Source organism: Chiloscyllium punctatum, chromosome 30 (assembly GCF_047496795.1).
Source record: "Chiloscyllium punctatum isolate Juve2018m chromosome 30, sChiPun1.3, whole genome shotgun sequence".
Lineage (NCBI taxonomy): Eukaryota > Metazoa > Chordata > Chondrichthyes > Orectolobiformes > Hemiscylliidae > Chiloscyllium > Chiloscyllium punctatum.
In genome coordinates, this window is record NC_092768.1 from 25,966,700 (window position 1) to 26,038,788 (window position 72,089).

Below are 72,089 nucleotides of genomic sequence, written 5' to 3' on the forward strand. Positions count from 1 at the left end.
AAGGAATGCAAACTGGAAAGGTTAGTGTGGCAACAAGTTAGTCAACTACCATCGTGTCTATTTGGTGCATTTATGGTACCATGAGGACCTGGGATTGCCTGCGAAACTAACTTACCATTCAAGAGTCATGCCATTTCATATTTCCACTTTTTCAAGTTTGCTGGACTTGTTCAGACCTCATAGCTTTTGTTTCTCCAACCGTTATGTATATCTTTGCCAAGTTTGTCCCACAGTTAGACTGGTCGAGCTATTACAATGCAGCTGAACTTTGGAATATATCCAGAAAAATGACAAAGGAACAGTTATTATATTCCACAAAGCAGGGAACCTAAACATCCCTTAACATACGATTATATTTTCATTGCTTAATTCCCCACTACCAAAAAGCTTGTGGTGACTATTGATAAAAAAAACTACACTGACTTGCAATATACATAATGTGACTACAACTGCATGTCAGAGGGTAGGATCTGCAGTCAGTCCATCATCTGTAAGACACAATTTAGGAATGTGATGTAACGTTCCATCCACGCCAGGATAAATATAAATCAAAACTACATTCAAGAAATTTCACACCCACAAGGCCAAAGCAGCTTTGTTGGTTGGCACCACATCTACAAATATTCACCCCCTGTTCTACTGGTGTACAATAGCAGTAGTGTGTTCTAACTTGGTGATGCACTGCAGAAATTCAGCAAAACTGCTTTTACAGCATCGTCCAAACCCGCAACCACTGCCTTTCAGAAGGACAAGAGCAACAGATAAGCCCTCCTCAAATCACTCACTCGGATGAATTTTGCTGTTTATTCAGCATTGCTGGATCAAAGTCTAGGAATGCAGTCCATAACAGTATTGTGATTATACTGACATGAAAGGACTGCCTGGGACAAGAACGCAACTTAACACGAGCTGAAGGGAAATTACGGATCAACAATAATTTGGTGACCCAGTGAGTGAAATTGACATTCCTTAAATGAATGTAAAACAAAATATTCCAAAAGAATCCTTTACCTTCAAAAAACTTCACAACATGGTAAAATATGTTGCCTGGTCATACATCTAGTCAAGTACCCTTCCCCAATCAAGTATCCTTTCATCGATCTAGATTTGCTTCTGAATCTCGTAAAGTTTCTTATTCTTATTTTCAAAAATGGATTGCCCTGCTTCATCAAAAGTCTGCAATCTCTTCTAGCTATATGGATATCTTTATTCTTTGCTATCTACTGGCTTCTAACCCTTGTCTAGACTTGATGATAATCGGTGCTTCTTTGGTGGTACAATTGGCTAAATAATCACTAAGCTCCATCCGTGTAACTGCTCAATTCTTCATCTCACTTTCTTCCTTTCAGACACTTCTAAAAGCCAAATCTTTGGACATCTGGCCTCATATTTTTGATAATGCAGCTGAAGAATTTAGATGAACCTTACCATGCAAAAATCACTCAGTGACTATATGTGTTTGTATAAATTAAATTTGAAAATATGGTGAAACTCATACTATCAATTGCTATCTTGGTGAGAAAATGGAAAGAAAATTGATTTGATTGTTTATTTCTGTAAAAGTCTTTTTAAAAAATCAACGAATTGTTATGTAGTTAAGAAAATATCATTTCCAATAAATCATGTGACTTCATCAAACAAATCTGGATGATGTTGGTAATTATGTTTAAATTACAAATCTCTTTGCTGGTTTCATTCTTGCATTCATTCTCCCACAAAGATGAGCTATTTTCAATTCAACATTCCTTAGGCACCTCCCCATCCTGTTGAAAGATGATGGCCAGTACCTCCCCAGGAAAGTTTAATTGGAGGTTTCCCGGAAAACATTAAAACCGTGAAGGTCCTGAAGGAGAAAATAAGTAGAAGCTGCTTTCAGTGATAATTGGGATGTGAGGTTCACCAAACAAAGGATACTTGGAAATAGTTATAAACAGAAACAGAGTAAGGGGAAGCTTTTTTCCACACAACCAGTTACGACTTGGAGTGGACACAGAGAACAAAATAACTGGTGAACTTGGAAATCGGAATCGCTGGAAGAAACTCAGCAGGTCTGGCAACATCTGTGGAGAGAAAACAGGTTGAATGTTTTTAGTCCTGTGACCCTTCCCCAGACTCGCCCGAGTATTCGCTGGACTCAGAATCTTAATTATGATTTCTATGGTCCCTTTTTTTTGAGATTAGATTACTTCCAGTGTGGAAACAGGCCCTTTGGCCCAACAAGTCCACACCAACTCGCCAAAGCGCAACCACCCACACCCCTACGTTTACCCCTTAACTAACACCACGGGTAATTTAGCATGGCCAATTCACCTGACCCGCACATCTTTGGACTGTGGGAGGAAACCCAAGCAGAGAACATGCAAACTCCACAGAGTCAGTCGCCTGAGGCAGGAATTGAACCCAGGTCTCTGGCGCTGTGAGGTAACAGTGCGAACCACTGTGCCACCGTGCCACTCACCGTGCAGCACTGAAAAGATTCGTTGATTTGATTATGTCATGAGTTGCTTCCCTCCATCTTTCCCCTGCCCCCGATTGTTTGTATGGATGATTTTTGCTGGTTTTTGAAGGCTTTTGGATTTGTACTGATCTTCAGCACTTTGTTTGCTTTTTATTTTGCTCTCATGCTTCCCTTGTCAGCCAATGTTGTCTCATCCCCCCCATTAGTACATTTTTTCTGCTTTGGGATGAATTTCTACTGTGTCTCTGAATTATGCCCAGAAACACATGTCATTGCTGCTCTACCGTCTTCATTGCTTTGGCCAACTCCTCCGTCATATTTTTGTAGTTACCCTTGTTTGATTGTAATACCATTACATCTGATTGAAGTTTCTCCCTCAAGAACTGCAGGATGAATTCTCTCATGTTGTGGTCATTGCGCTCAATGAGTTCCTTTATCCCAGCTCCCTAATCAAGGCTGCCTCATTATACATCACAAAACCGAGAATTGCCTGTTCCCTGTTGGACTTTACCACAAGCTGCCCCCAAAAAACATCTCCTTGACATTTCATTAATTCCTTTTCTTGGGATGACTATCAGCATGATTTTTCCAGTCCAACTGCACATCGAAGTCCCTTATGATTATTGTAATATGCCTTTCTCACGTTGTTTTTGTCACAAAAATAGTCCTTTTTTTCCTAAAAGCTGTCCCTTGGCTCAAAGATACTCCGTCCTTGATTTTTTTCAGAGGTGTAGTAAACCAGGCCAGGCTCTGATCAGACTGGTTTGGTACAGAGATGAAAAGGATTTTGAGAGGCCTTTTGTTTATATGTAAACAGACGAGACTTCAGGCCAAAGTGGTCATGTTTTAGAAGTGATATATAGAATGAAAGGGAACTGGTAAATTCTCTAGCCGAGCTGAACAGTTCAGCGCTGAACTGGTTGGGAGTTCAACAGTGAGCTGTGAGGAAACAAATTCTCTCTCTGTCTTCTAACTTCAACCTGTAAGCATCTATTCCATTTATCCTGGTTTTGAAGAGAGTTTACTTATTGGGACTCTTGTGTATATTCAGAACAGCATACTTAAGTCTAGTCTGGGTAGACTGAGTTCTGTAGGGGTTCTTTATTCTGTTCTTTGTGATTCATTGTGTAATGTTGTGAATAAATTTTTATCTGTTTTAAAATCTAGTAGTCAACCTCACTAACTTACTTCGGGTAATTTTCACTGTACACTTACCAAAGCATGTAGCAAAGTTATGGCCTGGTCTGCCAGCTTAAGAATATTTTGAGTTGCCTGGCCTGGTCCATAATACTTTGCTGTCTCTTAATTTATTTTCTGCCCCCATCCTGAGTGTAACTAGGAGGCCTACACATAACTTCTATCAGGAATATTTTACCTTTGTGGTTAATCAACTTTGCACATACAGATTCGCTGCCTATTAACTCTCTATCACTTCTTGCTATTGATGTAATGTCATTCTTATGAGCAAGGCAATGCTACTCCCCACCCATCTGCAAGTCCTTTTGATGGGATATGTACCCTTAGATATTTAGTTCCCATCCTTTAAACACTTGCAGCCATTTCTTTGTGATACACACAACATCATTTCTGTCAATTTCAATCTCAGCTCTACAAGCTCATTACATTTTTCGTATTTTGTGTGCATTTAAGTAAAACACTTCAATCCTCCATTGACTGCTCCTCTTCTCATTGTTGACTCCTAACCTGCTGTGCCTGAAGTCAGATTCCTGAGTCAAGCAATATTATTTGCTCTGAAAACTTTAAGATCAGCTGAGTTCTCTCTCACTTGAACATTTTCCATAATTTTCCATGCAACTGGACCCACCGCTCCACACCATTTAGTTGAAAATCCACAGTTCTTAGACTCTGGTCACTGCATGTTTCAGGTGGAGCGTATGCCATCAAAACAATTCTCTCTTTCCCACTATTAGTGCTAATGTTGCATGAATTCAAGCTAGTTTATTCCATTTCAATCATTGAGCCAAACATTAGTTCTTTAATATTGTTGACCCGATGCCAATTATCTCGTGGCTCAGGTAATAAACTGAAGATCCCTACCTTTTCGCTTCTGCCTTTTAATTTAGCCCCGACTGCTCCGATTGCCTGACGTCAGAGTCAGATAGTCAAAGAGATTTAACTCTTTCCTCTTTCTACCTATATTGTTGGTTCCCCATTTGGAGCATGAAAATTCACTTCCCACGTACCCCAAGTTCCTCTGCAACCGAGATAAGATATCATGAACCCAGGCATCAGACAGGCAGCACAACCTGCCAGACTCTCAATACTGGACACAAAGAACAGTGTCAATTCCATCACCTATATTACCCTGTTTACCACTGAACTTTCTGTTTTCACTACCTTCTTGAACGGCTTCCTGTACCACAGTGCTGTGGTATGTTTCCTTCAGCCTCATTTACATAGGGAGCAAAGAAAATGTATGCAACATGCCTCAGGGATTACTGCTCAATGGCTCTGACCTACATACTTATGAAGTGCTTTCAGAGGATATTCGTGACTTATATCAACTCTAATGCCTGAGCCTACCTGAATCCCTTGCAATTTGACAACTGGTGCAACAGGCAGACAACTGGACCTACCCTCATCCCTGGAACATCTAGAAAGTAAATACACTGACTTTAAGCTTTTATTTATTGACTGCAGGTCCCGCTTTGATGCTTTAATCCCAACCCAATTAATCACTACACTCGGAGACCTAGGTCTGTACTCCGCCCTCTGCAATTGGATCTTCGACTTCCTAACACAGAGACCGCAGTCAATGAAGATAGGCAACAACACCTACTCCTCTACAATTCTCAACACTGGTGCCCTGCAAGAATAATTACTCAGCGCCTTATGCTGGTTGTCAAATTGCAAGGGATTCAGGCAGGCTCAAATGTTAGAGTTGATAAAAGCCATGACTATCCTCTTGAAGCACTTCATAATTATGGAGGTGAGAGCCACTGGGCAGTAGTCACTGAGGCATGTTCCATGTGTTTTTTTTGTCTCTATCTGACTAAGGCTTAAAGGAGGAGGACAACACTCATGACCATGTGGCCAAATTCTATCCAAACTACATCTACTGGTGCACTGAGGACACCATCATTGTATGCAAGATGTTAAACAATGATGACACAGAATACAGGAAAGTGATAGAGTACTTGGCGCTATGGCACAAATATAACAATCTCTCACTCAACATTAGCAAAACTGAAGAGTTGGGAAGCAAGAAGGATGGAACGCCCTTCTCTACATCAGTGGAGCTGAGATAGAGATAGTTGAGAACTAGGAGTTCCTCGACAGTTCCTAAGGGTGACAGTAACCAACAATCTGTCCTGGACCATCCATGTTGATGTAACAGTCAAGAGGGCACGACAATGCCTCTTCTTCCTCGCGATGCTAAGCAAATTCGACATGTCCATGAAGAATCTCACCAACATTTAAAGATGCACCACAGAAAGCATTCTATCTAGTTGTGTTATGGTTTGCTTTGGCAACTGCTCTGTGCAGGATTGTAAAAAAAAACATAGAGAGTGGTGAACAGAGCCCAGTCCATCACACAACTTTGCTTTGAATCCACTAACTTTGTCTACGCCTCTCACTGCTTCAGAAAAGCAGCCAAAACCATCAAAGGTCACTCCCTTCTCAGGCAGTTCCTTGCCACCCTCTGGGTGCAAATGATTAATCTTTAAATGCCCTCTAAACCTTCTGCCTACCAAGGGAAACTTAGTTCACTTGTTATTTACTCTTCAACTAAGGGAACAGCTGGTTTCTAGTCACCCTTGTCCATAGGCCTCATGATCTTAAAGCCCGCTTGTTCCGCAGTGGTCGTATCCCAACTCTTAACTGAGTGACATGAATTCAAGACACACGTGTTTCAGAGGTTTATAATAAATATCTGATCATGTTCATTCAGGAAAATAGGTTAAATTACAAAATAGGATAGAAAAATTCTCTTCATGAACTTATATACTTTAATTAGGTCTTCCTCAACTTTCACTGCTTCAAAGAAAAATACCTGACCTTGTCCAGCCTCCTTTTGTAAGTGAAATGTTCCATTCCCTGCAATGTCCTCATAAAATAAGAATAGAAATGCTGGAGAAACTTGGCCGGTTTGGCAGTATGTGTGGATAGAAAACACAGTTAAAGTTTCAAGTCCAGTGACCCTTCACAATGATGGTACCTCCTAAAAGGTAGTATATATGTAGAAGACAGAGTGCGGAGGAGGTAAATGTGTAAGTAATAAATGGAGATGGAGTCTGGAAGGATAGAAAAACAGTTGGAGAATGGATAATTGTAAAAGGGAGAGAAGGCAGTGTTGCTAATTACGTCCATCAGTAGGTGAAAATAAGTTGGCTGTTATGAAAGGAGCCCTTGTATTGTCAGAGCCAGAGGGATAGGGTTGGAAGGGAATTAAAATGGATGGAGGAAGGTCATAGAATTATTGGAATTAGTAATGAGTCTTGAAGGCTATAAGATCCTCAAGTAAAAACATGAATCTGGAAGTGATGTGGCAGTGAGTCAAACATGAAAAAGAAAAAAAAACACATGGATGCTGGAAAGCTGAAACTAAGTCAGAAATACCTGGAGAAAATCAACAAATCAGGCAGCATCTGTGAAGAGAAAGCAAAGTTAAAATTGAGGTGCCATGACTCTTCTTCAAGCATGCACAGTTTAAAGGAATTCTGTTCTTCCCTTCAACATGACTTCAACTCTAATCTTTCTTCTTCACCATATTACTTTTCTTCTATTGTTGACAAGATATTTGCTCAAATACACTTTTACAGACATGTCTGGCTCACTCTTATGACACATGGATTCCAATTGAAGTTTTATCTTCATGTTTCATATCCACCCAGGATGTATAGCTGTTCTTGCTGAATCCTGAGATCCACACACAATGCTATACAGCACCTTATGTACACTCTCTGACTTCCATCTGTCAGCACCAGCTCGTGCTGTCTCGAGCCCCCCTTTCCCTGAGTTCTAAATCATTCTTTGGCTCATTCGATGTTGCAGCAATATACTTTTCTCTTCTTTCACGGATTAAACTGCATTTCTATTAAGCTATGTGAACTCAAGTATACCACCCCTCTCTTTTATTTCCTCCCTCTCCTTTCATCTGTCTCCTTCCCTTCTCATAAGCCCACCTCTTGGAGTCGAATTTATTGCCACTCTGGCCTTCCATGCTATATTGCTGAATATTCTATACTCAGCAAAGGTCATAGTTTTATCCATCTGCACCCCAACTCAATGAATTTCAGAAACGACATGATATTGAACTCTTCTTCCATTACCTTGGTTTCTGTGACAATTTCTTTGGGCCAGAGTACTTTTCTCATTCTACAGATGCCTTCACCTACGTCCAACACAGTCCCTCCTCCTGGACACTTTGCTCTAGACTCTTACCTGCACTCAATTTGATCATTGAGACCTGTTGATGTAACATCAGTCACTCTTCTCCCTTTCACCCATTTCAATATATTTCCCTCTGAATTGACGGCACTCCATGTGGTCAGATCCAATTATGTCTTTGTAATTAAGACTCCCAACATTGGTGGTGCAGTTGTTACCTGGCGTGCTAACCTTTACATTGCAGAGTGTATGCACCACTCTTGGTCATCTTCTCCTATCTCCCCCTGAACCATATCATCACCAATAAATATTAGGCTAGTGTGTCCACGGCAGTCTCACATTCGCTGGGGTCTAACTCCTCAAAGCCTTCAAGCTTATAGCTCATTGTGAAGCCCATTTCCATAAATAGGACTACTCCAGCAGACATATTAGTTTCAACTGTTCGTGCTCCATGGAACTTATCTCTTCAGATCGTGACTTGAATATTTTTTTCTTGTTTAGTCCCTTCCCATTACATCCATGATTCATCTGATGGTTTACAGTAGTCTTAAATTTCCAATTTAATGGCACCAGTTCACCCCTTATCGCCAAGGGTGTGCAATCCAAATACATGTCCATTTCCCATTAGGATACTCTCAAGGTCCTCCAATTCTCTCTGAAAGAAAGGCTATAACCTAGATGGAACTGAATTTGATCTGTGGTAAAAACAAGGACTGCAGATGCTGGAAACCAGAGTCTAGATTAGAGTGGTGCTGGAAACGCACAGCAGGTTAGGCAACATCCAGACATTTGCCCACTCACTCAACGTATTTATGTTCCACTGCAACGTTTTACAGTTCTCTACACACTTTGCTCTGCCAATCACCTTAGTATCATCTGCAAATTTTGACTCGCGTAGTCCCGAATTCCAAATCATCTATATAACTTGTAAGTAATTGCTATCCCAACTCAGATCCCTGAGGTACACCACTAGTCAATGATTGCCAGCCAGAATGGCACCTAATTATCCCCATACTTTGCTTCCTGTTAGTCAACCAATCCTCTATCCATACTAATATTCTGTCCATAACGCATGCATCTTTATCTTATGCAGCACCCTCATGTGCAGCACCTTGTCAAAGGCCTTTTGGAAATCTAGGTACACCACATCCACTGGGTCCACTTTGTTCGAAATGTTTTCATAGAATTCCAAGACTTGTGAAGCATGACCGGCCCTTCCATGAACCGTGCTGCGTCTGTCCAATGGGACAATTGTTTTCCAGATGCCCTGCTACTTCAGCTTTGATAATAGACTCAAGCATCTTCTCCACGACAGAGATTAAGATAGCTGATCTATCATTCCCCATCCTCTGTCTGCCTCCCGACATGGGTTTGAACGAGGGCAGCTCGTGAAATGTGAACTAGAATCTGGAATCAATGAGGCCTAATGTTGATGTAGGTCAGTGAGTAATGGAGGGATAGGGGCTCAGTGGGAGTTCGGATGTGGGTGACACTAGTTTTGGATGAGGTGAAGCTGACGCAGAGTGGAGGGTGACATGTGCCTCTCTAGTCAGAGGCACAGACAGACTGACAGTGAGAATGGTGTGTTGCCGCCCTGGAGCCAGGATCAAGGATATCTCGGAGAGGGTGCAGAATATTCTCATTGAAGAGTGGGATCTTCAGGAAGTCATTGTACACATTGGAACTAACAACATAGGAAGGGAAAACGAAGGCTACCTTCTTGAAATGTTTTGAGGGTCTGGCCTGGTCCATAACAATATATACCAGAAAGCCATTGTAACTGACCTAAAGGAAAAGTCGCTGTAAAACTCATCCCAATTGAAAAAATACTCATTCACTGTCACCCAAATGAATTCACCTTCAAAACAAAAACAGCACAAGCAACTGTGGGAGTTGGAAATCAGAAAGAAAACCAGGAATTGCTGGAAAAGGCTCAGCAGGTCTAAGGTTGAGGATGGATTAGAGTGGTGCTCGAAAAGCACAGCAGGTCAGGCAGCATCCAAGGAGTAGGAGAATCAACATTTCAGGCAAAAGCCCTCATCAGGAATAGAGGCAGGGAGCCTGCAGAGTGGAGAGGTAACTGAGAAATACTGGGGGTGGGGAGAAAGTAGTATAAAGTATAATAGGTGAATGGGGGTGGGGATGGAGATGATAGGTCAGAGAGGAGGTTGGGGGAAGGTAGCAAAGAGTACAATGGGTGAATGGGGGTGGAGATGAAGGTGATAGGTCAAAGAGGAGGGTGGAGTGGAAAGGTGGAAAGGAAGATAGACAGGTAGGACAGGTCATGAGGGCGGTGCTGAGCTGGAAGGTTGGAGCTCGAGTGAGGTGGGGCAAGGGGAAATGAGGAAACTAGTGAAATCCACATTGATGCCATGGAGTTGAAGTGTTCCGAGACGGAAGATGAGGTATTCTTCCTCCAGGCATCGGGTGGTGAGGGAACGGCAGCGGAGGAGGCCCAGGACCCGCATGTCCTCGGCCGATTGGGAGGGGGAGTTGGGAATTTGTTCTGTGGTCGGCAAGCAGAGACGCCCAAGTGCTATAAGTGAGGGAGTCCATGGTTTTCACAAAGGAGTCTGAATAAACTGCAATATTATTTCAAGTCAGCGTGGCAAAGTTTAAATGGCAACTTACAGATGTTGATAATTGTATGCACCATGCTCACTCACAGGGACCGGGGTTCACTTCCCAGTATGAGTGACTGTGTGGAGTTTGCATATTTACCCTGTGTTTATGTGGGCTTCTTCCGAGAGCTCCTGTTTCCTCCACAGTCCAAAGGTGTGACAGTTAAGTGGATTGGCCATGCTAAATTGCCTACAGTGGCCAGGGATGTGTAGGTTATGTGGATTAGCGTTACAGGGATAGAGGAGGAGTGTGATTATGGATGGCTCTCCAGAGAATTGGTATGGAATTCTTGGGCTGAATAGTCTGCTTCTACACTGGAGAGATTCTATGATCTCTTGCCAATTAATTTGTTGATATTTTCATAATGGTACTGAATATTTAAATGGTCAGTAGTCATATTCTCATTAGTTCAAAATTCTCATTTAACCAAGTCTGAATGTTATCTGAATATTGTTAGGTTTTGACTTGGACTGCTCCAGTGTCCACGAATTTGAAAATGCTGTGAAACACACAATTTCCAAGGGTCTTTATAACAAGAGTATTTTCGAAATACATCGACTGCTGTGCTATGAGGAATGCAGGTTCTTTGAACACAGCAGTTAAACCAGTGAACAGATAAACTGTTATGAATTTGTTTCAGGAAGCGATGCAAGTTCCAACATTGGGAACATATTCCTATTTTCATGTTATAATATTAGTATACCATCATTTACGCCGTGTTTGCAAAATCAAGCATCAACACAAAGTAAAATAATAACCTGCAGTATTTTTTTGTCTATGTGTATATGACAATGCAAGGAAACGAAATCTAGACAACCAACAATATCAGGGGTCACATTTAATGATCATGTGAAGGAATTCAATGATACATGGAGAATTGTCAGTTTAGAAGGAAAAACGAGAGCCAGGGAGAAGAAGAAATGGGGAGATGCAGATGATGCAGACTGATGAAATATGGTGTCATATCCCCATCCAGAATTGTATTGTGTTCATATTGCAGTTACTCAATGTCAACTACACAGTAGCTATAAAGAAGAAAGCAACAGTTTGGACGACAGTGCCAAAAATAAAAGAAACGTCCTGACTGGGTTTGAACTTATGAAGTTTGATTCTATTTATAAGTCTGAATGAATTGCATTTATATAGCTCCTTTCGCATCTCAAGCTCTATCTTAAGTGGAAGTTATCAATGATGGCTGCGCACTGTTATATCCAAGGAATGCAAGGCATTTCTGGAGTGATCTTGAATACACCAATGAAATCAGTGATCTGAAGAATTGGTTTAGAAATGTTGGGTAAGTGAGAAGTGTTACTTCATGTTATTGCTTAAGTTCAACTGAGAATGCAGTCGACAGTTCAGCTAAGTCTCATTTAAAACAAACTTCATCACACATTCAGTCACTCCCTCACTCCAGCTGGAAAGTATCTGTCTAGACTACATCAATTGGATGCCTTTTTCTTATGTATCAAATTATAGGCATGAACATGACCTCTAAGCTACATCTGCTCTTATGCGAGAGATAGTATTCATCATCAAAAGGTTCCTTCTGTGCCGATCCGATCTCTAATGATTCTCCAAATATTTTTCTGATGGTGCATTGTTTCTTCTATGAACCTCAGAATAGAGATCTAGACTATTCTAAGGACACTAGCACGGGAAACAAAAAAAAAATGACCCTCAGAAGCTTGAGATTGGTTTCTTTCTAACAGGGGAATTTCTTCTCTCAGATAATGGTTAGAACATAGAATTTGCTTCCATGTGGACAGATTATAAAATCAGCGATTGGGAAATTGATATGGACAGTTAATAATACAAAATGCATTTGGTTGTTCATTTGAAGACAGAATACAACTGGAAAAGTGTGAAGTTGCACACTTTGGCAAGAAGAATAGAAGCATGGATGATTTTCTAAATGGGGAGAACTACGAAGTATTTATAAACAGGAAAGAGGCAGTTTGGACAACAACACCAAAAATAAAAGAAAACTCCTGACAGGGTTTAGCCTTATGAAGTTCAATGTTATCTGTAAGGCAGAATGAATTGCATTTATATTGCTCCTTTCCAATCTCAAGCTCTATCTAAAGGTTTTTGTTAGAAGTCTGAAGTACAAAGAGACTTGAGAGTTCTAATACTGGATTAACTCAAGGTAAACTTGCAGGTTGGATCAGTAGTTAGGAAGGCAAATGCAATGTTGGCATTTATTTTGAGACGAGTTGAATATAAATTCAGGGGTCTACTTTTGAGGCTCTGGAGTATTGTGCACAGTTTTGGGTCCCATATCTCAGGAAGGATGTACTGTCCCTGCACCGTGTCCAGAGAAGGTTCACAAGAATGGTCCCAGGAATGAAAAGCTTAACATATTAGGAATGTTTGAAGACTCCGGGTCTATTCTTGGTGGAGTTTGGAAGGATGAGGGGGAATCTAATTGAAACTTACAGAATACTGAATGGTCTGGACAGAGTGGATGTTGGGAGATGTTTCCATTTGTAGGAGAGACTAAGACCCGAGGGCACAGCCTTAGAGTAAAGGGAAGACCTTTTAAAATGGAGATAAGGAGAAACTCCTTCATCCAGCGAGGGATGAATCTATGGAATTCACTGTCAAAATAGGCTGTGGAGGCCAGGTCATTGAATACATTTAAGATGGATATAGATAGGTTCCTGACTGTAAAGGGGTTCAAGGGTTATGGGGAGAAAGCGAGAGAATGGGATTGAGAAACTATTCAGCCATGATTCAATGGTGGAGCAGGCTCGATGGGCTGAATGCCCTTATTTCTTTTCCTATGTTTTGTGATCTTATGGTCTTATAGAAGATGCTTGAGGTAGTGAAGTTTATTGTCAGAAATATAATACATCTCTAAATCTCCCTGCATCAGGGATCTCAAGTCCATTGATTCACACCTCAAGATGCATCGCCCATCAATTCAGGATGAGTAAGTATTCAACAAAATGTGTGGGAGACAACCGTGGACAACATGAGACAGTAAAGTATCATCTAAAATAACCTACATCAAACGTTACTTGGCCCTGGTGAATACCAAACTGAGGGTCAGTGAGCATGTGCTACTTCCTCGCACTGTAGGCGGCATCTTCCATCAGTTTACTGGCAATCAAGAGTAGCCTGATAAGGCAGTAACTGACCTGATAGAAGTTTATAAAATCAGAAGGCACGTGTGTGGTGTAAATAGACAAGGTCTTTTCCCTGGGGTGAGGGAACTAACTGGGTGACTTTGTGAACAGCTTGACAAGAGCACGGTAATTCCTGCAGCATTGTTTCTGGCATGATATCAGGTCCGATGGCCTTTGCAGCATACTGTGCCTCCAACTATTTCTTGATCTCATTTTTCTCTCCAAAAATGTTTCTAGGCCTGCTGAATATCTCCAGAACTTTCTGCTTTTTGTTATTGATAGGTTCCTTGTTCCCAGCTTGCAACGCTTAGTGTCATAGAGATGTACAACATGAAAACATAACCTTTGGCCCAACTCGTCCATGCTGATCACATATACTAACCTAATCCAGTCACATTTTCCAACACTTAGCCCATATCCCTCTAAACCCTTCGTATTCATATAACTATCCGGGTGCCTTTTAAATGTTGTAATTGTACCAGCCTCTATCACTTCCTCTGGCATCTCATTCATGCAATCACCACCCTCTGCGTGGAAACGTTGTCCCATAGATACCTTTTAAATCTTTCCCCTCTCACATTAAACTAATGACCTCTAGGTTTGGGCTCCCCCACCCCAGGGAAAAGACTTTGTCTATTTACCCTATGCACGTGCCTCCTGATTTTATAATCTTTAATCAGGTCACTCCTCAGCCTCCAATGCTCCAGGGATAATAGTCTATTTATTCACTCCCTATAGCTTAAACACTTGACCCACCGCAGCTCTACGTTTTTAATAAGCTGTACTCGATTAGTGTTGGTGTCGTGAGATCTATGCTGGAAACTGCTTGATGAGTTGTAGCAAACCATTGCTCCAAGTCTGATGCAATCTTTTCGGGCCTGATGCAACTTGTTGCATGCTGTTAGAGTCTGATCTACTCAGCGGACATCTTTCCTGTCCTTCCTGATTTGTAGAAAATTGTTACTTCATTGACTAATGGTCACAATTGTGCCACAATACTAATCACAGCATTATGATATGTACTCTAAACGATGCATGATAGCATTTCTTAACATCTAAACAAACTACCTGCAACCATTTGATGTATCGATAGAAAGGGTTAACATTGATAATGATAGGTATGTAAGTTAGCTCGCTGAGCTGAAAAGTTTGCTTTCAGACATTTCAACACCATACTAGGTAACGTCATTGTGAGAATCTCCGATGAAGTGCTGGTGGTATGTCCCACATCTCTATTTATAGAGAAATAATAAATGTTTCTCGTGCATGTCTTTGTTCTGCCTGCCCTGTTATGCTTTTTCAGCACCACACTCTCAAGTTGGTAACTTACGCACGAGAATTCTTAGAGGCATGGCATTCTAACCAGAACTCCATCAATAAGCACATAGATGTATATCCTATCAAACCTTCCTTGAAAAACAGAACCAGAAATGACATTACCCACCTGAAGAAACCAAGACCTATAAATAGAGAGGCGGGACATACCACCAGCACTTCAAAGGAGACTCTCACTGATGATGTTACCTATTATCGTGACAAAATGTCTGAAAACAAATCTTCCAGCTCGGTGAGCTAATTTACATACTTGTCTTCAACCTGAGCTAAAATTCTTCTCAAAAATTCCTAATTGATGATGATATTCAATAGCTCCCTGGCCTGGAATAAGTCCTGTGATAGGTGACGCACATTTCTGTCTTTGCTGACAATGGCACAATCAACTTGCTTTTCTATACTTGCAGTTCAAACCTATATAAGAGAGAGAGTATCATTCCAAATCATTGGACCTCTCCTCTGACCGTGAACACAAATGGTGCCAGAAACAAACCTAAGCCTCCAGACCAGGCATCAATCAAAGGGTCCCTGACTGGTGAAGGGCATCGGGACTTTTGCTATTTTCTCCTTTCTTTCTCACTTTTTAGTTACTATAATAAATGTTTAAGTAAATTTACGTTATTGAGCCTTCTCTTCACGACATTTAGTCAAATCCAAAGAACGTTTTTCATACATTTTGTGACCCAAGGTAATGTTCGATCAGGTTCTTTTCTTTATGAAACCAGATCCAGTTCTCAATCACTGAACACTAATTAGTCTTATGATCAGTTTTAATCCTGATCAATTAGGAGTAAAATGTACTTACTCAATCCTCCATCATTGATAGATGACCATCATCAGCCTGCTCACACCACCAATTCGTTAGGAATGAATGACTTAAGACAAATTACTCAATACCCAGGTCCGTTCCAATCAACAAATGATTTATTTTACATCAGTGTAAGTAAATCACTGCGTTAACCATGCACTTCTCCGCTGATCAAAAGAAATCATACATTATTTACACCTTTATACCAGATCATCCTCGTTGATTATAGACCAAACACAATGTCAATTGTTACAAATATATCCAATTATGTTAATAATTAGGCATCGAGTGGTTATACAATTAGCTTGTGAACAGTAGCACAGCATGTCAATGTTCATCAGCAACCTTATTAATCATCCTTCGACCTTCATAGTGATTCTCAGTACTCAGGATTTCCTTGTATCTACCAAATCCTGGTTTGCATGTTTCAGCACACACAGCTCAACTGCCTGCATGGTGATAACAGTTGCCCAGTTGAGTAAACGTAAGCCTGTGGCAACAGTAACTACAGGAAAGTGATCAATTTAGTCAGACCTCTGGATTTCCATCACAATAAATCAATAGCATAGTCATAACCATTTTATAGCATACACCACAAATATGTGGATACAGGCAGATGCCAGGTGATAGATAGATGATGGATCCCAAAATAGCCATTCTCAAAATGTCTGCCTTTCTAAATGTGGTTAATCTTTACTGATTCTTATTGAATGTTACCAGAAATATCGGTGATTATTTTGTTACAATCTGATCTTGTAGATTCATTTTTAAGTTCAGTTCACTGACTGTGCCTCTATACTGGTGATTTGCTGATCGAAGTTAGAGTTATAGAGCCATAGAGTCCTACAACAGCACGAAGATAGGCCCTTTGTCCAAACTGTTCCATGCCGACCAAAACGACCAACCATGCTATAGTGATTTCCTTGCACTTGGCCCATACCCTTCTAATCCTTTCCTACCCCTGTATTTGTGGTATTGTCTTTTAAATGTTGTTCATGCACCCACCGCAACAACTTCTGCTGTCGGCAGATTTCATATGTGTACCATCCCCCATGTAAAAATGTTGCCCCTCTGGTTCCCTTTTATTCTTTCCCCTCTTAGCTTAAACTGATGCCCTCTACTCTTCGATTCACAAACCCTGGGAAAATGACTGGATGCATTCACCCTATCCATGTCTCTCATGATTTTATATATTTCTTTCAGATCCCCTCAGTCTCCTATGCTCTAAAAAAGAAGTCATAGCTTGTCCAACCTCTCCCTATAACTCAGGCCGTAGAATCCAGACAACATCCTTGTATGTATCTTCTGCACCCTTTCCAGCTTAACACCAACCTTCCGATAACAAGGTGAGCAAAACTGAACATAATACTCCAAGTGCGACTTCACCAATGTTCTGTATTGTTGCAACATAACTTCCCAACTTCTATACTCAATGGCCTGACTGATAAAGTCAAGGGTGTCAAAAGCCTTCTTCATTGCCCTGTCTATCTGTAACTCCATTTCCAGAGAACCATGACCTGAACTCCAAGGTCGCTTTGTTCCACTACACTCCTGAAGGCCCTACTATTCACCATGAAACTTCTTGCTTGATTTGACTTTCCAAAATGCAAGATCTCACACTTACCTAATTTAAGTTTCATTTGCCATTTCTCTGCCCAATTCCAAGTTGATGCAAATTCTGAGAAACTTACTCACTGTCCGTGGTACCGTGTAATTTAGTGTCATCTGCAAACTTACTAATCATGCCTTGGACATTCTCATCCAAATCATTGATCTAGGTAACAAACAGCAACGGCCCAGCAGCGGCCCATGAGGCACTCTACTAGTCACAGGCCTCCAATCCAACAAGTATCCTTCTACTATTACCTTCTGCTTCCTACCAACAAGCCAATTTTGCATCCAATTTGCCAGCTCCCCCTGGGTTCCATGTGATTTAACCTTCCAGAGCAGCCTACCATGTGGAACCTTGTCAAAGGCCTTACTGAAATCCATATAGAGGATGTCTATTGCTCTGCCCTCGTCAACCCTCCTGGTCACTTCATCAAGTTGACTGGACAAGTGTGCCTATGATGAAAAGTGAAGAAAATATTCCAGATATATTTCCTTTACCGACTATGCTCACCATTACGGCCTCGCCTTCTAAAGCTTGCCACTCGCATTGGACATGGCGACTTTCAGTTCATTTGCTTGCATATGTTTTAGTGTTATAGAATAGCACAGCAGAATATTTTAATATACCCTCCTTCCAATGTGTCAAAATGTATCTAACTATGAGGTGACTGACAGTCTTAAGTTTGTAATCAATATTATTCTCAGCACACCCTGGGTTTATTTACAAATGTGTTCAAACATGGAATCATGTGCAATGTTGGACACTTGATCTGAATTTTGAAAGCAAAATGTGTTCCAATGGCAATATCCAATTTCCACTTCATTTCTTCACCTTACCCCCAACCACCCTCCCAACCTCCCACTCCCCCCTCCCCCCAATCACTTGGTCTGAAAGAACTCCTTGCTGAGCTTACAATACCCAGTTCTGATATAGATCTTATTTTCTTCTTTCTTCTCTCCACCTTTGAAAGAGTCCCACTGTATTAGTCTGAAACTGGTAGGGAGACATTATGGGTGGATCTTTTAGCACTTTTTAATGCCACAGATTACCAGCGGTGCAGAATTTTCTCCATTGGTATTCATTCCCGGACAAAAGTATGGAAATATCTTCTCAGTGAAAGTGTGGGTGAAAGTGTGGATATGGGACATGTTGTCTGCATTGTAAAATGACACCTGTCCACCCTCATAATCCAGAAAGATACCTATCTTTTGGGGATTCAGAGATAGGCCATTCAGGGCGTTAGAGCGGGTAGAGGTCGCAAAATATATTTTCCCTGCTCTCAGCCACACTGTCCAGTAACCATTCACAGGGCAGGAATCTATTTTCCCCTTTCTACCAGCTGACTCTCGAACCACTCCAATTTCCCACTCAGTCTTGTTTTTAACCTTCACTTCCCAGTAACGTCTCCCTGATATGAATCCTTCTGATCCCAGGGCAGAGTACCAGTAGTCAAATCTCTCATTGGTGTACGGAATCTCCTGTTCATTGTCTCCAAGTCGCACCATGGTCTGGTCCTCAGACAGGATTAGCCGGGGATTCGCAGTGTTTGGATCCAGAGTGAGAGAGGCTGGAGCTGGAAAAAAATGTGAAAATAACACTATCAGTGACAGTGGGCAATTTAGGGTTGGAGGTAGGATAAAGCTGGAAAAGGGGTAAGAAAGAGAATAAAGAAAGTGATACATGGTACTAGGAGAAAGTGACCATAGGAAGGAATTGGTCACTGAGGAGTTGAGATTAATTCAGTAAGGGGATCACCTGTTGTCAGTCTGTTGGGAGTGAGTTGAGGTGGAATTGTGTTGGTTCTTGAGGCACAGTGAGAGCGTCCCTACCTCTGAAATAGCAGGCCTGGGTTCAAGCCTCACCTCTTCCAAATTTGTGTAATAGCATGCCTGAACAGGTTGATTAAAATTATCTGGAGGCAGAACTAGCGAGGAGGGCAAGAAGTGTGCGAAATGTGAACCTTTGTGATCGGGTATTGAAAGTGAAAAGAGGTGAGACAATAAGCAGGATGGCAGAAGGAGAAAAGAAAAGTAGGAGTAAAGGAGAGACAAAGCATGAAAGTAGAAAGAGAGATAGCATGAAGTTTGAAGAAAACTAAGGAAGTAGGCTGGAGGGTCAGTGCATGGCAGTAGGGAAAGAATTAGAGTGCACAATGCAGAATGCTTGAAAGTGTGCCAGATTGGAGGAAGCGCAGGATGAAGGGTGTTGTTGGGAAAACATTTGGCTCAGAAGTGAAAACTACTGAACAGAAGGACAAAGAGCATGATGGAACATTGATGAAAGAAATAATAGAGGTGACAAGGAGAGTGACAGCATTTGAGGAAGAGGTAAAAGGAAGAACATAACATCAGAAAAGACTCAGAGGGAAGTGAAGAGGATCTGCAGAATGAAAAGAAGGTTCAAAAGAAAGGAAGAGAGAGAGAGAGCAGAGGACGGTGAGGGGAAGGAAGGGAATAAAGGAAAATTGGGCGAGAGCAACAGTAAGTAGGAAAAAAGAGAGCTAATGTGATTTTGAGACAGAGGTAGAACACTGTTTGGAAGACAGAAGTAGAACTGAAAATGAAGAAAGTATACAGGGCACTAAGGTAAGGTGTGAGTTGGATGATGAAGGGAACAGATAGTATAAAGAATCAGGGGATATCCAAAGCAGAAATAGGCAAGAATATTCAGTATGTGAAAAGTAAGAGGAATGGAAGAGATGTGCAGGGAGAAAATCAGTCAGGGGTGAAGATTGATGCAGAGTTAATGGGCGACAGAAGTGGTACAACTTAACAGAAAAGACAAGTGTGTTTGTGTGTGTGTGAAGAGGCGAGTGGATGAATATGGATTGCAAGGAAGGAGAAAATGAGAGTAGAGTCATTGAGTTATACGACATGGAAACATACCCTTCGGTCTACTTTGTCCACATCGACCAGATTTCCTAAATTAATATAGTCCCATTTACCAACATTTGGCCGATATCCCTCTAAACCATTCCTATTCATGTACCCTTGATGCCCCAGGCTCCACTATTGTCTCTAGCAGCTCATTCTTTCAATCCACCATCCTCTGCATGAAAACGTTGCTCTTTACATCACTTTTAAATCTTACCCCTCTCAGCTTAATCCTATGGTCTCTAGTTTGGATTTCCTTGTTCGGGGAGGGGGAGGGGGGTGTGGAAAGACCATGGCTATTCATCCTATTCATGTCCCTTATGATTTTATACACCACCAGAAGGTCACTCTCCTCCCCTCCCCCGACTCCAGAAAAATATATCCCCAGCATCTCCTTATAGCTCCATCCCTCCAAAACAGCATCCTTGTAAATCTTTACTGACCTTATAATCCTGGTGTCTGATACCTGTTATGTATAAAGTGTTATTAGGCACAGTTGGGCAATTTTAGGGTTATTAAATATTTTAATTTTACTGTGTTGCGATTTCAAATGCTCATGAGTTAAATTTGGTTTGGCTTGGTTTCCCTGTCTTGTAACACACTGAAAGAAGATGGAGTGGATGGGGAGAGCAACAGAAAAGACAGAAGACGTTGGAGTCAAGGCAAAGGAGTTTAGGGAAAAACGGCAAATGGATGATAAGAGTTGGTATCAGAGGCCAGAAGTGGGGAAGGAGGGAGCATAATTATTGGAACAGGGATGCTGTATGTTTCAAAGTGCAAGTAACCTGACAGTTGTAGCAAGGATCCTTTAACAGGTGTTGGAAAATGCAGCAATTGAAGTTTATGTTGCAGAAGAATCGGAGACTTGGGTTTCTGTACTCACATGGAGTTCTGGTTGCAGAATGGTTTGATTGTTCTATGGTCTTTTGCTTGAGGACAACCATGTAATTGTTTCTTAGGTAACTGAACAAATAATGGCTCAAAACACGATAGAGAGAAGTGATCATATTTCCACCAAATCATGAGCACTCTCCATTCTCTGCAGTCAAAACCCAATTCAGACCAGAAGAAATCAAATTGTCTTTCTGATGGCTGTTACTCTAAGTGTTGGATCTTACTTGATTCTTCAGTCACCTCTTATACATGAACCACATCCCCTCTGAATCTTGCAAACCAATGGAAGCATTCAAGGACATTCAAAAAGAAAACTACTGATCAGAAAGAACCAACAAAACAGTCGTGAGCAAAGATTTACTAACTTCTTTCGCAGTTCTGTGTGCGTGTGCGTGAGGCTCATTTCATAAGATGTGAGTTTCTGTTTGTACTGTTGCATGGTTTTTAAGAAGGCATACTGTGTGTTAGCTTTTATTAATCGAGGGACTGAGCATCAGAGCCGCCAAGTCATGCTGCAGTTGTACAAAACTCTGGTCCAGCGGCACTTGGAATATTGCATACAGTTCTGGTCACCTTGTTATACCTTGTTATAGAAAGGATGTGAAAGCTTTCAGAGGAGATTTGCTAGGATATTGCCTGGTATGGAGGGAAGGTCTACTAGGAAAGGCCTCATGAGGAAAGGCTGAGGAACTTGAGGCTGTTTTCATTAGAAAGAAGAAGGTTGACAGGTGACCTTATTGAGCCATGTAAAATAATCAGAGGATTAGATAAGGCGGACGGTGAAAGCTTTTTCCTCAGATGATGATGGCTAGCACGAGGGGACATAGCTTTAAATTAAGGGGTGATAGATATAGGACAGATGACAAAGGTAGTTTTTTTACTCCAAGCATAGGAAGGACGTGCAATTCACTGCTTGCAGCAGTAGTAGACTCACTAAATTTAAGGGCATTTAAATGGTCATTGGCTAAACATATGGGTGAAAATGGAACAGATTATGATAGATGGGCTTCAGATTGGTTCACCAGGGCAGCACAACATTGAGGACCGAAGGGCCTGTACTGCCCTATAATGTTCTATGTTCGACATTCTATGACAGTTTATAACTTCCTCCATGTAGCCAGAATCCAATTACTTTTAATCAGTAATAACTTGTCAAGTACAACAACCTCGTCCAAGCTTTTATCAAGCTTAGACTGATAATTTTGTAATTTTTTTTCTACTTGCTATAAAATCCTTAAGTTTTTGATATCTCTGGGAAAGGTGTGACTTGATTTCAAATGTGCTATCTCAGTGAGTCATAGCAGTTAGATTTGAGAAATTAAAATCTACTATCATCTGGCTTCTGGATAATAAAAACAAAAGTAGGTGGGCCTGACAGCAGTGAGGAAGTCAAAAACTGTCTACAGACGGGAATGGGCATTTGACATGACTGGCTAATATTTTCGCTGATTGAATATAATGTGAGAAACTATGAGTTTATGCACTTTGGCAGGATGAATAGATGAATATCATTTAACTGGAGAAAGTCTGAAAATTGCAACTGTACAACTGGATTTGGATGATCATGTGCATGAATTGCAAATGGCATACAAGGTTCAGTAGGTCACAGGGAAGGAAATATGGGATGTTGGATGTTATCTCAAAGTTAAAGTTTATTTTATTGTTATTCATTTGTGGGATGTGAGCATCTATTGTCCATTCCAAGTTGCCTGGAAGGAGTTAGGAGTTAGGAGTTAGGAGTCAGGAGTCAGGATTCAGGAGTCACATTGCTGTGGAACTAGAGTCACATGTCGGCCAGCGCATGTAAGGATGGCAGATTCCTGTGCCTGAAGGACATTAGTGAAATGGAAGGGTTTTAAGGTTAGGGTCCACATGTTTCTTAATTCTCATTATGTGGGAGCCCAACACACTGGTGCAAAGGACAAGGCTGAAACAATTGCAACTATCTATAGTGTCACTGAGGCAAAACCATGGGATGCTCTCCCTAATGCCATCATGTTTCTACTTAAATTAAATGGCTTACAATGTTTCAAGGAGGCAGTTGACCACCACATTCTCAAGGGCAGGTTGAAATAGGCAATAGGTGTTGGACCAGCTAGCAATGCTTGCAATCTGTGAATGATTAAAATAAGCCTGATGTACTAACTACACATTCTGTATTGGCATAATCCTGAATTCCATAGTATCAGGGTTTTGAGCCTTCAGGTAATTCAATTCATTACACGTAGTGTCGGAACATACTGGGTACTGAAACACTTGAATGTTGCTAGTAAACTTACCTGCGATTTCTTAAAAAGAATCTACTTAACTCTATCTTAAAAATATTCAGGGACACAGCTTAATTCTGCTCTGCACAATTTCACCTTTGAAACAAGAGGGTTCCAAACATTCACAAATATCTAAGAGAAGAAATATGTTGTGAAGTATCAGTTTTCAGTGAATGATGATTATTAAAGTAATAGCCTCTCATTCTAGTTGCACCCATTAGAGGAAACATCCTCTCAAAACCTACCCTATCTGGAGTCTTCATGATTTATACGTTTCAATCAAATTGTCTCTTACTCCAAAATCCAATCAATAAAATGATAGTCTGTATTGTTATGTTTACATTTCCTGCTAACATCCTTAATTTCACACTTTCCTGTATTATTTCGGTTTATCATTTGTTTGCAGCGGCTAATATAACCAATTAATATATGTTTCTACCTCCCTCTGTTTTCTTTAGAGTGTACAATTCCATCTATCTTTGTGTCAACTACCAACTTGACATCATGCCATCTAAACCTAAATGCAAGTAATATATATCGAATGTAAACATTTGTTGTCATTGGACTGATTTCTGAAACTAACGAAGCACATCTTATATCTTGGCAACCTCAAAAACACCCACTGACTCAATGCAGTTACCTAATCTAGCTCCTTTACATGTTGCTGATGAGCTTTGAGCTTTTTTTCGACAATGACCTGCAAAGTGGCATGTTCTGAAAAACATTCTGGAAAACTAATTACGTATTTGTGATGCCTAAGAACACGTAGAATCTGCCTGAATGGGAAGTGAAGGCTTAGTGGCAAAATAGTCAGACTGTTAATCCACAGACAAGGATGAAATTGCAATACATCTGGATAGCAGTAACAGAATAGGTCAGAGTCAGCATGGATTTATGAAGGGAAAATCATGCTTGACTAATCTTCTGGAATTTTTTGACGAAGTAACTCTGAAGATGGACAAGGGAGATCCAGAGGATGTAGTGCACCTGGACTTTCAGAAAGCCTTTGATAAAGTCCCACATAAGAGGTTAGTGAGCAAAATTAGGGCGCGTGGTATTGGGGGCAAAATACTGACTTCGACTGAAAACCGGTTAGCTTACAGGAAACAAAGAGTAGGATAAACGGCTCCCTTTTGGAATGGCAGGTGGTGACCAGTGGGGTACCGCAGGGATCAGTGCCGGGACGACAGCTTTTTACAATATATATTAATGATATAGAAGATGCTATAAATAGTAACATTAGCAAATTTGCTGATGATACAAAGTTGGGTGGCAGGGTGAAATGTGAGGAGGATGGTAGGAGATTACAGGGTTAGGCGAGTGGACAAATACATGGCAGATGCAGTTTAATGTGGATAAATGTATGGTTATCCACTTTGGTGGCAAGAACAGGAAGGCAGATTACTACCTAAATGGAGTCAAGTTAGGTAAAGGGGCAGTACAAAGAGATCTGGGTGTTCTTGTACACCAGTCAATGAAGGCAAGCATGCAGGTACAGCAGGTAGTGAGAAGGCTAATAGCATGCTGGCCTTCATAACAAGAGGAATTGAGTACAGAAGCAAAGACGTTCTTCTGTAGCTGTACAGAGTCCTGGTGAGACCACACCTGGAATATTGTGTCCAGTTCTGGTCTCCAAATTTGAGGAAAGACATTCTGGCTATTGAGGGAGTGCAGCATAGGTTCACGAGGTCAATTCCTGGATTGGTGGGACTATCTTATGTTGAAAGATTGGAGAAACTGGGCTTGTATACCCTTGAGTTTAGAAGACTGAGAGGGGATCTGATTGAGACAAAAAAATTATTAAAGGATTGGACACTCTGGAGGCAGGAAACATGTTTCCACTGAAGGGTGAGTCCCGAACCAGAGGACACAGCTTAAAAATAAGGGGTAGACCATTTAGGACAGAGATGAGAAGAAACTTCTTCATCCAGAGAGTGGTGGATGTTTGGAATGCTCTGCCCCAGAAGGCAGTGGAGGCCCAGTCTCTGGATTCGTTTAAGAAAGAGTTGGATAGAGCTCTCAAGGATAGTGGAGTCAAGGGATTTTGAGATAAGGCAGGAACAGGATACTGATTGAGGATGATTAGCCATGATCATAATGAATGGTGGTGCTGGCTCGAAGGGCAAAAGTCCTGTACCTATTGTCTATTGTAACAATGTGGGGATCCAGGGTGAATCCTGCCACAGCAGATGATGCATTTTGTATGGTGGCAGAGTAGCTGGTTAGATCAGTTAGTAAAGTATGCCATATTCTGGAGTTTAGTAAGAGTGACAAAGGGTTCAAGTGCAACAAGGTACTGAACTTTTAAAAAACACATGCCAGAACTCAGCTCGAGCTTTAAATTAAGGGGGGGTAGATATAGGACTGATGTTCGGGGTAGGTTCTTCAGTCAGCGAGTCGTAAGTTCATGGAATGCCCTGCCAGTAGCAGTAGTGGACTCTCCCTCTTTATGGGTATTTAAGCGGGCATTGGATAGGTATATGGAGGATAGTGGGTTAGTGTAGGTTAGGTGTGCTTTGATCGGCGCAACATCGAGGGCCGAAGGGCCTGTACTGCGCTGTAATGTTCTATGTTCTATGTTCTATGCTCTATTGTGCACAGTTCTGGGTGGCACAAAAAGAAAAGGTGTTGAGGCGTTAGTAAAAGTTCAAAACAGAGTTACAAGAAGGAATCAAGCAATGGGAAACTTCTGGTATGAGAGGTTTTGAACTATTAGACGTGTTGAAATAGTTCTCCTGCGTTAGCAGAAGGCTAAGAGGACAAATGATAGATGTTTTCAAAACCATGAGGATGCTGGATAGAGTACATAAGGAGAAAGTGTTTCCACTTGCAACTGTGTCGAGAGTGAGATAGGACATAAAATAATTCGTAAAGGAATCAAGTGAGACAGCTTCTATTGAAGGATCAAGAGTGAAGCTGTTGATATTTGGAATAAAAAACAGTAACCAAGGATTTGGGGAAAGGCCAGAAGAATAATACTATCTTTTTTTAATCATTTGAGAGTATGGAAAGACACAATGGGTTGAATTGGTCCTTTAAGCACAATCACCATTCTGCAATTACGTGAATCTGTCACTGATTCAAAGTGGTGAAACTAGCTTCGTAACAACACTGAGAGTGCCCACTTGCAGCTGGTCAAACATCTTGCATATAAACCTTCTCCAGGTGAGGTGCAAATACCTGAGATAGCTGAATGACTATAGTAAACAAAAGTAAGAAATGTAAAACAACTGACAGATTTATAGAGATAGCACAGTAGGACATGCGTGATGGCAACAGAATCTCAGTGCTGCAGGACACTTGTGTGATCCAAGGTAAAGATGGTGGTATATAAAAAAAGCACTAGTCACACTCTCTGAGGTAGAAGCATCACATTGCAACTCATCAGGAATGGGAAATTATTGGAAGATTTTCTCAATCACTTGAGATTGTGTTAACTTATCAATTCTATCTGAAAGGCTTTTGTGAACAAGGTGTGCGAAATTACATTAATTCTAAAGATTATAGTGTATTATTAGTTTGAGTTAAAACCTTGTGGTCGTATATTATTGGGTCTCAGGTTTAGATTAGAGTGGTGCTGGAAAAGCACAGCAGGTCGGGCAGCATCCAAAGAGCAGGAAAATCGATGTATTGGGCAACCCGACAGTAATTACATTGTGGGATCAGTGAGTCAGGAAGAAAGGCAAGGGAATATAAATTCAAGTTTAATTACAGGTGCTATTAATTTACATATAGGTTAGGTGAAACAGATTGGTGAAAGTAGTCAGGCAGATGAATCAATGTATTGCTTGTGGATATTATTTGAAGGAGCAATCATACCAGAAAACAAGTATTCTAGATATAATTAATGACTTCATTGGAAAAGCTCACCTAGCTGTCAATGCAAAATAATCTGATTAAAATTCAGTTTGGAGAAAAGAAGACTGAATAAGACAGTGAGTTTTCAGTAATTCAAAACTCTTATCAGGCTCAAGTGAATTTTGAACGATGAGATGAGATAAAGCAGCGATGAGTCAGTGACAGACATTTAAGATAATTTGTAATAGGCAAACATACATGACAAATGGAAAGAAAGACTCTTTCAAACGTTATCTGCACACATCCTCACCTTGACCAATGTTTTGAATTACAATTATAAAATGATGTGCTTTTTTGCACAATGTTTTAGTTTTAAAATAGTGATGAAAAAGGATGGATCAGATCAAAATGTTGAAGTTCTCATTTGGAGGAAGGTTAACTTTGAAGGTATTAGGCAAGAACTTTCAAAAGCTTATTGGGGGTAGGTCTTTTCAGGTAAAGGTGATAGCTGGAAAATGGGAAGCCTTCAGAAATGCGATAACAGAATCTAGAGATGGTATACACCTGTTAGGGTGAAACGAAAGGCTAGCAAATGTAGGGAATGTTGGATGACTAGAGAAATAGAGAATTTGATTATGAGAAAGAAGAAAGAATATGTCAGGTATAGACAGCATAGATCGAGTGAATCCTTAGAAGACTATAAAGGCTGTAGGCGAATGCTTAAGAGGGAAATCAGGAGGGCAAAAAGGGGACATAATATAGCTTTGGCAAATAGAATTAAGGAGAATCCAAAGGGTTTTTAAAACTACATTGAGGACATAAAGGTAACGAGGGAAAGAAAAGGCCTCCCAAACATCAGTAAGGCGGTCTTTGTCTGGAGCCACAAGAGATGGGGATATAATAAACAAATATTTTGCATCAGTGTTTACTGTTGAGAAGGACATGGAAGACAGAATGCAGGGAAGTAGATGGTCTCATCTTGAAAAATGTCCATATTACAGAGGATGAAGTGCTGGATATCTTGAAATGCATAAAAGTGGATAAATCCCCAGGACTTGATCAGGTGTACCCAAGGGCTCTGTTGGAAGCTAGGGAAGTGATTGCTGGCCCCCTTGCTGAGATATTTGGATCATTGGTAGTCACAGGTGAGGTCCTGGAAAATTGGAGGTTGGCTAATGTAGTGCCACTATTTCAGAAAGGTGGTAAAGAAAAGCCAGGAAACTATGGACCGGCCAGCCTGACATCATTGGTGGGCAAGTTGTTGGAGGGAATCCTGAGGGACAGAATGTACATGTATTTGGAAATACAAGGACTGATTAGGGATCACCAACAGGGTTTGTGCGTGGAAAATCATGTCTTACAAACTTGATTGACTGTTTTGAAGAAGTAAGAAATTGATTGATGAGGGCAGAGTGATAGATGATAGATTGGACTTCAGTAAGGTGATCGACAAGGTTACCCTTTGGAAACAGGTTAGCAAGGTTAGATCTCATGGCATACAGGGAGAACTAACCATTTGGTTACAGAACTGGCTCAAAGGTAGAAGGCGGTGGTGGAGGGTTGTTTTTCAGACTAAGGCCTGTGACCAGTGGATTGCCAGAAGGATCGGCGCTGAGTCCACTTCTTTTCGTCACTTATATAAATGATTTGGTTGCGAGCATAAGAGGTATAGTTAGTAAGTTTGCAGATGACACCAAAATTGGAGGTGTAGTGGAAAGTTATCTCAGATTGCAATGAGATCTTGATCAGATGGGCAAATAGGCTGAGGAGTGGCAGATGGAGTTTAATTTAGATAAGTGTGAGGTGCTGCATTTTGGAACAGCAAATTTTAGCAGGACGTCTACACTAAATGGTAAGGTTGGGAGTGTTGCTGAACAAAGAGAATTTGGAGTGCAGGTTCATAGCTCCTTGAAAGTAAAGTCACAACAAGATAAGATAATGAAGACGACGTTTGGTATGCTTTCCTTTATTGGTCAGAATATTGAGTACAGCAGTTGGGAGGCCACATTAAGGCTGTGATGGATATTGGTGAGGAGAAAGTGATGACTGCAGATGCTGGAGACCAGAGCTGAAAATGTGTTGCTGGAAAAGCGCAGCTGGTCAGGTAGCATCCAAGGAACAGGAGAATTGACGTTTCCTGAAGAAGAGCTTATGCCCGAAACGTCGATCCTCCCGTTCCTTGGATGCTGCCTGACCTGCTGCGCTTTTCCAGGACATTGGTGAGACCACTTTTGGAATATTGCATGCAAATATGATCTGCTTCCTATGTCTTGAAACTTGAAAGGGTTCAGAAAAGATTTGCAAGGATGTTGCCAGGGTTGGAGGATTTGAGCTATCGGGAGAAGTTGAACAGGTGGGAGGCTGTTTTCACTGGAGCATTGGAGGCTGAGTGGTGACCTTATAGGTCATGAGGGGTATGGACAGGATAAATAGCCAAAGTCATTTCCCTGGGGTGGGGGAGTCCAGAACTAGATGGCATAGGTTTAGGCTGAGAGGGAAAGATATAAAAGAGGCCTAAGGGACAACATTCTCATGAAGAGGGTGGTACATGTATGGAATGACCTGCCAGAGGAAGTGGTGGAGGCTGGTACAATTGCAACATTTAAAAGGCATCTGTATGGATATATGATTGGAAGGATTTGGAGGGATATGGGTCGGGTGTGGTAAGTGGGACTACATTAGTTTGGACTATCTGGTCAGCATGGACAAATTGGACTGAAGGGTCTGTTTCCATGTTGTACATCTGTTTGACTATGACTCGAGGTCGCCTATTAATATCTTACCATCTTCAGCAAAACTCAACATAGTGCTGTGTAAATGCAATTTCATAACCGTAAATCCATGCTGTAATCTTCGACTAATACAAAAAGGTTATTTGTTTTGTTCCATAATACCAAAAGTTTCATACACAAGTTTCCAAAGCAACAGAATATGAGGTTCGGTAGGAGCCATCTAATGTGAGCTTTTAATCTGAAGATTTGCAGTCTCTTTAGTCCATGCACAATTGGATTTGTAATTAAGGGATTGGATCTATAAGTTTACCTGGGTCAATACTGTTTATCATTTCTCTCCATATCACGTACTGTAAAGGGCCTTTGAACTTTCCAGCAGACAGGGTGGTGGCTTCTGTTGAGATTTGCAGAGTTTCATCGCTTATCCTGTACATATTAAACCATTGATGTTATCAATTCATTTTTATTTCGAACATCAAATGAATTATATGAATGTTCAATCTATCTAAACATCCCAATCGTTCAGCATCGTTCAAGTTAGATCAAATGTGACAATGATATTTTAATCTCGTTTCAACACAGAAGGAACAGGTAAATTGGTATTTCATTGGAAGAAAATGTTTTCAGCCTGATAACAGGTTAGTTGCTGCACTGTTATATATTGGGGATGTTTGTGCCACAGTGGGGAACATTTGTGCTTTTTGCTTTGGAATATTTGTGTTCACATCACACTGCATGACTCATCATAATGTGCTTTCAAGGTGCAGCTAAATATAATTCAATAATCATTTTATACAAATGACAAAAAAAAATGTGGACTCAATGGAGATACTTGTGGCATACTGCTGGTCATAAGCCTCCAGTCTGAAAAGCAATCTGCATTATCACTTTGTCTTCTCCCTTCGAACCAGTTTTGTATCAAAATGGCTAGTTCTCCCTGCATTCCATGGAATCTGACCTTGCTGACCAGTCTGCCATGCAGAACTTTGTTGAACATCTTACTGAACTTCATAAAGTTCAGGTCGACCACTCTGCCTTCATCAATGCTCTCCGTAACTTCTCCAAAAAACTCAATTAAGTTAGCGAGACATGATTTCCCACGCACAAAGCCATGCTGACTATCCCTCATCTGTTTTTGCCTTTCCAGATACATATCTGCTTGCCTTTATTGGTCAGCCATGATGTGGAAATGCCGGTGTTGGATTGGAGGAGACTGAGTCAGAAGTCACATGACATTAGTTTATTGTCCAACCATTGAAGTCACCACCTGATGAAGGAGCAGTGCTGAAAGCTTGTGATTTCAAATAAAATTGTTGGACTGTAAACTGGTGTCATGTAACTTTTGACCGAATCGGTCAGTGCACTGTGTATTGGAGTTGGGAGGTCATGCTGCAGCTGTAAAGCCATTGGTGAGGCCACTTTTGGAATGTTCTGATAGCAGGGAGATCTGAACTGAATGTAAGGGTGTTGTGAAACTTGAAAGGGTTCTGAAAAGATTTATAAAGATGCTGCCAAGGTTGGAGGTTTTGAGGTTTAGAGAGCGACTGAAAAGGCTAGGGTGGTTTTCCTTTGAGCATTGGAGGCTGAGGGGTGACCTTGTAGTAATTTATAAAATCATGAGAGGCATAGAGTGAATAGCCAAGGTCTTTTCCGCAGGGTGGTGGAGTCCAAAACAAGAATGCATAGGTTTAAGGTGAGAGGGGAAAAATTCTAAAGGGAACTAAGGGACAACTTGATGGTACATGTGTGGAACAGTCTGCCAGATGAAGTGGAGGCTGGTAAAAAAAACAACAACATTTAAATTGCACTTGGATGGATAAATGAATAGGAAAATTCAGAGGGATATGGGTCAAATGCTGGGAAATGGAACTAGATTAAACAAGGATATTTATTGGCAAGGGCGAGTTGGATTGAAGTGTCTGTTTCTGTCGCTGTACTGGTATCTGACTGCTCCACAGCTCTCATTTGAGGAATAACACCTTATCGTCTGCCTGGGCACCCTACAGCCCGAAGGACTCAACACTGAGTTCTCAATTTCAAATGACCTCCCACCCTATTCCGAAATACCTGCCCATCCCCCTCCGTCTGTCACTAACCTGATTCATTCCTCCCATTAACCAACCAGGTTATACTAACTGACTTCATCTATCCCACTTCCCCACCACCCCTTTTTTCTTCAGCTCCCCCCAGTCCTGAAGAAGGGTTACACCTGAAACATCGACTTCTGCACCTCCTGATGCTGTGTTCTTTCATCTCCCTGCTTGTCTACTAATTTATAATCAAACATTTGCTGGCATGAAAGTTGGCATTTTCATGAATACACTTTATTGTTCCAGACTTAAGCATGTATTTGAAACTACATGCTGCCAAAGTAATTTCAACCACTTGACAACCAGTTCACTGTATGACTGGAGTAGATCAGAATGGTACCAATTGCATGGTGTGAATTCCATTTCTATCCAGTGTAGATGAGGGGCTTACCTGTCACAGTGGGTAAGACCTATTTTCTGGCTTGGAAATAAAGACACCAGAATGCCAAACAGCAGAAGGTAAGCATTTCACCTACTCAGTTAATAGTTTACAAGCAATTTACATCAATGCATGTAAAAAAACGAAGCTGAAATATTAGAAGCTGTTATTACCTGGAAGTGAACAACAAATTTCAAAGGAACATAACATTAGACTCCAAAACAATCGGCTGAGTTTCCTCAGCCGATTGTGCTCTATTTCTCATAATAAAACGCAATTTTCCCGGAATCCTACCCGTCTTCTCCTTGTTGCCTGAAGAAATCTTTGATTTGAGCCACTGCTCAGTTGACAGCTAGCCCTTCACTAGTTGAGGCATGAAGTTGTGAACATTTCTTGTTAAACCTTTCGACCTCGCGACTTACCACTCTTAGATAAATAAGTCATCTCAAATCTATTCCCTCGCCTGTGTTCATATCTGCTGGCGTGGCTTACTTTTAATTTCTTTGCGTTCTAAGATCATGATGACATTTGAGTATAAAAAGAGAAGACTGTGATCATTTAGGTTACGATTTTCTCGGGTTCGTCAGTGGTCTCTGGACATTCCAAAGGCAACTATGTCTCAGGCAGCCGGTGACTTGCAAGTGATCATTGCAGACCTTGAAAATGGTATTTTGTGTGCAATCTACAATGTCATTTAATACTTCTTTTTTCAGAATGGGTTTCTACATAATCACACTTGTTATTGCATGAAAACAGACAAGGGTGAATCAGAATGGAATTATGAAGAATAAGCACGAAAGAAATTTGTTTCCTACAGTCATAACATAATTCGGAGATATTTCAAATAAATTACTTCCATAAGGTTTCAATACTGAGATTATCTTACCTTCTCTTCCGACCAAATGATGCCTGAAAAGAAAGACAAACAATGAGCAAAATGGTAACTGAATTCAGGAGGAAGTAGCTAGGTTGAAATGACGGAACACCAAACAGTTGGATCTTAACGTGGAAGGACAAAGTGACGCATTTAGAAAAGAAGAATGTGAAGGGACAATATAAACTAAATAATGCAATTCGTGAAAAAAAAACATGAACAGAGAGGTTGGTGTATTAAGTATAACAATCATCTAGACAACAGAATGATAATTTAGGGAGTTTTCCATTACCCAAGACAAAGAATGGCTGACAGTGAAGGGAACAGATTCAACAAGCGTTTTCTAGAAGGGTTCGGCGAGAAGGAAAAGGAATCAACTGCCCCTTCCAACCAATTCGCCCAACGCTCGAAATATCAACTAATTGCTTAACCTTTACAAAGAGGGTGCAGGCGTGAAAGACCAAGTTGTTTCCTTCTGGTCTGCAGCATTTGATATTTAGATTATATGCTGTCAGATTCTGAAACTCTCAATAACAATTTGTCTCACACACCAGTGACTCTCATTCTTCATTCACAACACACACACACACAACGTTGAGATGTATGTCAACTAAATTGGGAAATTCAGCAGAAAATTATGCATATGTAACAAAAAGAAATCCACATCAACTTTCAAATCATACTTCTAAGTCGCGCGAGATTCCAGAGATTCTGTAGGAGTTTAAGAGCGATTAGTTCAGCAACAACAGGAAAATCGTCCAGTGCTGGTCATAAATTCGGATTTATTTTGTTTCTTTCTTTTCAGTAAATGTCACATGAATTGCATAGTTGCCATCAGTTATTCTAAAACTCTGCAAAGTCTGACTGAACTGATCCGGAAGGTACTGTCTCACCTTCAGAAATGCCAGCAGGTCGTTTTGCTCCATGAGAGTCTGCAAACTTGAGCGTTTTTCCTCAATAGATTTTAATCTCTCCTGAATCTCTCGAAGGTTTTTCTCCATTGGTTCTACAATCCGCTTCTCTTCTTCCCGGAGATCGCTGAGTAACCGCTGCTCTTTCGCAGTGAGAATCTGGTGCAATTCTCTGAACTCGGATTTGATGTGCTTCTCCAAACTGTTCGCCTGTTCCTACCATATGAATTGCGAAACAGCATTAGATTTAAAAGTGGATAACGTCGCTTTGTTTCGGCGCCATCTTGGATGACAGAATAAATTACCGAATAAATTGTTTAAATCATAAAATACTGAATAAATGAATATTAAATTGATAATACTAAAACTGAAACGGGTTAAACATTTCATCTTTCCCTCTCCTCAGTTTTCACCGTCTTTGCTCCTCGCCATCAGACAGCATAAATATCCCCCGATTAACCGAACAAAATTAACTGCAATGCCAGGAATCCTGCACAGGGAGGCCTCACCTTAAGATCAAAAATCTTCTGTTTCAGTGTCTTTTCGGATTCTTGCTCAACCGACTGATCTCCTGAGAGAGAATCTAACGAAGATTTCACGCGTTTCTGGAATTCGAGGAATAAATAAATTAGAGATTTAAAATGGTTAGTTGAGAATGTAATTAGATGAATAATTCATAAAATGTCTTCTGTTGTACCTTGTACATTTCAGTGGCATCCTCAATCGGCATTTCGCGGTGCTGTCCGTGTTCAGCCGAATCTTTGCAAGTTTCACAGATCAATTTGTTTTCAGTTTGACAAACCCACTTCAATTCTTCCCTGTGGTCATCACACATAAGTTGATTTTCCTTGACTTTTGGAACCTGTTTTGCCTGTCGAGCTTTCTCTGCCAGTTTCGCTAAGAGCTTATTTATCCTGAGGTCTCTGTGTGGAAAGCTCTCTCTACATTCCGGGCAGGAGTTTATCGCCTTCTTTTCCCAACACTTGGTGATGCAGGAGCGGCAAAAGTTATGACCACAGTCTAGCGAAATCGGATCAGTGAAGAATTCATGGCAAATTGGACAAATTATCTCTTCGGTCCAGTTCTCTTCCTTTTGCTTGGAAGCCATGTTCGCGCTTTACACTTCCTGATCCAAACTGACTGAGATTCTCGTACGTTGCAGAACAGCTTCAGATCCGCGATTTTCCGATTAAATCCCGATCCAACACTAAACTAATTATAATTTCAAACATATTTTTGTTATATACACCATTTCAACTGGTGGAGAAACAAAAGCTTAAGATTCTGCAGGGCGTTCAGAGTTAGTACTGGGAGGGGAACTGAACTCTGACCAGAATCTAAAGTCCACAGAGTGTTGACACTCGATGTGGAAAAGAGAGGGAGAGGCGGAGGACGTGGGCAGGGATCGGAATTTTATTGCACAATAATCTAGACCAAACTGAACTTGAACTTTTGCAGTGTTCGGGGATCAAAGACACGGACAAGACTGTACCTGATGGAGTTCAACGTTATTCACGAAGGAGACTGTGCACTAACGACCATGTGGTCTCAAATCAGAGTGGTAACAGCTTAATTGGAAACATACAGGTGTTGTTATCCACATGCAGTTTCCGCCCTTTGCCCTTCCGGGTATTAGACCGCGCAAACGCGGAAGGTGATTGGCACAACAGGTCTTCCAATCCACAGATAACGTGACAATAAAATACGTTGTGTTTTTCCTAAATGGAGTCATACTTACTGCTCAATCTGATAGAGAGTAATTGGTCCCGAAACGTTCACTGTGTCACAGATACTGAAATACTTGCCGTGCTTCGTTAGAAATATCTATTTTCGGTTCAGAGCTCCAGCACCTGCCTCTCATTGTTTTACTGCAAACTTATTGAATGTTTTTGGAGCTGCGACATTTCAGATAAGTGTAAAGTGTTCCACCAGACTCCTGACTACAGCCTTGGTGGATTTCTGTTGGGGAGGCAGGGGATGGGTTTTGCCACAAGTCTTTAACTTGTTCTTTCAGCCAGTGTATTTTTTTTTACAACTGCTTGAGATCACCTATTGACAATGAAATGCTTAAGAAATACATCGTGGGCGATTCAGCCTTGATATTGCAATATTTCAAGATCAGATAGTTTTATTCTTGTCTGTTCAAGATGGTTATTGTCTTATGCTTTAGTGGTGTAAATATTGATAATGACTTATCACGGAGAAAGTGAGGACTGCAAATGCTGGAGATCAGAGCTGAAAATGTGTTGCTGCGCTTTTCCAGTAACACATTTTCAGATTATTATTTATCACACCAAGCCTGTATGTTACAAAGAACAATGCAGCACAGGAACAGGCCCTTCTGCTCTCCCTGTCTGCGCTGACATTTTGTCTTTCTATACTAAAACTGTCTTCACTTACAAGATCCGTATCACTCTGCTCCCTTCCTATTCATGTATTCATCCTGCAACTGTCTGCTTCACCATCTCCTCTGGCAGTGCTTTCCAGGCACTCATCGCCATTTGAGTGAAAAGCTTGCCTCACACATCTCTTTTAAATTCCCCCATGTCCGCTTCCTGCCCCCCTTTCCCCCCGACGGCCCCCTGTGCTCTCTCAAAATCATCCACATTCTTGTGCTATTTTGGTAACCAGATCTGTATGCAATATTCCAACTGTGACTTCACTCCTGCTCTACAAAGCTGCATCATAACTTGATCATGCTTATATCCAATGAAGGCAAGCATGTCAGAGGCCTTTTTTCTACTACATTATCTATCTTTGCTACCAAATTCAGTAATCTATTGATCTGCATCCCCACATCCCTCTGCATATCAATACTCTGAAGTGTTATGCCATTCATTGTATACTTTCCACCTTTTAATTGACCTTCTACAATGCAACACCTCACCTTTGTCTGAATCCATCTGTTGCCTTTCTGCCCATGCCTCCAATTGATGTATATTCTGCTGTATCCTCTGATAATTCTCCTCACTATTTGCAACTCCACCAATCTTTCTATCATCCACAAGCTTACTAATTAGATCAGCTACAATTTCCCCCAAATCATTTATGTTTACCACGAACAGCAAATGATCCAGCATTTATGCCAACAGACATCTAGGTGTTGGCTTTTATCATGATGTACAGAAGGATCTTGGGGTTCCAGTCTATAGCTCCCTGAACGTCGCCACACAGATATGGTGACAAGGAAGGTGTATGGGATGCTTGCCGTTATTGCTTGGGGAATTGAGTACAAAAATCAGGATGTCATGTGTCAGTTTTGTAAGACCTTGGTTAAACTACACTTTTACATTTACCTGGATTAAATGATATGAACTATAAGGGGAAGCTAGAAAAACTCAGCATGTTGTCTCTTGTGTGACGGAGGCTGAGGGGAGACTTGATAAAAGTTTAAAAAATCATGAAATGCATAGATTGGGTTGACAGTCCGAGTTTTTATTCCCCCAGAGTTGAAGTGTCAAATACCAGGGAACTTGCATTTAAGGTGGGGGTGAAAGCTTAAAAGAGATGTGAGGAGCAAGTTTTTTACACAGAGTGTGAGGAGTTTGGAGCGCATTGGCAGGGGTGGTGGTGAAGGCAGATACAATACACACTTAAGGGATTTTTAGATACGCACATGAATATGCATGAAATGGAGGGATATGGACCAATGTTAGGGGAAGGAATTCACTTCATTTGGTATCATGGACGGTATAACATCATGGACTGAAGGCCCCATTCCTTTGCAGTTCTATGTTCTATGTTGTTCTAAGCAATATTCTGTTCCTACATAAAAGTGGACAAATTCACACATTCCAACAATACGCTGTATTTATAAGGTATTTTCTCACTCATTTTAAATAATTTGTTCAAATTCTAGGCTTGTTTAGTTTCTTGAGGTGTGGAGGTGAATGCGAATGGTATTCATTCAGGTGCCATTCTGGGAACACAATTTAAATCTCACTGCAGCAGATAGTGAAAACTGGATTGCATTTTCAAAAATAATATTGAAATGAAAATGCCTAAAAATAAGCACAAAGCAATGGTCAATTGACAATTTTCTCAATAAAGCTGGTCTGGCTCACCAGCATCCTTCAGGATGAAAAGTCAATTATTTTGACCCAGCCTGCTTGTTATGCAACTTCAAACCCATAATAATGTGATTGACCTTTCTGTGACTTCTGAAATTGTCCCAAACACTCTGCCGTACCAACCATTCGAAAGTCTCAAAAAGGAATGCAAAAGAATGTACCTGCTAACTTTGATGAAGGAGTTAAAAATGGCAAAAGCAAACTAAGCCTCGTCGACTCTACAGCGCCTTCCTCATTAACGGCTGGGGCTGCAGTCAGAATTGAGAAAATGGTCTCTCTACAATCAAGCAACAACCCAACAGGATAGAGCCAGTCGTGTTGTCGGCATAGTAGCATAAACTGGAGCACGTTGCGTTGGGCAAACTCACATTGATTCCGAACACATAGTAAGTCATCGAAGGATAAAGGTCGGGGTGCCTAGAAAACATGATGAGAAAGAAACTGTTCACTACTCAGTAGCAAATGAATTCTAACCTTAGGTGTAACCATATAACTTCGTTGGAACAGATATTAGAATAATGAATAAAAATCAATATCTTTTGTATTTCCTGTACAGTGTGGTAATAGCCGTCAAGCTCAAGCCGAATTTTGTGATTTGTCACATGACATTCCTTGCCTCATTTGTGCTCACCACTCACGTGATTTGAGGAATCCCAATCACTGAAATCAAATCAATTTGCCCAGGTGATATATCTTTCTTTGTTATTCCTTCACTCGCGCCCGCGTCTTTTCTTTAGCCTGTTCCCTTGACAGGACATCGAAGCCATCGTTCCCCACGTTAATGTCAATAGTTGTTGTCTTCCCACTACTATGTGAGATACTATCCTAATCCAGGCTTTTATATTAATATTCATATTTTCTTAACATTTCTGTACTTCAAATTCCTGTCCTCTATCCTCTTCATGAATATCCAGTTTCTTTTGTGACTGCTGGTGAGTTTTGACTATTTGATCCATCCTCTGCTGAAATTGCCTAAATGTAGAATAGGGGCTGAGACGTCCTCACCATTTGGGAGGTAGTTGTGGAGCAGATAGCATAGAACAGACCATTACAGCCCTTTGGCCCTCGATGTTGCACGACCTGTCATACCAATCTGAAGCACATCGAACCTACACTATTCCATGTACGTCCATATGCTTGTCCAATGACGACTTAAATGTATTTAAAGTTGGCAAATCTACTACCGTTGCAGGCAAAACATTCCGTACCCTTACTACTCTGAGTAAAGAAACTACCTCTGACATCTGTCCTATATCTAATACCCCTCAATTTAAAGCTATGCTGCCTCATGCTCGCTGTCACCATACTTGGAAAAAGGCACTCCCTGGCCACCCTGTCTAACCCTCTGATTATCTTATATGTCTGTATTAAGTCACGTCTCAACCTTCTTCTCTCTTACGAAAGCAGCCTCAAGTCCCTCTGCCTTTCCTCGTAAGACTTTCCCTCCATACCAGGCAACATCTTAGTAAATCTCCTCTGCACCCTTTCCAAAGCTTCCACATCCTTCTTATAATGCAGTGACCTAAACTGTACACAATACTCCAAGTGCGGCCGTACCAGAGTTTGTACACCTGCAGCATAACCTCAAGGTTCCAGAACTCCAAAAGAATGTACCTGCTAACTTTGATGAAGGAGTTAAAAACGGCAAAAGCAAACTAAACCTCGTCGACCCTACAGTGCCTTCCTCATTAACGGCTGGGGCTGCAGTCAGAATTGAGAAAATGGTCTCTCTACAATCAAGCAACAACCCAACAGGATAGAGCCAGTCGTGTTGTCGGCATAGTAGCATAAACTGGAGCACGTTGCGTTGGGCAAACTCACATTGATTCCGAACACATAGTAAGTCATCGAAGGATAAAGGTCGGGGTGCCTACCCTCTATTAATAAAAGCTAAAACACTGTATGCCTTCTTAAAAACCCTGTCAACCTGGGTGGCAACTTTCAAGGATCTGTGTACATGGACACCAATCTCTCTGCTCATCTACACTACCAAGAATCTTACCATTAGCCCAGTACTTTGCATTCCAGTTACACCAAACAAAGTGAATCACCTTACGCTTGTCCGCATTAAACTCCATTTGTTATCTCAGCCGAGCTCTGCACCTTACTTTTGTCAATCTGTAACCTATATCATCCTTCTTCACTATCCACAACTCCACCAACCTTAGTGTCATCTGCAAATTTACTAACCCACCCTTCTAACCCCTCATCCAGGTCATTTATAAAAATGACGAACAACAGTGGACCCGACATCGACCCTTGCGGTTAACCACTAGTATCTGGACTCCAGGATGAACATTTCCCATCAACCACCACCCTCTGTCTTCTTTCAGCAAGCCAATTACTGATCCAAACTGCTATATCTCCCACAATCCCATTCCTCTGCATTTTGTACAATTGCCTAGTGTGGGGAACCTTATTGAACGCCTTGCTGAAATCCATATACAAATATCAACTAGTTTACTCTCATCTACCTGTTTGGTCACCTTCTCAAAGAACTCAACAACTGAAGTAAAACTCACTGGTCTATAATTACTATAATTAGGGTTGTCTCTACTCCCCTTCTTGAACAGGGGAACAACATTTGCTATCCTCCAGCCTTCTGGCACTGTTCCTGTAGACAATGGCGATTTAAAGATCAATGCCAAAGGCTCAGTGATCTCGTCCCTGACTTCCCAGAGGATCCTACGATAAATCCCATCTGGCCCAGTGGAAGTATCTATAAGCACTCTGCAGGATTTCCAATAATTCTTCCTTGTGAAACTCAGTCCCACCTAGTCTAGTAGCCTGTATCTCAGTATTCTCCTCAACAACATTATCGTTTTTAGAGTGAACACTGTCGAAAAATATTCATTAAGTGCTTCCCCTATCTCCTCTGACTCCACACACACCTTCCCACTACTATCCTTGATTTGCCCTCATCTTACTCTCGTCATCTTTTACTCCTTAAATACCTATAGAAAACCTGAGGGTTTATCCTGATCCTATCCGCCAACAACTTCTCATGTCTCCTCCTGGCTCTTCTGAGCTCTGTCTTTAGGTCTTTCTTGGCTACCTTTTAACCCTCAAGCACCCTAACTGAGTCTTCACATCCAATCCTAACATAAGCCTTCTTCTTCCTCTTGACCAGAGATTCCACTTCCTTCATAAACCACGGCTCCCGCACTCTACATCTTTCTCCCTGCCAGACAGATACATAATTATCTAAGACACAGGAGCTTTTTCTTGAATAAGCTCCACATTTCTAATGTGCCAATCCCCTGCAGTTTCTTTCCCCATCCTATGCTTCCTCAATGTTGCCTAATCGCATCGTAATTGCCTTTCCCCCCGCTGTAACACTTGCCCGGTGGTATGCACCTATCCCTTTCTATCACTAAACTAAACATAACAGAATTGTGATCGCTATCACCAAAGTGCTCACCTACTTCCAAATCTAACACCTGGCCTGGCTCATTCCCCAGTACCAAATCTAATGTGGTGTCACCCCTTGTTGGCTTGTCTGCATACAGTGTCAGGAAGCCCTCGTGCATACACTGGACAAACACTGACCCATCTATAGTAGTCGTACTGTAGTGTTCCCAGTCAATATTTGGAAAGTTGAAGTCCCCCATGACAACTACCCTGTCTCTCTCACTCCGATTGAGAATCATGTTTGCTATCAATTTCTCTACATCTCTGGAACTATTCAGATACCTATAGAAAACTCAGAACTGGTTGACCTCTCCTTTCCTGTTACTAACTCTGTTGACAAGTCCCCAAACATCCTTTATGTAACTGTAATACTGTCCTTGACCAACAATGCCACACCTCCCCCTCTTTTACCATCTTCTCTGTTCTTACTGAAATCCAGGAACCTTCAACAACCATTCCTGTCCCTGCTCTACCCATGTTTCCGAAATGGCCACAACATTGAAGTCCCAGGTACCAACCCATGCTGCAAGTTCACCCACCTTATTCTGGATGCTCCTGGCATTGAAGTAGGCACACTTCAAACCAACTTCTTGCTTGCCTGTGCCATCTTGCGTCCCTTCACTTCGGACCTCCCTTTTCTATGCCCGCAGTACGATTTTGGTTCCCATCCCCTGCTGGATTAATTTAAACCCACTCCAATAGCCTTAGCCTTCCCCCCCACTCCAAGAAAATTGGTACCTCTCTGGTTCAGATGAAGATCATCCTGCTTGTAGAGGTCCCACCTACCCAAGAAAGAGACCCAATTATCTAAGAATCCAAAACCCTCCCTCCTTCACCATCCCTGTAGCCACGTGCTCAACTCCTCTATCCCTATTCCTTGCCTCACTAGCACGTGGTACGGACAACAAACCAGAGACAGCAACTCTGTTCATCCTAGCTCTAAGCTTCCATCCTAGATCCCTGAATTTCTGCCTTAAATCCCCATCTCTCTTCCTACCTATGTCGTTGGTGTCTATGTGGACCATGACTTGGGGCTGCTCACCCTCCCCCTTAAGGGTTGCAAAAACATGATCAGTGACAACACGAACCCTGGCACTTGGGAGGCAACACACCAACCGTGAGTCTCTCTCATCCCCACAGAACCTCCTATCTGTCCCCCTAACTATGTAGTCCAATGACTATCACTCTACTCCTCTTCTCCATTCCCTTCTGAGCAGCAGGGACAGACTCTATTCCAGAGCCTTGTGCCCCACTTCTTTCCCCTGGTAAGTCATCCCCTTGTATACTTATTGTTGAGGGGATTGGCCACAGGGGATCCCTGCACTGCCTGCCAGTTCCCTTTCCGTCCCCTGACTGTAACCCATCTGCCTTTTTCTTGTACCTGAGGAGTACCTCCTGTTACTCCTCTCAATAATTCCCTCTGCCACCCGAATGATCCGAAGTTCATCCAGCCCCAGCTCCCTAACGTGGTTTTCGAGGAGCTGAAATTGGATACACTTCCCGTAGATGTAGTCAGCAGGGACACTAGTGGTGACCCTTCCCTCCCATATGCTGCAGGCGGAACATTAAACAGCCCTAACCTCCATTCCCACTATTCTAAATTCCCAAAGAGACTGTTGAAAAATATGGAAGAAAAAGTAAACTCGTTACCTTACCGATCTGATGCACAGAACATTTTTTTTGGTTAGAGGAGGAGGATGGGTGGGAGACACTACCAGTGTAGTGTTTTGGGTAACGCAACCACACAAATATATGACTTCCCAGAAGTCCTTCACTCCTCCTTCGCACCCCTCGGCAAATGGAGGTCCCGAAGCCTGAAGTAAGGTTTTTAAACAGTTAGACTCACCTTCCCAGAAGTCCTTCATTCCTCTCTCGCACCACTCAGCAAATGGACATTCCCAGTTCTCATTCGGGCTTGGCGAATAGTAACCAAGATGCGTGATGGGGAAATGTAATCTCTTTGGTTCACACACAATCCTGTCTTTCTTTTATTCTGAGTGATATGGCGGGCCATTGGTTATTTCTAATATATGCCCTTTCATGCTTTTAAATTCACATATATAAACTCTTGTTAGTAGTTACTGTGTTGTAGTATCGATTCAGGTTGGATCAATTGCACCAGTAATGGGTATCTCTCCCACTTTGGATCTGGCCAACGTTATGTCTTACCTGGTCCACTATGCAGAATCCATATGTACCATCCTCTTGTTCTCTGTCGATCAAGTCATTGAGTTATAGAGATGCACAGCTTGGAAACAGACCCTTTGGTCCAACTCATCCATGCCGACCATATATCCTAAACTAGTGTCGTCCCAATTGTCAGCACTTGGCCCATATACCGCTAAACCCTACCTACTCATATACCCATCCAGATGCTATTTAAATATAGTAATTGTACCAGCCTCCACTACTAATATTGGTTAACAAATGGCACATTTCCTTCAACTGATCTGGACACCTGAAATGTTGATTAGAATGGGTACAATCTCGTTGTAAATTACCAGACAATATCTCTCTCCGTTGTTTCATGGCATTATTCCATTAAGTGAAGCCTCTGTCAGTTCTGGACGTTTCATTTCTCTTGAGTAGTAGGAAAGGGGAAAGCACATGATGTGGTCCAAGCAGGGGACACAGTTACCACGATAAGACAGGCACCTACCCTTGCTAGAAGGCCTCCCCATATCCTCATTTATCGCTTTGATCAGTCTGGTAAATATTCACTTATGGTCTTCAATGCTCCCGACCACCCCGCTTCCCTTATTCTGCTTTTTGAACCACGCCCATAGTTAGGAAATACTTAAAGGTTTCTGAGTAAGAACTTGAAATGTTAACATTGCTTTCTCTTCACAAATGTTACCATACCTGCTGAGTTTCCACAGCAATTTCTTGTTTTGTCTTGTCAGATCTAGGGTTTGATTTGTTTAAGTTCGATGATTATGTTGTAATTGAGACATGAACAATAAATTTTCATGTTAGACAGGTTACATTTACTGCCCTGGAGCTGTTGGGGTTTATCCTGATGCACATTTTGAACAATGGTTTAGGGATTGGATGGCGAAGCAAAGACAGAAATTCAAGAAAGTCATTATCATAGTAAGAGATGGAGATAAGTTGGATGTGATGGGGTGGTGACTAAAGGGCCTGCTAGTATAGGGCCTGGTAATCTGCAACAAGGTCGATACAAATCCAGATTTGGGCTGAAAAGCGGCAAAGAACGTTTGTGCCATACAAATATCAGGCAATGATCATCTCCTGTAAGAGACAATACAATCACCACTCCCTCACATTCAATAAGGTTACAGTCACTGAATTTCTTATTATCAATATACTGGGGATGGCTATTGAAACTCTCTTAGAATTGCCATGTAGATGTAGTTTATATGCATTTTTAAATTCATCTAAATAGTGACAGTCTATTGGCAGGTCAGAGGCTAGAAATACATCAGCGAATAACTCACATCCTGCACCTCTTCCACCCCCCCCCCCCCCCCCCCCCCGCCTCCCCAAAGCCTGTCTACGATCCACAAGGCATAAGTCAGAAGGATGAAGGAATATTCCTCATTTGCCTGGATGGGTGCAGCTCCAAAAACACACAAAATACTTGACACAATTGAGGACAAAGCAGCCCGCTTGATTGGCACCATACCTACAAACATCCATTCTCTCCACCATCAATGCTCAGTACTGGCAGTTTATATGATCTACAAGATGCACTACAGAAATTCCCCAAAGATCCTTAGCTAACACCTTTCCAAACTCACTTCTATCTCGAAGGACAAGAACCGCTGATATATTTGAACACCACCAGCAGCAAGTTCTACAACCAAGCCATTCACCACGTGTCTTGTAAGTATAACACTGTTCCTCCACCGTAGCTGGATCAAAATCCTGGAATTCCCTCCCGAACTCATTATGAGTCTATATACAGCACATAGAATACAACAGTTCAAGAAGGCAGCTCACCACCATCTTCTTAAAAGCAACCAAGGAGTGGCAATAAAAACTGAACACATATCTCAGGACTGATCAAAACAAAAAAATACATAATAATAAACAGATTGCTGGCCAAGATTTTGCACACCGTTTCACCAGAGAATTTGTAATCTACAGCGAGTCCGCACTGTGATAGAATTCCATCCTGGTCCATTTACTGAATCTCCAGCATGTCCACCACCCCAACCTCATTCTGCTTCACTGTCTTGCTCCAGCAGGTTGATTTACTCATCTCCACGGTCTCAGTCTGATTGTCCTTCATGTGGCCGGTTTTAAAGGGATGGTTTGTTGTCCAGACCCGACTGAAAATTAACTGGACCCAAAACCTTAGTTCTGATTTCTGTAGGCTGCATTCAGCTATGTCATGAGTTGCTTCCCTTCATCTTTCCCTCCCCATCCCCCACTGCTCCCCACCCCCCCCCACCCCACACTTATTTGTTGTATGGATGAAATCTGGCCAGCTCCTCTCTCATACTTTCGGAGTTACCTCTACTTGATTATAATACCATTGCATTTGATTGATGTTTCTCCCTTTCAAATTGCATGATGAATTCTAACATGTTGTTGTCACTGCTCTCAAGGAGTTCCTTCATCTCCACTCCCTAATCAAGGCTGCCTCATTATACATCACGAATCCGAGAATTTCCTTTTCCCTGGTAGACTCTACCACAAGCTGCTCCAAACAATTCTCCTTGACATTTAATAAATTCATTTTCTTGGGATCTGCTATCAACATAATTTTCCCAGTCCATTTGTGCATTGAAGTCACTTATGATTATTGTAAAAGTGTCTTTCTTATATGCCTTTGTTGTCTCTTAATTTAGTTTCTGCCCACATCCTGAGTACAGCTCGGTCTACACATAATTCCTATTGGGGATATTTTGCCTTTGTGTTACTCAACTCTGCACAGACAGATTCTATGCATTCTTACTCTGTATCACTTCTTGCTATTGATATAATTTCATTTCTTACGAGCAACGCAATGCTGCTCCCCACCCATCTGCCAGTCCTTTTGATGGGACATGTATTCTTAGGTGTTTAGTTTCCAGCCTTTATCCCCTTGCAGCTATTTTGTGGTGATACACAACATTGCTCCTGTCCATTTCAATTTGCACTACAAGCCCATTTACCTTGTTTCGTATTTTGTGTGCATTTAAGTACAACACTTCCATCCTGCATTGACTGTTCCTCTTCTCATTGTTATCTCCTCATCTGCTGTGCCTGATTTTAGCTTCCTGACTCTTGCAATATTCTTTGTCATTTTACTTGTTTTGGAAACTTTAAGCTCTGCTGAGTCCTCTCCCACTTGAACTTTTTCCACAATTTTCCATGCAACTGAACCCACCCCCTCCACACTACTTCGTTGCAAATCCACATTTCTTGGACTCTGGTCACAACGTGATTCAGGTGGAACGTATCTGAGATACGTTCCGATCTCAGATCTGAACAATTTCCTCCTTCCTAGTATTAGTGCCAATGTTGCATGAATTCAAACCAGTTTATTCCACTTCAGTCATTGAGCCACACATTTACCTTTTTAGTCCTTTTGACCCTGTGCCAATTAACTCGTGGCTCAGGTAATAATCTGAAGATTCCCACCTTTTTGCTTCTGCCTTTCATTTACCACCAAGCTGCTCATATTCCCTCAACTCAGAGTCAGAGAGATTTAACTCATTCTTCTTTCTACCTAAATCGTCAGTACCCCATTTGGATCATGAAAACTCGATGCTTCCCCTCTTATTCCAAGGTCCTCTGTAAACTAGATGAGATATCATGAACCCAGGCATCAGACAGGCAGCAAAATCTTTGAGACTCTCAATATTGGACACCGACAACAGTGTCTATTCCACTAACTAAACTTCCCCGATTGCTTCTGCATTTTCTGTTTTCACCACTCTTTTGAATGGCCCTCTGGACCACAGTGCTGTCGTAGGTTTCCTCCTCCTCCCTTCAGCCTCATCCACACAGGGACCAAAGAAAACACACGTGACATGCCTCATTGACTACTGCACAATGGCTCTGACCTACATAATTATGAAGTTCTTCGAAAGGATAGTCATGGCTGATATCAACTCAAACATCTGCTTGAATCCCTTGCAACTTTACGACAGGCACAACAGGTCCACAGCAGAAACCATCTCCCAAGCCTTACCCTCATCCCTGGAACATCTAGAAATTACAGATACCTACTTTAAACTTGTATTTATTGACTGCAGATCCTGCTTCATCACGATAATCCCAACCCAACTAAACTCCGAGACTTAGGTCTGCGCTCCGCCCTCTGCAACTGGATCCTCAACTTCCTAACCCACAGATCGCAATCGATGCAGATATACAACAGCACCTAATCCACTACAGCCCTCAACACTATTGCGCCAGAAGCATGTGCACTCAGCCCCTTATTGTTCTCCTTGTTCACTCATGACCATGTGACCAAATTCTGTCCAAACTCCATCTACAAGTACGCTGAGGATACCACCATTGTATGCCAGATATTAACCAACGATGACACAGAATACAGGAAAGAGATAGAGTACTTGGTGCCATGGTGTGAAGGTAACAATCTCTCTCTCAACAACAGCAACACTAAAGAGCTGAGAAGCAAGGAGTAGTGCACGCCTTTATCTACAACAATGGAGCAGAGGTGAAGATAGCCGACAGTGTCAAGTTCATAGAAGTGAGGGTAACCAACAATCTGTTCTGGACCACCCAATTTAATGCAATTGTGAAGTAGGCACAACAATGCCTCTTCTTCCTCAGGAGGCTAAGAAAATCTGACTTGTCTATGAGGACCCTCAACAACCTTTACAGATGTAGCATAGAAAACATTCTATCTTACTGCAACATGATTTCGTTAGGTAACTGTTGTACCCAGGAGCTTAAGAAACCACAGAGAGTTTTGAACAAAGACAGTCAACTTTCAATCCACTAACTCTGTCTACAGATTTCGCTGCATTGGAAAAGCAGGTAAAATCATCAAGAATCACTCAATTAGTACGCCATACGGCTCTATACACACTTCATGATCATTTCATTTGCCAAACCAGGCAATACGTTACAGATCCTCCCTACCCTCTGGGTGCAAATACTGAATCCTTAAATCTCCTCTAAACCTTCTGCATAACAATGGAAATTTAGCTCACTTGTTATTTACTCTTCAACTAAGGGAACAGCTGTTTTCTATCCACCCTGTCCATGGCCTCATGATCGTGGAGTCGAGAGTGTAGTGTTAGAAAAGCACAACAGGCCAAGCAGCATCCGAGGAGCAGAGGAATTGATGAATTCTTCATGAAGGGCTTTTGCATCAAACGTCAGCACCACACTTTCCACTCTAATCTCCAGCATCTGCAGTGCTCACTTTAGCCTCATGATTGGAGAGCCCTCTGTAGCGCAGTGGTAGTATCCCAACCTGAACCAAGAGACCTAGATTTAAGTCCCACGTGTTCCAGCGGTGTATCGTGTATATCTCATCATGTTCAGCCAGAGTAATAGGTTACGTTTTTAAAAATGGATAGAAAAGATCCCGTCATGATCTTATGCACTTTTTATGATGTCTTCCTTAACATTCCTTGCTCCAAAGAAAAAGACGTGACCTTATCCAGCCTCCCTTCGTAGTTGAAATGCTATACTTCAACTACGTCATGAAATAAGAAGAGAACTGCTGGAGAAACTCGGCAGGCTTGGCAGTATCTGTGTATACAAAGCACAGTTAAAGTTTCAGGTCCAGTGACCTTTCACAATGATGGTACCTGCTAAAGGTAGTATATATGCTGAAGACAGGGTGTAGAGAAGGTAAAGGTGTAAACAATAGGTGGAGGTGGAGTCTATAGGAATAGAAATACATTGAGGAATGGATAATTGTAGACCGGGGAGAAAGAAGAGTTGCTGATTGTGTCTATCAGTCGGGGAAAATAGGTTGGCAGTGATATGGGAGGGAGTGAATTAAAATGCATAGAGGAAGGCGCTAGAATTATTGAATTTGATAATGAGTCTTGAAGGCTGCCACAAAGAAATGAGTCTGGAAGTGACGTGACAGTGAGTTAAACACTAAAATGAAGAAAAATAACCATGGATGCTGGAAATCTGAAACTAAGTCAGAAATAGCTAGAGAAACTCAGCAAGTCAGGCAACAAATGTGAAGAGGAAGCAACGTTAAATTTCAGGTGCCATGACCCTTCTTAAGGCACGCACGCTTTAAAGGATTTCTGTTCTTTCCTTCAACATGACGTCAACTCTAATCTTTCTTCTTCACCATATTTCTTTATTCGAGTGTTGACAAGGTGTTTGCCCAAAATGCTTCTAAAAGCCGTCTCACTTCACAGCAGCTGCCACTGGCTCACTCTCATGCCACATGGATACCAATGGAAGATTTATCTTCATGCTTCAAATCCACCCAGGATCACAGGTGTCTCTGTGATGTATAGCTGTTCTTGTTGCATCCTGAGATCCACACACAGTGCTATACAACACCATACGTACACTCTCCGACTTCCACCCATCAGCGCTAGCTCACGTTATTTCGGAGCTGCCCTTTCCCTCAGTTTCAAATCATTCTCTGGCTCATTCGACATTACAACAGTATTCCTTTCTCTTCTTTCATGGATTAAGCTGCATTTCTCTTCAGGTGTGTGAACTCAAGCACACCATTCCTCTCCCTTACCTTCCTCCCTCCTCTTTCATTTGTCTCTTTCTCTTCTCAAAGGCTCACCTCTTGGAGGGAATTTACTATCACTTCTGGCCTTCCATGCTATAATGCTGAATATTCAGTACACAGCAAAGGTCTTAGTTTTATCCTTCTGTACCCCAGCTAAGCGAGTTGCAGAAGCAACATTATATTGAACTCTTATTCCATTACCTTAGTTTCTGTAACAATTTCTTTGGGCTAGAATCCTTTTCTCATCCTATAGATGTCTTCACCTACCTCGAACACTCTCCCTCCTCCTGGACACTTCTCTCCAGACTTTTACCTGCACTCAACTTGTTCATTGAGAACTGTTGATGTAACATCAGTCGCCTTGATTTCTCTGCCCCCTTCCACCCATTCAAACATGGCTCCCTCTGAATTGACTGCAATACATGCGGTCAGATACAATTCTGACTTTGTAACTAAGGCTCCAACCATGGTGCTGCAGTTGTTGCCTGGAATACTGACCTTTACCTTGCAGAGTTAGTGCACCACTCTTGAACATCTTTGCCTATCTCCCCCTGAACCATGTCATCACCAGAAAACATTAGGCTCGTGTGTCCATGATAGTCACTAATCTCACATTTTCTGGGGTCTACTCCTCAAAGCTTTCAAGCTTACAGATCACTGTACAGCCCGTTTCTTTTTCCCAAAATCTGTCAATAGGATTGCTCCAGCAGACATATTATTTTCACGTGCTCCATGGAACTTGTCTCTTCAGATCTTGACTCAAATCTTTTGACCAGTTCGGTCCCTTTCCACTTACACCCGTGATTCGTCTGATGGTTTACAGTCGTTTCAGAATTTCCAATTCAAAAGCACCAGTTGCCTCCTCTTGGCCAAGGATGTGAAATCCCTTTACCTGCTCATTGCCCATCAGGGCGATCTTAGGTCCCTCCACTTCTCCCTATAATTGGTCAGAACTGAATTTGAACTGCAGTCTGGGAGCAAAGAGCCCACAGTGCTGTTAATGAGGGAGTCCATGGTTTTCACGAAGGAGTCTGTGAATAAACAGCGATATAGACTCAAGTCAGATTGGCTTACTTTACATGGCAACTTACAGATATTGGCATTCACAGGCATTTTCTGCATTTTGTCCTTCTGGGTATTTGAGTTCGCAAGTATGGAAGGTGATTGGTGCACCTGTCTTCCAATGTGTGGATGAGGTGCCAATCTAATGAGTTGTATTATTTTGTAAAATGTTTCAAACTTAATGATCTTCCTGATGAAGAGTTGCTGCTCTTGAAACATTCATTCTGCTTTTTTCCCTAAAATGCTACAAGACCTCTTAGTGTTTCACCAGAAATTTCTGTTTTCATTTCATATCTACGATACTTTGTTTGTTTTACGACATTGCATTGACTACTGTTGGAGCTGTGGGACAGCACACTTGCTTAGCATTAGCACTATTACCTCACAGTGCCAGGGACCTGGATCCAATTCCCAGCGCGAATGACTGTTGCTTGGTGTTTGCATATTCACCCCGTGTTTATGCGGGTTTCCTCGGAGAGCTCCTGTTTCGTTGACAGTCCAAAGATGTGCCAGTTAAGTGGATTGACTATGCTAAATTGCCCATAGTGTCCAGGGATGTGTCAGTTAAGTAGATTATGGTTACAGGGATGGAGTAGAGGAGCGAGTCTGGGTATGATGCTCTTCGGAGAGTCACTGTGGAATTGTTGGACTGAATGACCTGTCCCTAAACTGTAGGGATTGTATGACCTCTTGCTAATGAAATACTTGATATGTTCATAATGGTACTGTAACATTTAAATGGTTGGTGGTGGTACCGTTGTTAGTTCGATATGATTATTGTCTTCTACTTTTGTGGCATAAATATTAATTGCCACTCAAAATACCGGGCCTGGATGTTATCTAAACATCATTCAATTTTGACTTGGAATGATTAGATTAGATTACTTATAGTGTGGAAACAGGCCCTTCGGCCCAACAAGTCCACACCGCCCTGTTGAAGTGCAACCCACCCATACCCCTACATTTGCCCCTTACCTAACACTACAGGCAATTTAGCATGGCCAATTCACCTGACCGGCACACCTTTTGACTGTGGGAGGGAACCGGAGCACCCAGAGGAAACCCACACAGACACGGGGAGAACGTGCAAACTCCACACAGTCAATCGCCTGAGGCGGGAATTGAAACCGGGTCGACTGGCGCTGTGAGGCATCAGTGCTAACCACTGTGCCATTGTGCCGCCCGTGACTGCACTAGTATCCAAATATTTGAAAATGCCACTGAGCAAACAACTTTCTAGATTCTGTAAAACAGAAGTATTTTCAAAATACATTTACTATTGTGCAGTGAGGAATACATCAGGTACATTGAGTATAGTAGTTAAACCAGTTAACAGAGAAACTGTTATGAATTTGTTGTTTCAAGAAGAGATGCAAGTTCCAGCACTGGGAAAGAATTCCTATTTTCATATTGCAACATCAACATGCCACCAATTACATCATGTTTGCAAAAGCAAGTGTCAACACAAAGTAAAATAATAATCAGCACTGCTTATTTTGGCCATGTTGATACGATAATGCAAAGAAACGAAATCTAGACAACGAACAACGTCAAAGATCAGATGTCCTGATCATGTGAAGGAATTCAACGCTAATTTAGAAGGAAAAAGAGGGCAGTAAGAAGAAGACATGGTTAGATGAAGATAGGTGTGTATTGATATTCTTTTGTCCTTTGCTGCAGACTGAACACACTGCCAAATATGAATACATACCCACTCGTGAAATATGGTGTCAGATCCTTGTCCAGAACTGCACTGCATTCACGATTGCAGCTACTCAATGTCAATTATAAAGTATTTATAAAGAAGAAAGAGACAGTTTGGAAGACAGCACTAAAACTAAAAGAAAAATCCTGACTGGTTTGGTCCTATGTAATTCAATGCTATTTGTAAGGCCCAATGGATTGCACTTATATTGCTCCTTTCCAATCTCAAGTTCTATCTAAAGTGGAAATTATCAGTGATGGCTGCTCGCTGTTATATCTAAGGAATGCAAGGTATTTCAGGAGTGACCTCCAATGCATCAATAAAATCAGTGATCTGAAGAATTGGTTTACAAATGTTGGGTAAGTGACAAGTTTAATTCTAAAACACCAGTTCATGTTCAGGCAAGAATTATACCATGCAATTGGGAATGCAACCTATGGTTAATTTAAGTCTCATTGAAAACAACTTACTTCACACACTCAGTCACTCCTTCTCTACAGTTGGAAAATATCTGTATCGATTACATCAATTGGAATTATTTTTCTTATGTATCTTCATTAGAAGCATGAACACGACCACTAATTCACACGTATTCCTGCAGGAGAGATGGTACTCATGATCAAAAGATTACTTCTGTGCCGATCCCATCTCTAATGATTATGCAATTGAATTTCTGTTGATGCATTGTGCCTTCTATGAACCTCAGAATAAAGATTTAGACCATTCTAAGAATGCTGGCACTGGAAATAAAAACAGGAAATGACGCTTAGAGGCTTTGGATTGTTCCCTTTCCTACAGAGGAATCTCTCCTTTCAGATAGTGGTGAGAATGTAGAACTTGTTTCCATGTGGACAGATTATGAAATTGGCGATTGGGAAATTGATAAAGGCAGTTAATAATACAAAATGCATTTGGTTGTTCAATTGAAAATGGAATGTAACATGGGAAAGTGTGAAATTAATCACATTGGTTAGAAGAATAATAGCACGGACTATTTTCTAAATGGGAGAGCCACGTAGTACGTATAAACAGGAAAGAGGCAGTTTAGATGACAGCGCCAAAAATAAAAGTCCTGACTGGGTTTGGTCCTATGAAGTTCAATGCTATTTGCAAAGCAGAATGAATTACGTTTATATTTCTCTTTACCAACTTCAACTCTATCTAAAGACTTCTACCTGAAGACTGAAGTGCAAAGAGACTTGGGAGTTCTAATCCAAGGTTTTCTCAAGGTAAACTTGCAGATTAAATCAGTAGTTAGCAAGGCAAATGGAATGTTGACATTTATTTTGAGAGGAAATGAACATAAATGCAGGGATGTACTTCTGCAGCTCTATAAGTTCTGGTCAGACCACGTTTGGTGAATTTTACACAGTTTTGGGCCCCATATCTCAGGATGGATGTACTGGCCCTGGAGTATGTTCAGAAGAGGTTCACAAGAATTGTCCCAGGAATGAAAAGCTTAACATACAAGGAACGTTTGAGGACTCTGGGTTTATACTCGACGGAGTTTAGAAGGATGAGGTGGAATCTAATTGAAACTTACAAAATGCAGAATGGCATGACAGAGTGGATATTGGGAGGAAGGTTCCCGCAGGTTCTATAAATGGAAACTGAGCGTACAGGGAAGACCATTTAGAACGGAGATAAGGAGAAACTCCTTCAGCCAGCAAGTGATGATTGATAGGGGCAGAGCGGGAGATGTGATCCATCTGGACTTCAGTAAGGCTATGATAAGGTTACCCTTAGGACACTGGTGATCAAGGTTAGATCTCATGAAATATGGGGAGAACTAGCCATTTGGATACAGAACTGGCTCAAAGGTAGAAGACAGAGGGTGGTGGGGGGGGGTGGGGTTGCTTTTCAGACTGGAGGTCTGTGACCGGTGGAATGCCACAAGGAACGGTGCTGGGTCCACTACTTTTCATTGTCTATATAAATTGTTTGGATGTGAGCATAAGAGGTACATTTAGTAAGTTTGCCGATGACACCAAAATTGGAGGTGTAGTGGACAGCAAAGAAGATTACCAGATTACAATGGGATCTTGATCAGATGGACCAATGGGCTGAGAAATGGCAAATCGAGTTTAATTTTTAATAAATGCGAGGTGCTGCATTTTGTGGAAGCAAGTCTTAGCAGGACTTATGCACTTAATGGTAAGGTCCTCGGGAATGTTGTTGAATAAAGAGACGTTGGAGTGCAGGTTCATAGCTCCTTGGAATTGGAGTCGCACGTATATAGGATAGGGAAGAAGACGTTTGGTATGCTTTCTTTTATTGGTCAGAGTATTAAGTACAGGGGTTGGGAGGTCATGTTGCGGCTGTAGAGGACATTGGTTAGGCTACTGTTGGAATATCGCGTGGAATTCTGGTCTCCTTCCTATCGGAAAGATGTTGTGTAACTTGAAAAGGTTCAAAAAAGACTTACAAGGTTGTTGCTAGGGTTGGAGGATTTGAGCTATAGTGAGAAATTGAATAGGCTACGGCTGTTTTCCCGGGAGTGTCGGGGGTTGAGGGGTGACCTTATTGGGAGGTTTACAAAATCATGAGCGGCACATGGATAGGATAAATAGACAAAGTCGTTTCCCTGGGGTCTAGAACTAGAGAGCATAGGTTTAGGGTGAGAGGGGAAAGATACAAAAGAGACCTAAGAGGCAACTTTTTCACATGGAGGATGGTATGTGTATGGAATGAGTTGCCAGAGGAAGTGGTGGAGGCTAGAACATTTGCAACACTTCAAAGGCATCTGTATGTGTATATGAATAGAAAGGGTTAGGAGGGATATGGGCCAGGTGCTGCCAGGTGGAACTAGATTGGGTTGGGTTATCTGATAGGCATAGTTGGATTGGACTGAAGGGTCTGTTTCTGTGCTGTATATCTCTATGACTCTATGATGAATCTATGGAATGGAGGTAGATCAATTCCTGTCTGTAAAGGGATCAAGGATCATGGAGAAAAGGCGGGAGAATCGGGTTGAGGAACGTATCAGGTAGGCGATTAGAGTTGAGAATGAGGTGCTGGAAAAGCACAGCAGATCAGGCAGCATCCATGGACAGGAAAACCGACATTTTGGGTTTTTGAGAAACGTATCAGCTGTGACTGAATGGTGGAGCAGATTCGCTGGCTTAAGGAACTTATTTCTGCCCTTATGTCTTATGATCTTGCGGTCTTGTGGAAAATGCTTGAGGAATTGAAGTTTATTGTCAGAAATAGAATACATCTCTACATCTCCCTGCATCAGAGATATCGAGTCCATAGATTCACATTTCAGGTTGCATTGCCCATCAATTCGGGATGAGTAATTATTCAAGTGAAGTGTGTGGGATAGAATCTTGAACAATATGACACATTATCGTCTCATCTGAAAGAACTTACATCAGGAGTTGAATGGCCCTGCTGGATACCAAACTTGGGGTCAGTGATCATATGTTGCTTCCTAGCACTGTTGGCTGCAGCCTCCATCACTTTACCTCTGACCAAGTGTAGACTAATGAGGCGGCAACTGACCTAGAATTATCCAGGATACGCCTGGGCAACTTTTCTTGACTAGGGCAGCAATTCCTGGAGAACTGTTTCTGGAGTGATATCAGGTCTGATGGCCTTTGTAGCCTGCAGTGCATCCATCCATTTCTTGATTTCACTTTTCTCTCCCTAGGTGTTTCCACACCTACTGAATGCCTCCAGCATTTTCTTCTTTTTGTTTTTGATAGATTCCTTGTTCTCAGCTTGCAACACTTCGTGTCATAGACTCATAGAGATGTACAGCACGGAAACATACCCTTTGGCCGAACTCGTCCATGCTGGCCAGATATCCGAGATGAATCTAGTCCCATTTGCCAGCACTTGGCCCATATTCTTCGAAAACCTTCCTATCCATATATCCATTTAGATGCCTTTTAAATGTTGTAATTTTCCCGCCTCCACCATTTCTACTGACAGCTCATTCCATACGCTCACCACACTCTGTGTCAAAAAGTTGCCCCTTACGTCATTTTAAATCTTTCCTCTTTTGATTAAATCTATTTAATCAAAAGCCTCTAGTTTTGGACTCCATCATCAAAGGGAAATGACCATATCTATTTACCCTATGCATGTGCCTCCTGATTTGATAAAACTCTACCAGGTCACTCCTCAGCCTCTGATGTTCCAGGAAAAATAGCCCCAGTGTATTCAGTTGTTCTCTGTAGCTCAAACACTTGACCGACTGAAACTGTACATTTTTCACAGGCTGTACTTCGGTAGTGTTGGTGTCGTGAGATCGATGCTGAGATCCGCTTCACGAGTTGTAACAAACCATTGAATCCAGTTGGCTCCCGGAGACTGATGCAAATTTTGAGCCTGTAGCAACTTGTTGCATTCTGTTAGATCCGATCTACTCAGCTGCCAGCTTAACTTTACTGCCTGACTTGAAGGAAATCATCAATTCATTGACTATTGGTCACAATCCTGGTCAAAGCGTAATGTTATACATGCTAACCAATGCATGATAATATTTCTTAAGGTCTAAATGAACTACCTGCAACCATTTGATGTTTCTATGGAATGGGTTAAAATTGATGATGATATTTGACATTGAATAAGTCCTGTGATAGGTGACGAACATTTCTGTACATGCTGAAAATGGCACAATCAACTTTCTTTTCTGTACTTGCGGTTCAAAACTATATAAGAGAGAGAGAGAGCATGCTGACTTGTTTGTCGTCCCCTCGGAGTGTGAACACGAATGGTCTTAGGAACAAACCTAAGCTCCAGGCTCGGCATTGATTGAAAAATCCCTGACTGGTGAAGGGCATGAAGCGTATTGCTATTTTCTCCTTTCTTTCTCATTTTTTATTTACTTAATAAGTTGATGTTATTGAGCCTTCTTTTTACTATATTTTGCTGAATCCGAAGAACCTTTGTGAGACAAGGCAGTGTTCAATTGTGTCCTTTATTTTTTGAAAGCCGATCCGGTTCTGAGTACTGAGTACTGACTGGTCCTGCGATCAGTTTTAATCCTGATCAGTTAGGAGAAAAATATACTAACTCAGTTCTCTGTCATTGAGAGATGATCTTTGACAGCCTGCTCGTACCACCAATTCATTTAGAATGAATGACTGAAGACAAATTACTCAACACCCAGGTCCGTTCCAATTTATTTTACATCAGTGGCAAATAAATCACTGCACTCACCATGCAATGCTCTGTTGATCAAAGGAAATCATACGTTTCTTAGATTTTTACATCAGACCATCCCCGTTGATTACAGACCAAACACAATGTCAATTGCTTACAAACATATCCAGTCAATAATTAGGCATCAAGCGTCTATACAATTAGCTTGTGGACAGTAGCACAACTTGTCAATGCTCATCAGACACCTTATTAACCGTCCTTGGACCTTCGTAATGATTCTCGTTGCTCAGGATTTACTTATATCTACCAAATCCTGGTTTGCATGTTTCAGCACTCAGTTTGTCAGCTCGCCTGTCCGAAATGGCGATAAGAATATTAAGAGCATACGTATAACCATTTTGTACCATAAAACATAAATGTGTGGCTACAGGCAGATGACGTGGTGAGAGATAGATGATGGATCCCAACAAAGCCATGGACGATGCATCATTCTCAAAATGTCTGCCTTTCTAACTGCAATCTATTTTTACTGAGTCTTGTTGAATGTCTCTCAAACTATGTGTGATTATTTTGTTACAATCCGTTGTTATATATACATTTTCAACTTATTTTCACTAACTGAGCCTTCATGCCATTATATTGGCTCGTGGTCTAAATTAGAATTGTAGAGCCGTAGAGTCCTACATCATCAATTCAGGCCCTTTGGTTCAAACTGGTCAATGCCGATCAAAATGTCCACCCATGTTAAACTGATTTCCCTGCACTTGGCCCATACCCTTCTAATTCTTTCCTCTCTATGAATTTGTCCAAATGCCTCTTAAAGGTTGTTACTGCATCTACCTCAACCACTTCCACTGGCAGCTCATTCCAGATGTGTACCCTACTCTGTGTAAAGAAGTTGCCCCTCAGGTTTTCTTTTATTCTTTCCCCTCTAACTTTAAACTGATCCCATCTACTCCTCAAATCACAAACCCTGGGAAAAAGTCTGAGTTCATTCACTCTATCCATGTCTCTCATGATCTTACACACTTCTATAAGATTTGCCTTCAATCTCCTATGCCCAAAAGAAAAAGTCCTTGCTTGTCCAACCTTTGCCTCTAATTCAGACCGTTGAGTCCAGGTAGCATCCTTGTAAATTTCTTCTGCACTCTTTCCAGTTTAATAACATCCTTCCTATAACAAAGTGACCAAAAACTGAACACAATTCTCGAAGTGTGACTTCACCAACATTCTTTATCGCTGCAACATAACTGCCCAACTTCTACACTCAGTACTTCTGAATGATGAAGGCAAGTGTGCCAAAGCCTTCTTTTCTGCTCTGTCTATCAGTGACTCAATTTTCGGAGAACCATGCACCTGAACTCCAAGGTTGCTTTGTTCCACTACACTCCTTAAGGCCCCACCATTCACCATGAAACTCGTACCTTGACTTGACTTTCCAAAATGCACGATCTCACGGTCATCGATATTAAATTCCAATTGCCATTTCTCAGCCTAGTTTCCAAGCTGATCGAGATCCTCATACAAATTCTGATAACCTTCCTCAGTGAAAATGATACCACGAGTTTGCTCTCATCTGCAAACTTGCTAATCATGCCTTGTACATTCTCATCCAAATCATTGATATCGTTAACAACAACAATGGGACCAGCAGTGTCCCCTGAGGCACGTCACGAGACACAGGCTTCCAGGCCGACAAGCATCTTTCTACTATTACCTACTGCTTCCTGCCATCAAGCAAAAGTTGAATCCAGCTTGCCAGCTCCCCGGATTCTGTGTGATTTAACCTTCCAAAACAGCCTACCATGTGGAACCTTGTCAAAGGCCTTACTGAAATCCATATAGACTATGTCTGCCACCCTGCCTCGTTAATGTTCCTGTTCACTTCATCAGGTTGACTGGATGAGTGCACCTAAGATGAAAATTGAGGAAAATAGTCCAAATTTATTTCCTTTACTGGCTATGCTCGCCATTATCTCCTCACCTTCTAAATCTTGCCACTCACATGGGGCATGGTGACTTTCAGTTCATTTGTTTACATATGTTTAGTGTTATAGAATATCACAACAGAATATGCATCTATCTGTGAGGTGACTGACAGTCAAATTTGTCATTTATATTATTTTTAGCACATCTTGTATTTAATTACAAAAGTGTTCAAACATGGAATTATGTGCAATGTGGGATATTTGATTTGAATTTTGAAACCAAAATGTATCCAATAACAATATCCAATTTCTAATTTTGCATCTCGTCACCTTACCCCCCAACCCGACCCCACTCCCCCATCCCACCCCCCGCCATCCCCTATCCCTTGTCTGACAGAACTCCTTCTGAGCTTACAGTTCTCAGATCGAGTTTATTTTTGGACTGTTAAACTTACCACCAGGATACACGAACACTAACTAGCCTCAAAAAGACACGGCTCACTATCACTAGTTGCCATACATACAGACAAAGAAGGACACCACTTTGACTGGGACAACACACACATCCTAGAACAGGTGAAACAAAGGCACACATGAGAATTCTTAGAGGCAAGGCATTCTAACCAGAATTCCATCAATAAACACATCGATTTAGATTCTATCTATCTTCTCTTGAAAGACAGAACTGGAAATTACATTACCCACCTTAAGAAACCAAGAGCTATAAATCGAGAGGTGGGATACACCACCAGCGCTTCACTGGAGACTCTCACTGATGATGTTACATAGTATGGTGATAAAATGACTGAAAACAATTCTTCCAGCTCAGCGTGCTAACTTATATACTTATCATCAACCTGAGCGACATATCTTCTCAAAAGTTGCTAACTTTCCTCCCTCTCCACCTACGAAAGTGTCCGACTCTTTTAATTTGATATTGGGAGGGAGATATTATGGGTGGATCTTTTAGCAGCTGATAAGGCCACAGGTTACAAGTGGTGCATAATTTTCTCCTTTGGGATTTGATCCTGTAAAAAAGAATGAACGTATCCTGTCAGTGAGAGTTTGGGTGAAGGGAAATGGTTTCAGCATTGTAAAATGACACCTGTCCATCCTCATAGTCCAGGAAAACCCCGATCGTTTGGGGATTCAGGGTGTCAGAGCGAGATGAGATTGTATGATATATTTTCTTTGTTCTCGGCCACACTGTCCAATAACCACTCACAGGGCAGGAATCTATTTTCACTTTTCTCCTAGCCTTCTCTTTCGTATCACTCCAATTTCGCACTCAGTCTTGTCCTAACCTCCACTTCCCAGTAATGTCTCCCTGATGTGAATGCTTCCGATCGCAGGGCACCAAACCAGTTGTCAAATCTCTCATTGGTGCATGGAAGCTCCTGATCTTCATCTCCGAGTTCACACTGATGTGTTCCACAGAGAGGAGGAGCCGGGGATGCGCTGTGTTTGGATCCAAAGTCAGAGCAGCTGGAGCTGAAAAAAGAGCATTTTGAAATAGCACTCTCAATGACTGTGGGTAATTTGAAGAGAGCAATGGAGGGGAGCAATGGAGAATGAGGGAACAAGGAGGGGTAAGTAGGAGCAGGACTAGTGCTAGGAGCAGGAAGGGGAATCAAGAGTGGATGAAGAAAATAAGGTCAAGAAATGAGAAAGGTGGAAAGTGAAACAAGAGAGGATAAAGAAAGTGATACATGGTACTAAGAGAAATGTAGGATAAAGAACATAGGAAGGAATTGGACACTGAGAAATTGAGGCCTGTTGTCAGTCGATGGGGTGTGAATAGAGGGAGAACGGAGTTAGTTCTTTTGGCACAATGGTAATGTCCTTCTTCTGAAACAGCATGCCTGGGTACTAGCCTCACCTGTTCCAGATGTGTAACAGCATGCCTGAACAGGTTGATTAAAACATCAAGAGGCAGAACTGGCGAAGAGGGCAAGAAGTGTGCGGAATGTGAAAGTTTGTGATTGGATGTTGAAAGAGAAAAAAGGGAGAGGTGAAACAATAGGCAGGACGGTAGAAGGGAAAAAAAGGAAGGTGGGAGTGAAGGAGAGACAGAGCATACTTGTGAGAGTGCAAGTACCAAAAGAGGTGGCATGAATTTGGAAGAAAATTAAGGAGGTGGAAGTGTAGGATGAAGGCTCGGTGCATGGGAGTGGAAAGAGAATTAGAACACGCAATACTGGCTGCTTGAAAGTGTGCCAGATTGGAGGAAGCACAGGAAGAGGGGTGATAGTGGGAGAAAGTTTGGGTCAGATGTGAAAATTGCAAGACAGAGAGCTAAAGAGCATGATGGAATGATGAGGAAGCAAGAAATAATAAAAGTGACATGGAGAGTGACAACATTTGAGGAAGAGGTAAAGGAAGCACATGAAATCAGGAAGCAGAAAGACCGAGAGGATACGTGAAGTGGAAATGCAGAATGAAACGACGATAAAGTTGAGAAGACAAACAGAGAGAGAGCAGAAGATGGTGAGGAGAAGGGAGAGAAGAAAAGAAAATTGGTTGGGAGAAACAGCAAGTAGGAGAAAAGAAAGCGAATGCGATTTGAAGAGAGGTAGAGCATTGTTTAGATGATTGAAGTAGAGCAGATAATGAAGAAGGTAAACACGGCACTGAGGAAGGAGAGCAGATCCTGAACAAGGTAAACAGGGCACTGAGGTAAGGTTTGAGTTGGATAGTGAAGAAACAGATAGTATAAAGAATCAGGGGATATCCAAAGCAGAAATTGGTGAGCATGTTCATTATGTAAAGAGTAAGATGATGAGAAGAGATGTGCAGGGAGAAAATTAATCATGGGTGAAGGTCGATGCAGAGATGATGGGAGATAGAAAGTGGTACAACTCACCAGAAAACACAAGTGTGTGTGTGAGAGAGAGAGAAAGAGTGAGAGAGAGAGAATGAATGGGGATTATAAGGAAAGAGAAAATGTGAGGTAGAGTTATACTACATGGAAACAAACCCTTCTGTCTAATTTGTCCACGTCGACCAGATATCCTAAATTAATGTAGCCCCGTTTGCGAACATTTGGCTTATATCCCTCTAACCCTTCTTACTCTGTACCTTTGATGCCCCTGTCTCCACTGTAGTCTCTGGCAGTTCATTCTTTCAATCCACCACCTTCTGCAAGAAAAGATTTGCCCCTGTGGTCCTGTTTAAATCTTACCCTTCTCAGCTTAAACCTATCATCTCTAGTTTTGGACTTCCTTGTTCTTGGAAAAAAGACCTTGGCTATTCATCCTATTCATGCCTCTCATGAGTGTATAAACTTCTAGAAGATCTCTTTCCTCCGCTCCCCGACTGTAGCCTCTGATACGCCAGATAAAAATAGCACCTGCATCTCCTTATAGCTCAAACCCTCCAAAGCAAACAACAACCTTGTAAATCTTTACTGATCTTATAATCTTGGTGTCTGATCCCTGTTATGTATAAGGTCTCATGAGGCACAAGAGGGAAATTTTTAAGCTACATTAATTTAGGATATCTGGTCGACGTGGACAAATTAGACAGAAGGGTTTGTTTCCATGTAGTATAACTCTACCTCTCATTTTCTCTTTCCTAATAATCCGCAATCATTCTCTCTCTCTCTCTCTCTCTCTCTCACACACTTGTGTTTTCTGGTGAGTTGTACCACTTTCTATCTCCCATCATCTCTGCATCGACATTCACCCATGATTAATTTTCTCCCTGCACATCTCTTCCAATCCTCTTCCTTTTTACATACTGAATATTCTCACCTATGTCTGCTTTGGATATCCCTGATTCTTTATACTATCTGTTTCTTCACTATCCAACTCAAACCTTACCTCAGTTCCCTGTTTAATTTCACTGTGTTGCGATTTCAAATGCTCATGATTTAACTTTGGTTTGGCTTGGTATCCCTGCGTTGTAACACACTGAAAGAAGAGTGAGTGGATGGGGAGGGCAACAGAAAAGGCGGAAGAAGATGGAGTCAAAGCAAAGGAGTTTAGGAAAAAAACAGCAAAGGGATGATAAGAGTTGGCATCAGAGGCCAGAAGTTGGAAAGGGAGAAGCATAATTGTTGGAACAGGGATGCTGTATGTTTTGAAGGGCAAGTAAACTGACAGTTGCAGCAAGGATCCTTGAACAGTTGTTGGAAAATGCCGCAATTGAAGTTTATGTTGCAGAGGAACTGGAACCTTGGGTTTCTGGACTCACATGGAGTTCTACTTGCAGAATAGTGTTGGTTGTTGTATGGTCATTTCCTTGAGAACAACCAGATAATTGATTCTCAGGTAACTGAACAGATTGTGGCTCAAAGTTTGATAGGGAGAAGTGATCACATTTCCACCAAATCATGAGCACTCAACTGGTTTTGACTGCAGTCAAGACCAGTTTAGACCTGAAAAGTCAAGTTACCTTTTTGTTCGCTGTTACTGTAAGTGTTGGATCTTACTTGATTCTTCAGACACCTCTTATAAATGAACCACATCCCGCCTCAATCTTGCAAACCATTGGAAGTGTTCAAGGACATTCAAAAAGAAAACGTCTGATCAGTAAAGGCCAACAAAACAGTCTTGTGAGCAAAGATTAATTAATTTCTTTTGCGGTTTTCTCTCTGCCCATATATTTTCGCACGTGTGTGTGTGCGTGTGCGCACGAATGTGTGTATTAGGCTCATTTCATAAGATGTGAGCATCTGTTTGTACTATCGCATGCATTGTTAAGAACGCACATTGTGTGTTAGCTTTCATTGGTAGAGGGATTGAGTTTCGGATCTACGAGGTCATGCTGCAGCTGCACAAAACTCTGGTGCAGCCGCATTTGGAATATTGCATACAGTTCTAGTCACCGTATTATAGGAAGTATGTGGAAGCTTTGGAAAGAGTTCAGAGGAAATTTATTAGGATGTTGCCTTATATGGAGGGAAGGTCTTATGAGGAAAAGCTGTCGGACTTGACACTGTTTTCATTAGAGAGAAGAAGGTTTAGAGGTGACTTAATTGAGACATATAATCAAAAGGTTAGATAGGGTGGACAGTGAGAGCCATTTTCCTCGGATGGTGATGGCTAGCAGGAGGGGACATACCTTAAATTGAGGGGTGATAGATATAGGACAGCTGGCAGAGGTAGTTTCTTTACTCAGCGAGTAATAGGGGCGTGGATAGCACTGCTTGCAACAGTAGTAGACTCGCCAACTTTAAGGGAATTTAAATGGTCATTGGATGAACATATGGATGAAACTGGAACAGTGCAGGATAGATAGGCTTCAGATTGCTTCCACAGATTGGTGCAACATCAAGGACTGAAGGGCCTGTACTGCCCGATAATGTTTTATGACAGTTTACAACTTCATCTATGTAGCCAGAATCTAATTATTTTTAATCAGTAATAATTTGTCTCGTACAGCAACCTCGTCCAAGGTTTCTATGAACCTCGGACTGATAATCTAGCAAATGGGGGCATATTTTTCAACTTACTTTAAAATCCTTAAGTTTTGTGATGTCACCGGGAAAGGTGTGACTTGATTTCAATATATGCTATGTCAGTGAGTCATAGCGGTTAGATGTGAGAAATTAAATGCACTCAAATTCCAGGAGCAGCAATTACTGTTTTACATGCTATTGCATTGTTTTGGAACTTTGGAGAAAAAAAGAGTCAACACAACAGCACTTTTAAAAGGGAGAGGAACAGACAAAGGCAGCACATGGCGAGGTCAGTGTTAGAGAGAGAGAGAGGGAAAGAAACTCACACTGCTCCCTGACACAGCTGTGAACCTGCACAGTTACTGCCTTTGCTGTGTAATTCATGTATCACTGGACACGAGTGCATCTAGAAAAATTGACAAACAGTGAAATTCACAACTGATCATGAGTAACCTGTTTGGGAGAGGTTACAGCACAGCGATTGACAAGTGAATAGTTTTATGTGTGGCCTTTGGGAGTCTGCAACAGTGTTAGAGAGGGTTCTTTGTTGATTGTATGTTTTATTGAGGTATGGCTCTTGATTAAACTTATAAATATAAATTTATGTATTAAGTTAGCCTAGCGCAGCGTTTTGTAAAGGAATAAGACGGGGTTATTTTCTGGGTCTGCAGATTGGAGGAAGCAAAAATTTCCCTTAGCAGAATGATATGTTCTTGTCGGATATGGGAGTTTGGGGAGAGTTTATGTGTTATTGAGGATTATATCTGCAATAAAGGTCGTTGTTCATGAATCCTAACAGAACGAATCAAACGTTTGGAATAGAAGTTAGAGGCAATGAGGAATTTACGAGAGCAAGGGGTTGTGCTGGATGACAGGCACAAAAGTCACAGATACAGTCACATGGAGGGGTAACTCCAGGAAAGGTATGAAAGGTAGGCAGGTAATGCAGGAGGCTTCTGTAGCTATCCACATTTCAAACAATTATGCTGTCTTGGATAATGTAGAGTGGATGGATTTTCAGACGAACGTAGCATGAACAGCCAAGTTTCTGGTATTGGGATTGGCTCTAATGCAATGAGGGTTACATTGGGTTCCAAGAGATTGATTGTAATAGGGGACTCGCTAGTCTAAGGCACAGACAAATGTTTCTGTGGCCAGCAGCAAAAAAAATCAGAATGATGTGTTGCTTCCCTGGTGCGAGGGTCAAGGATATCTCAGAGAGTGTGCAGAATGTTGTCAAGGGAGGGATGGCTCAGCAGGAGGTCATTGTCCACATTGGAATCGACAACATAGGAAGGGAAAAGGTTGAGATTCTGAAGGGAGAATACAGAGAGTTACACAGGAATTTAAAAAGGAGGTCCTTGAGAGTAGTAATATCTGGATTACTCCTAGTGCTATGAGAAACGGTGAGGGTAGGAATAGGAGGATAGAGCAGATGAATGCATGGCTGAGGAGCTGGTATATGGAAGAAGAATTCACATATGGGGGGTGCGGGGGAGGGGCGTACTGGGTGGGACCCAGGGAGATAGTGAGAAAAGAAATCAATCTGAGATTGGTACAGTTGAGAAAAGAAGCGAGTCCAACAGTCCACAGGCAGGGACAAAGCAGAGAACAAGATAGGACTGATAAATTAAACTGCATTTATTTCAATGCAAGGGGACTAACAGGGAAGGCAGATGAACTCAGGACATGGTGAGGAACATGGGACTGGGATACCATAGCAATTACAGAAACATGGCTCAGGGATGGCCAGGACTGGGGCTTAATGTTCCAGGATGGAAATGCTACAGGAAGGACAGAAAGGGAGGCAAGAGAGGAGGGGGCGTGGCGTTTTTTGATAAGGGATGGCATTAAAGCTGTACTGAGGGAGGAAATTCCTGGAAATACATCCAGGGAAGTTATTTGGGTTGAAATGAGAAATAAGAAAGTGATGGTCACCTTATTGGGATTGTATTATAGACCCCCTAATAGTCTGAGGAAAATTGAGAAACAAATTTGTAAGGCGATCTCAGTTATCTGTAAGAATATTAAGGTGGTTATTGTAGGGGATTTCAACTTTTCAAACATAAACTGGGACTGGCATAGTGTTCAGGATTTAATTGGAGAGGAATTTGTTAAGACTGTGAAAGAAAATTTTCTAATTCAGTCTGTGGATGTACCTACTAGAGAAGGTGCAAAACATGACCTACCGTTGGAAAATAAGGCAAGGCAGGTGACTGAGGTGTCAGTGAGGGAGCACTTTGGGGCCAGCGACCATAATTCTATTCGTTTCAACATAGTGATGGAAAAAGATAGACCAGGTCTAAAAGTTGACGTTCTAATTTGGCAAAAGGTCAATTTTGATGGTAATGGGCAAGAACTTTCAAAAGCTGGTTGGGAGGCAGATGTTCGCAGGTGAAGGGATGGCTGGAAAATGGGAAGCCTTCAGAAATGAGATAACAAGAGTGCAGAGACAGTATATTCCTGTTAAGGTGGAAGGAAGGGCTGGTAAGTATACAGAGGCTGAATGATGAAAGAAATTGAGAGTTTGGTTAAGAAAAGTAGGAAGCATATGTCAGGTATAGACAGGATAGATCGAGTGAATCCTTGGAAGTAGGAGTATACTTAAGAGGGAAATCAGGAGGGCAAAAAGGGAACATGAGATAGCTTTGGAAAATAGAGTTAAGGAGAATGCAAAGGGTTATTGCAAATACATTAAGGACAAAAGGATAACGAGGGAGTGAATATGGTCCCTCAAAGATCAGCGAGGCAGTCTTTCTGTGGAGCCGCAGAAGATAGGGTAGATATTAAGTGAGTATTTTGCACCAGTATTTATTGTTGAAAAGGATATGGAAGATGTAGAATGCAGGAATAGATATAGTGACATCTTGCAAAAAGTGCAGCAGGTCAGGCAGCATCCAAGGAGCAGGAGAATCGACGTTTCGTGCAGAAGCCCTTCTTCAGGAATGAGGAAAGTGTGCCAAGCAGGCTAAGATAAAATGTCGGGAGGAGGGACTTGGGGAGGGTTGTTGGGAATGCGAGAGGTGGAAGGAGGTTAAGGTGAGTGTGATAGGCCGGAGAGGGGGTGGGGGCGGAGAGGTCGGGAAGAAGATTGCAGGTCAAGAAGGTGGTGCTGAGTCCGAGTGTTGGGTCTGAGATAAGGTGGGGGGAGGGGAAATGAGGAAGCTGGAGAAATCTGCATTCATCCCTTGTGGTTGGAGAGTTCTTCGGTGGAATATGAGGCGCTCTTCCTCCAGGCTTCATGTTGCCATGGTCTGGCGATGGAGGAGGCCAAGGATCTGCATGTCCTTGGCGGAGTGGGAGGGGGAGTTAAAGTGTTCAGCCACGGGGCGGTTGGGTTGGTTGGTGCGGGAAACGTTTCAGAGAATAGCTCTGAATTCAGCTTCTTTCTTTTCAGTGAATACCAAAATAATTGCATGGTTGCCATCAGTTGTTCTATAACTCTGCAAAGTTTTACTGAACTTATCTGGAATGTCTTCCCTCACCTTCAGAAATGTCAGCACGTCGTTTTGCTCAATGAGAGTCTGCAAATTTGAGCACTTTTCCTCAATAGAAAATAATCTCTCCTGAGTCATTTGAAAGTTTCTCTCCATTTGTTCTAGAATCTTCTCCTTTGCTGCCCTGAGATCGCTATTTAAACGTTGCTTTTAGTGAGAATCTGGTGCATTTTAGTGAACTCGGATGTGATGTGGGTCTGCAGACTGCTCGCCTGTTCCGACCAAATGAAATGTGAAACAGCATTAGATTTAAAAGTGGATAAAGTCGCAACGTTTCGGCGCCGTCTTGGATGAAAGAATAAATTACCGAATACATTACTGAAATGGTAAAATATTGAGTAAATTAATATTAAATTGATAATACTAAAACTGAAACAGGTTAAAAGTGTAATTTTTCTGTCTCCATAAATATCACCGTCTTTGCTCCTCGCCGTTGACAGCATAAATATCCCTCGATTAACTGAACAAAATTAGCTGCAATGCCAGGAATCCTGCAGAGGGAGACCTCATCTTAAGGTCAGAAATCTCCTGTTTCAGCTTCTTTCCGGATTCTTGATCAACCGACTGTTTCTCTGTGAGAGAATCTCGGGAAGATTTCACCAGTTTCTGGAATTCGAGAAATAAATAAATCAGAGATTAAAAATGTTGAGGTGAGAAAGTGATTAGATGAACAATTCATAAAATATCTTCTATTGTCCCTTGTCGATTTCAAAGGCTTCCTCAATCGGCAGCTCTGGGTGCTGTCGGTGTTCAGGCGAATCTTTGCAAGTTTCTCGGATCAATTTCTTTTCAGTTTGACAAACCCACTTCAATTCTTCCCTGTGGTCGTCACAAATAAGTTGATCTTCCTTGACTGTTGGCACCTGTTTTGCCTGTTGAGCTTTCTCGGCCAGGTTAGATAAGAGATGATTTATCCTGAGGTCTCTGTGTGGAAACCTCTCTCCACATTCCGGGCAGGAGTTTATCTCCTTCTTTTCCCGAATCTTGGAGACGCAAGAGCGGCAAAAACTGTGACCACAGTCCAGCGAAGTCGGATTAGTGAAGGACTCATGGCAAATTGGACAAATGATCTCTTCGGTCCAGTTCTCTTCCTTCTGCTTGGAAGCCATGTTCGCGCTTTGCACTTCCTGATCCAAACTGACTTGGATTCTCGTACGCTGCAGAACAGCTTCAGATGCGCAATTTTCCGATTACATCCCGATCCAACGCTCAACTAATTATTATTACAAACAATTTTTGTTATATGGATCAGTTTCACTGGTAGAGTAACAAAGGTTTAAGATTTTGAAGGACGTTCAGAGTTAGTGCGTGGAGGGGAACTGAACTCTGACCAGAATCTAAAGTCCGTGGAGTGTTGGGCTGGATGAGGCAAAGAGAGGGAGAGGCGGATGAAGTGGGCAGGGATCGGGAATTTATTGTACAGTCGTCTAGACCAAACTAAACTTGAACTTTTGTAGTGTTTGGGAATCAGAGACACAGACAATGCTGTTCCTGATGGAGTCCAACGATATTCACGAAGGAGACTGTGCACTACCAACCACGTAGTCTCAAGTCAGAGTGGCACAGCCGAATTGGCAAAATGCAGATGTTGTTGTCCGCATGTAGTTTCTGCCCTTTGCTTTTCCGGGTATTAGGCCGTGCAAATGTGGAAGGTGGTTGGCACAAAAATCTTCCAATCCGCTGATAAGGTGACAATAAAATACGTTGCGTTTTTTCTAAATGGAGTCACACTTACTGATAAATCTGATAAAGAATCACTGGACCCGAAACGTTCACTGTGCTTTATTGTCACAGATACTGCAATACTTGCCGAGCCTCGTTAGAAATATGTTTTCGATTCAGATCTCCAGCATCTGCAGCTCATTGTTTTACTGCAAACTTATTGAATGTTTTTGGAGATGCGACATTTCTGACAAGTGTGAAGTGTTCCACCAGACTCCTGACTACAGCCTTGGTGGATTTCTGTTGGGGAGGCAGAAGATAAGTTTTGCCACAGATCTCTGAGACTCTAACTTGTTCTTTCAGCTAGTTTATTTTTTTTACAACTGCTTGAGATCACCTATTGTCAATGAAATGCTTAAGAAATTCATCGTCGGCGATTCAGCCTTGATACTGCAATAGTTCAAGGGCAGATAGTTTTATTCTTGTCTGTTCAAGATGGTTATTGCCATTAATAAATATATGGCATATACATTGATTGTCACTTATCACACCAATCTTGCATGTTACAAATGACAAAGAACAATGCAGCACAGGAACAGGCGCTTCATCCATCAAAACCCATGCCGACACATTTTGCCTTTCTATACTAAAACTGTCTTCACTTACAAGATCCGTATCCCTCCGTTCCCTTCCTATTATATATTCATCCAGGTATTTCTTGAATGCTGCAACTGTGTGTGCTTCCACCATGTCCTCTGGCAGTGCTTTCCAGGCATCCATCACCCTTTGAGTAAAAGGCTTGTCTCACACATCTCTTTTAAATTCCCCCATCTCCCATTCCCCCAACGCCGCATCTTGAACCTGTGTCACTTACTAATTGACCCCTCCACTCTGGGAAAAAAAAACTATATTCTTTCAGCTCTATCCATGCCATTAGCAATCTTATAATTTTCTATCAGTTTGCCCTTCGCCTCCTTCATTCCAGTGGAAACAAACTCAACCTATCAAACCCTTCTTCATAACTAAAATTACATTTTCCAGGCAAGAGTCTAGTAAACTTTACTGTGCCCTCTCATAAGCATCCACATCCTTCTGCTATTTTGGTGACTAGAACTGTATGCAATATTCCAACTGTGGCTTAACTCATACTCTACAAAGCTGCATCATAACTTGCTTATACTTATACCCATTAAGACAAGCATGTCATCGGACGTTTTGCTGCTACATTATCTACCTTTGCTACTACATTCAGTGGTCTGTTGACCTGCACCCTCACATCCCTCTGCATATCAATATACTGAAGTCTTCTGCCATTCACTGTATAATTTCCTCCTTTAATTGGGTCGGGTACGTTTTGGCGCCGCCCTTTGGGCGCCATCATTTGGCACCGCCGTGTTGGCTCTCTATTGTTTTGGCGCTCATTACTTTGGCGCCAAGTTGTTTTGGCGCCGAGTTGTCTTGGCG

The 72,089-nt window shown here is 41.7% G+C and overlaps 1 protein-coding gene across 1 annotated transcript; it reads right to left on the minus strand.

Moving 5' to 3' along the window:
• Window positions 1-18,317: 18,317 nt before the first annotated feature.
• Window positions 18,318-35,238, minus strand: LOC140455118 (zinc-binding protein A33-like). Its single transcript, XM_072549775.1, has 7 exons — window positions 34,828-35,238; window positions 34,640-34,735; window positions 34,113-34,346; window positions 33,232-33,254; window positions 30,187-30,302; window positions 24,931-24,936; window positions 18,318-18,879 (listed from the first exon to the last, which is right to left on the minus strand). Exons 1-7 carry the CDS (start codon window positions 35,236-35,238, stop codon window positions 18,335-18,337), a joined length of 1,431 nt encoding a protein of 476 aa, XP_072405876.1. The 3' UTR covers window positions 18,318-18,334.
• Between the last annotated feature and the right edge of the window lie 36,851 nt (window positions 35,239-72,089).

Coding starts and splice junctions, on each gene's coding strand:
- LOC140455118 (XM_072549775.1), bottom strand. CDS start 35,238: ATGGCTTCCAAGCAAAAGGAAGAGAACTGGACCGAAGAGATAATTTGT. Junction 33,255..34,112: donor ACCTGCTGGCATTTCTGAAG/GTGAGACAGTAC, acceptor CTTTCTTTTCAG/GCATCATTTGGTCGGAAGAG. Junction 30,303..33,231: donor TCATTTGGTCGGAAGAGAAG/GTAAGATAATCT, acceptor TAATATGTACAG/GATAAGCGATGAAACTCTGC.